At 39.2% G+C, this 72,089-nt stretch overlaps 1 protein-coding gene across 1 annotated transcript; it reads left to right on the top strand.

Moving 5' to 3' along the window:
• Positions 1 to 18,263: 18,263 nt before the first annotated feature.
• On the top strand, positions 18,264 to 55,306 carry cfap53 (cilia and flagella associated protein 53). The gene is made up of 8 exons (XM_039750393.1): positions 18,264 to 18,495; positions 24,439 to 24,668; positions 37,634 to 37,807; positions 42,802 to 43,105; positions 44,738 to 44,956; positions 48,375 to 48,591; positions 49,950 to 50,052; positions 54,028 to 55,306. The coding sequence occupies exons 1-8, from the start codon at positions 18,424 to 18,426 to the stop codon at positions 54,266 to 54,268; spliced, it is 1,560 nt and encodes a 519-aa protein (XP_039606327.1). The 5' UTR covers positions 18,264 to 18,423; the 3' UTR covers positions 54,269 to 55,306.
• The last annotated feature ends 16,783 nt before the right edge of the window (positions 55,307 to 72,089 follow it).

The raw sequence follows: 72,089 nt of genomic DNA, 5'->3' as shown, positions 1-72,089 counted from the left end.
TGCATGTACACCGAGTGGCTCACGTGAACTGACGCAGTGCACAGATAAAAGCAACAGTTCCAAAGGCGCTGAACAAAACCAATTACACAATTGAAAAGGCAGCAAAAATATGAAGCGCCTGATACATACAAGCATATTCATAAATCCAACTACTGCGGAAACAAAGCACACGTTGGAAAAAGTCAATGTCCCGCTAAAGGAAGACAGTGTAAAAAACCCGTGCATGCAGTGTGTCAGGTCTCAGATAAAGAAGAAGACGAGCTGTTTATTGATGCAGTAAGAAACGAATCGATGAATGAAACCTGTCATCTTTACAACGATTGACAAACACGGAATGTAACTTGAACACAACACATCCTACAAATACGAACCTGATTGAAAGAAATAATGATAATCAAATCCTTGATGACAGCAACACTCAGTAACACTCACAAAACAAATACTGTATATTGACAGTCATGTTACGCTATTTTTAAAATGTTCCCTTTTCTTTTCTAGCTTTTTAACACACTACTTCTCTATGATACGCTGGTATATATATATGTATATATATATACCCGATCTACATACTCAATAATGGATACTTTATTCGCCATCAATGATTGTTTTGGTAAAGCCATACTCAGTGTATTCATTAGATGAACGGTAAAAAGTAAGAGCGAGGGAGGATGACTTATTGAGGCATGCAGGCTGTAGTGCGCCAACTCTATCTGAATTGCGCGATCACATTTGAAAAATATATCTTTTCAAGTTCTATTTAGTCCATATGTGTCAAACTCAAGGGTCAGGCCACATCCGCCCGGCGTAATTATATCCGCCCGCGAGATCATTTTATATACTGTATTATTGTTATTAAAGCCCTGGTATATGAAGCGCTGGTAACACAATAAACTACAGATCCCATAATGCAGCGCTTCAGCTGCCTTGCCAACACTTACCGTTAATCAAGTCTAGCTTATGATGCTGCAAGTTATTGCGCTAGCTCACACGATGCTGAAGAGAAAAGTTGATTCTGAAAATAGAGCCTTTAAAACCGATGGGAGGCTGAGTATATGTTTACTGAACCCGTGTGTCTCATTTGTGGAGCTAATGTGGCTGTAATTACAGAATTTAATCTAAGACGGCACTATGAGACAAAACATCAGGGTAACCTGAATGCAATGCAGAAGATACAGAAAGCAGAAGAATTAAATAAGAATCTGACACTTCAGCGGACGCTTTTACCCGCACAATCACAAAGTGATTTCAAGTGAAGCTGCTTTTATGGGAGACACAAATGCACCAGTGCACCTTGCCCCACTTTCCCTGTTGCCAAGTAATGTTAAACCAAGTCGTCACTACGGTGTTCCCAAATCGCACTTTGCTGATAAACTGAGCGCACTGAGTTTGCACGGCGCTTTGGTGACTTTGAAGAACAAAAAGTCCGCCTACATGCGGCTCGAACCTTGTGCATGTTTGGTAGCACATATCTGTGTGAGAAGCTCTTCTCAGTGATAAAGACTAACAAAACAGCACACAGGAGTCGCCTCACTGATGAGCACCTGCAATCCATCCTGAGAATCTCCACAACACAGAACCTCACACCAAACAGAAACGAACCTGTGGCCAAAAAGATGCCAGGCGTCCAGCTCTAAAATGACATATGAGCAAAGACAACTGAATGATTTGATTTGTTATTGCTGAAAGGAACACATTTTATTTATATTTCCAGGTTTTGTTATGCAGCATGTTCATATTTGAATTTGTATAATTTTGACAGGATATATTTTTATGGAGAGCAAAATCTTTTGGGATATTTAAAATCTAAGTTTATTTTTTATATAAAATTACATAAGAGTAAAGAAATTTGAATGTTTGTTCTTTTAACGTTTACTTTATTTCTAACTTGTATAATTTAGACAGGATATATTTTTATGGAGAGCAAAATATTATAAGTTGTTTAAGGTTTGAGTTGATTTATTCACAAATAATATTCCTGTCTGTTTTACCATTCCTACCAAAGATATTTCTGTCGACTAAATAAAAATTCCTTCTATTTAAAATTTAAATAGAAGTTGAACAAATACGATAGTTCATAATATACACGCAAACTTGCACGTAAGAGCGGGAGTCAACCGTTTTAACAAACAGCGTATTGCACTGATCTGAAATAGCTGTGTGTGTATATATGTATATATGTATGTATATGTATATATATGTTTATATAAGTGTGTGTGTGTGTATGTATATATATATATATATATGTATTTGTGTGTATATGTAGATATATATATATGTATGTATATATGTGTGTGTGTATATTTATGTGTATATGTATAGATATGTATATATATATATATGTTTATATGTGTGTGTGTGTGTAAATATCCATCCATCCATTCTCTAACCCGCTGAATCCGAATACTGGGTCACGGGGGTCTGCTGGAGCCAATCCCAGCCAACACAGGGCACAAGGCAGGAACCAATCCTGGGCAGGGTGCCAACCCACCGCAGGACACACACAAACACACCAAGCACACACTAGGGACAATTTAGAATCGCCAATCCACCTAACCTGCATGTCTTTGGATTGTGGGAGGAAACCGGAGTGCCCGCAGGAAACCCACGCAGACACGGGGAGAACATGCAAACTCCACGCAGGGAGGACCCGGGAAGTGACCCCGGGTCCCCTAACTGCGAGGCAGCAGCGCTACCACCGTGCCACCCCGTGTGTAAATATATATATATATATGACAGCAACACTCATCACTCACAACAGTGACAAAACAATTACATTGACAATCATGTTACGCTATTTTCAAAATGTTTCCTTTTCTTTTTCATTGCTTCTTTAACACACTACTTCTCCGCTGCAAAGCGCGGGTATTTTGCTAGTCGCTAATAAAGTATCCATTATTCATGAAGCTTCAATTGGTGATCTGTCTTTCTGCGTTAACCGCATATTTTTTCATACGTCTCAAAATATGGTTTATATGGTTTTATATGTCACTCGCTCACTTCTAATTGTTTCGCTGCCTTCTTAATTATACAGTATAATGCATGTTTTCTTCAGCGCTTTTTGTAGCTCTTCCTGGTTTTCTACGTAATGCGTGATTACGTGAGAGGCATGATGATGTCACATGAAACTCTGCCCCCCACGGATTTCGAGCTCAACTCCATTATAGTAAATGGGGAAAAATAGCTTCTAGTTATGACCATTATGCGTAGAATTTCTAAATGAAACCTGCCCAACTTTTGTAAGGAAGCTATAAGGAATGAGCCTACCAAATTTCAGCCTTCTACCTACACGGGAAGTTGGAGAATTAGTGATGAGTCAGTCAGTCAGTCAGTCAGTGAGGGCTTTGCCTTTTATTAGTATAGATTATTTGTTTTCACTGGATTGCTTACCTCTGCTTTGTTTTTTGATCACTCTCTTTGTATTTTGTTCTGGGACTGCTGTCGGAATGCCTGGGGACATATCCATTTTGCACGTTCTGAGTTTCTGAGTCATTTTGAAAATTAAACCTTTTATTTTTATAAAGATTCTTTCCCTGTCCTTATTTATACAGTGGCCCTCTCCCTGTAATGGTATTTGTTAATATTATTTGGGACTGTTAGTTTTGTGGCCATTTTTCCATTTAGAGGGCCTGCTACCCATGAAAACATCAGGTCACCCCTGGGAACTGGCCAGGTCAGTTGTGCCTCTGCTGGGTACACTGGTGTGGATTTTGGCATGCTTCCCAGCCAATGTGGAAGCCCCAGTGAAGATTGGGGAGGAAAACTCTCCACTTCAGAAAAACAGGCAAAGTCAGACACAGCTACAATTCTGGTGAAAAAGGCGAACTGGTTGTCCATCACCTCCTGAATGCTATACACTATTATAGAAATTTGTTCTAGGCAGTCTAATAAGATGACTGAATCCTGTTATTATTGGATTCTATGTGTCCCAGTATCTCAGGTGCCTTTCCCATGAGCAGGAAAACATCTTAGCAGTAGATCAGTGGTACCATCAAGATACCAACAATAGACATAGTATAGAGGAGGGTCAGTAACATTTATTAACTGTTATATTATGTAATGGATGGCATGGATGGGCTGGCGTCCCAGCCAGGATTGGTGCCAGTTCTTTAACTGGCTGGAAGGCCAATAAAAAGGAGAGATTGGAGGAGGCTCTGTATCAAGGTTATTTGCCACAAATATATTTTTATACAAACTAGGGGGCTCCGCCCCCTGCTCTCTTTGATCACCCACCCCCGTGTTTGGTTTACCGGATATACAATACAATACAATTTATTATTTGTATAGCCCAAAATCACACAAGAAGTGCCGCAATGGGCTTTAACAGGCCCTGCCTCCTGACAGCCCCCCAGCCTTGACCCTCTAAGAAGACCAGTAAAAACTCCAAAAAAAAAAAAAAACTCTTGTAGGGAAAAATCGAAGAAACCTTGGGAAAGGCAGTTCAAAGAGAGACCCCTTTCCAGGTAGCTTGGGCGTGCAGTGGGTGTCAAAAAGAAGTGGGTCAATACAATACAGTACAATACACAGAACAGAATAAATCCTCAATACAGTATAAAAATAAAAATTCCAGAAGTATGGAGTAGAATTTCACATTAGATAATATCACAAAATATCATTTGGATTTGTTTTAAGTCCTGGAGACCTCATTCATTAAGCTGCCTCCCCCATTTTGCTATTCCACATCTGAAATAGTGCCAATCTGATGAAAGGACCTCTCTTTCCCACGATTCCTGCGATCCTCCATCAGGGATGACTTTACCTTAGGCAGGCAATATACAATTTAAAGAGATTGTTATTTTCTTGGGAATTGTTACATATGCATTATTTAAACTTTTACTTTAAAAACTTTTGTAAAAACAATACTTGTCCTTTATTTCCAGCCCCGTGCGTGGTTACATCTCTTTCTTGCCAGAGGTATAATGCTGCTCGTGTTGTGTGGCGGGCGGCTTAACGCACGCTAAGGATATGCCTTTGGATCATTTGCTGTCTTTTTGCTGCTTGTGAGCTGCCTCTTCTGCTTGTCGCTTGTCATTGTTTTAAAAGCTGAGAGCACATGATGCGTGTCTGCCACAAGCAATCCAACAATTGCTAGGTTAGATGTCTGTGGACTTGTTTTAAATGATGGCTCACTGCCTGGTCTTGCATGACGTTGTAAAAACAATACTTGTTCTTTATTTCTGGCCTCGACCGTGGTTAAATTCTTCCTTGTAGGATGTATAATGCTGCTCGCATTGTCGGGGCTACTGTCGCACTTCCCTTCGATCTTTTTAAAGCCTGTACAGCTGCTGTCCTTTTTGCTACTTTGTGTCTCTGCTGCTCACGTTGTGATCGCTTCTCCATGATCATAAATATACACCTGACTGATTTGTGTTTTCCTTGAAATTAAACTTGTCGTTGCTTTAACTGTTGTGGGTCCACAGATTAGCGTATGTTCCGTTATTTTGTAAATCTACATTTTGTGCATTGAATGTTGCAAATGCTGTTTTCCTTTTATTTCTGACCTCGTTTTGTCCTGCTATTTTTTCAATTACACCTGGACCTGCAGATTTCCTTTTTTTGCGCTAATGCAATCTTTTATTCGTCTACATTTTGTTTATAACAAATTGTCCTTTAGATGCTTTATATGTACAGAGACACCTGTATCTGTGTGTGCTGCTTCCCTTTACACTACTGATTTTTTTTTTGCCAATTCTCTTTTGTCTCACGGTTCTTTTATTTGTCTTTCGTGATCTTAACAGATCACATATCGTCTCCAAGTCATTCATTCCACAGGATTTTTTTTTTTTATAATAGAGCGACAACTAATAAACACAGATGCAATATGTACAGCTAATCAGCAGCTTTAATCAGGGTGTACTAAAATAAAGTAGTAATTCTTCAGCCTGGATTTAAAAGCTGAGAATGAAGGGCAGAGCTGTTCAAAGCCCATTTGGAGCGCTAGAGGGGTTGAACCTTTGACCTTTATGCATCCCGCAGTGTCTGGAGCTTGCATCCCTTCAATAGCACAAATGCCTCCTCTTTGCGTATATATTGTGGTCTATAAGAAGCATGCACCCTTTGGTATACGGGGCGTGTGTACTTTATCCTTGGAATCTTTAGTTGGCGGGCAGCACAGTGGCGCAGTGGGTAGTGCTGCTGCCTCGCAGTTAGGAGGCCCAGGTTCGCTTGCATGTTCTCCCCATGTCTGCATGAGTTTCCTCCGGGTACTCCGGTTTCCTCCCACAGTCCAAAGACATGCAGGTTAGGTGCATTGGGAATTCTAAATTGTCCTGTGTGTGTGCGTGCGTGCCCTGCGGTGGGCTGGCGCTCTGCCTGGGGTTTGTTTCCTGCCTTGCACCCTGTGTTGGCTGGGATTGGCTCCTCATGACCCTGTAGTTAGGATATAAGGGGTTGGATGGATGGATGGATCTTTAGTTGGCTGGCATCTTGAGATGTTAGTACATGTTCTGGTTTGTATGGAATAATATATGTTGAGGAAATTGTTATAGTTTTCCCCCACAAGTTAAATATTTGAAGGTTAGTTTAACTGATCAGGCAAAATTGTTCCAATATAGATATGAGTGTGAATTAGTGCAAGCTACAGTGAAGAAAATTTGGAAATGAAGAGATCAACAGTAATTCATCTATATATATTGTCAGAGACGGCTGGGTGGGCGACCCGGCCGGGACGCCCAGGAGGACCGGAGGAGGGCTTGCACCTTCCCTAGACCATGTGGGGCAACCTCCCTGGTTGCTTTGCAGACCACAGGTAGGGAGCTTGGAAACTCAACCCTGTAGGGGCCCGTGGTTGCCACCAGGGGGCGCTCTGCTGCCTTCGCCACACCCAGAAGTGCTGGGGGGAAGAAGACTGGGGACACCTGGAGTGCTTCCAGGTGCACAGCCGGCACTTCTGCCAAATAGGGGAGTGTCCACGGAGCAGTGTCGGGAAGCACCTGGAGCCCATCCAGGCTTGCATAAAAGGGGCCGCCTCCCTCCATTCGATGGCTGGAGTCGGGTGGAAGAAGGACGAAGTCTTGGAGGAGAGGAGTGGAGGCAGACCAGAGAGAAAGGCATTGGACTGTGAGGCCTGGACTAAAGGGGTGATTGGTGCTGCGGCACTGGGTTTGGTGCTCTTTCTTGTACGTAAAGTGTAAATAAACGTGTGTGGTGATAAAACATCATGTCTGCCTGTCTGTGTCTGGGCTGTACCCCACAATATATACTGGTTAAAGCCACGCCATATGCCAGCCACTTCATGTCTCTGTTGCTCGCGTTGTGAAGGGGGAGGCTGAAAGCACGCTTTGGAGATGCAGACGGATCACCTGTTTTCTGCTCCTCCTGCCGTGCTGTGTGTTCTGCTTCTCGCGCTGTGCACTGATAATTTCAAAGCCTGTACAGCAGCTGTCCTCACTTCGCTCGCTTACCCTCTCCCCAAGTCAAGCACCCCCGCCCCATCTGGGGCGTGATAAGCGCCTGCCAGTTCGGGTCGCTGCCGCTTTCGTTGTGGGAGGGGGGAGGGGGGCAGCAGCTGTCCTTTGGTCTCACTGCTTTGTCTTGCGGGATGTTAAAGTGACTCTTGTGGGACATCCGGGCTGATTATTACTTTCCTTATTTTCTGAATTTGCACACAGATTATTATTTTTCTCTTGTGCATGCTTTTATACCTTCTTTTCTCTCCAATACTTTCGTGTCTCTTTTCGACACGCTGCTCTTTCTTTTTCGCTTAGTCGTTCACGTGCCATCTAGAGCGTGAACATTTTTAAGAGCTGGGAGCACATGAAGTGTGTCTGCCAAAAGCATTCCAACAACTGCAAGGTTAGATGTCCGTGAACTTGTTTTAAATTATTTGTAAGTAGGGCGTGACGTGCAAAAGTCACCGTCTCACGGGTCTTGCTTCTTAAGGTTGTAATGTCTAGTCTTGCGTGACATCAAAGTGTCTCTCCGAGATGATCATGTCTCGACCAAAGATTTTAATTTATAATATATATAAAATGCAAAGTTGACTGACTCACTCGCTTATTCACTCATCAACATAAACACTATTTCCTGTTTGATTTAAAAATTAAACTTTGGCAGGATTGTACATTTTGTGCCTGATGCTTCTTCTCTGCTCATTGACACTTTCATGTCCCACGAGACGAACAAATCACAGCATACTTACAACCTTTGGAAGCAAGTCCCGTGATACACATGCAGAGCAGGTTAGAGATAATGGAAGTTGAACAATTCGAAACGCTCAAAAAAATTAGAGTAAAGGTCGCATTAGTGCAAACAAACAGAAAATATTACTTAGTGAAATAATGGAACAGCGAAAAGAGATTGAATAGTGTTTGAGCATGTCTGGGGGAAGAGAGAGATAAGACAGTGAGACAAAAGTCAACTGCTGTACAAGCTTTTAAACACACAATGCAGATCACGCGACACGGCAGCAGCAGCTGATCGAGCAAAGAGGAGGTAAAAAAGAAACTGTATTTGTTTTCCATTGTAACACCATTTAAGAGGGGTTTCGGAGGAGCGTCCGCATCTGCTTGGGGTGCATTCAGCCCCCCCTTTCACAGTGGCATGTATTGCTGGTGGGGGGGAAAGGGGATGGCGAGCAAAGCGAGCAGGGGCCGAACCTCCCTAGTATCTAATAATGATAATAACATATACCTAAAATTCACATTATTCCTGCGGATTACCAGCTTAAATTCAAATGAATACAGTTTCCAGTAAAATTGTGTTTTTTAATGACCATCAGCAAAAGCCAAGGTCAGTCACTAGGAAAAACACAAATTCATCTAAGGCAGGAAAATTTTACTCATGAACAACTGTGTGTAGCATATTCAAGAGTAAGCAACTCCACTAATGTAACAATATTAGCCTTTGGTTAAGCAAAAAAAAAATCTGCAAATCTTAGAAAATTTCACTAGTGAAAATTACAATGTACTATGTTGTTAAATGAATTATTGTGGAATTTGTTGCCCTTCCTAGGAACTTTATTGGAAGAAGAGATCATTGTAGGATCCCACAGAACTTTATAGCAGTTAAGAAACTATGCATTCCCTATTTTAGTAAAAATGCTGCACATACATACTATACATTTTGCGTATAATGACTCCCTGAATTTTTTTATTGAGCTGTAGCTAATAATAATAAAAAAAATAGAAGTTTTCTGTTTATTTTATATACAGTATACAAAACTATTAGCACCTTACTTGAATATGAATGAAGGATTCTATTTATTTATTTTTATTTTAGCTCAAGCAAAATATTTTTTCTGAGTGCATCTTTTCTGGGCCCACTACATGGGATATGATTTGAAAAAAAGTCATTTCATGAAAGAAACACAAAAACTTTGAAAATGTGTTAACATGTTTTATTGAGTTGGGCAATCTCTCTGGAAATGAAAGGAAGAATATTCAAAAAAGAGTTTGTCTCCCTCTGCAGGTTATTCATGACAAGATTGTGCAGTGCTTTCTTAACCAGGATTGTAAGAAATGGTGTGCAGTGGCTAGACAGTAGCAGTTTTCAAACTGATATCATCTCTCTATTATATAAAAAAAATCTTAGGATGAGACGAGACATTTTCAGAGAGATAATTTCATGTCCCGCAAGACGAGACTTTGTGCCAAGAGATGAATTGAAAACCTAACAGGTCCAAGCGGGGGCAGAAATAAAAGACAAACAGTAGAAGAAGAAAAGACAAAGAGTTGAAGACAAAGTAGAACGTCGTAAAGAGGTTCAAAAACGTTGGTGCGATACACATGCAGAGCTGGTTAGAGATTATGAAAGTACCAAAATTCGAAAGTCTCAAAAAAACGATAGTAAAGTTCACATTAGCGCTAACAAACGGAAATTATTACTCGGTGAAATAACGGAACAGCGAAAAGAGATCGAATATATGGACACAGGTGATATGACAGGACTACTACAAGTTTAATTTCAAAGAAACCACAATTCGGTCAGGTTTATATTTATGATCACTGAGAAGCGATGAAACATAGGATCGAAAGAGTTATACGATCGGACGTATTAGAAATTCTACAGCCAAAAACAGATACAAATCTATACGTCCAAAAGTATTGCACTTTACACAAAATTTATCTGAAAAACACGGACAAATAAGTTTTCTTGGATTTCTATATGAATCCGAAAGATCATGCTTGCATATTTAATAAACCAACATGTGATGAATTGTTAGCGATAATAGTTTAGAAAGACGGAGATATCAAAGACAGAGTTGATATTCGTGTTTATCCAAAAGCACAGCACGATTTGTTGCAAGTGGCAGATCTGGGAAATGACTAGCACGTAGGGCATGCACAGGTGTTGGCGAGCAAAGCGAGCAGAGGGCAGAGCCCCCTAGTGCTTTATTAAAAATAAGCAAGCATTCAAAAGGTGGTACCTGCTCAGTTCAATTCATTTCTGTTACAGCTCACTTCCATTGATAATATCAGAGTACTATACACCAAGGGTTCTCAAACTCGGTCCTGGGGGACCCCTGTGGCTGCAGGTTTTTGTTCCAACCAGCCTCTGTTTTTAATTGGACTCCTGGGCTAATTAAGTGAACTGTTGTTTCCCAGATTCCATGTTTTGGGAACAATATACAAATTAGAAAACTAAGTTTGGTAAAAAAAAAAAAAAAGTATTTAAAATGTACTAAGCAGTTATATGTATTTTTTTCTTTTTAACAGTATTTTCATCTTGATTATCATTCTACTTTTCTAGGTGTTTTAATTGTTTAATTAATCCGTTATTTACTACTTTGTGGGGCTGACGCTAAAGTAGTTGCAGCCTTTCACGATTAAGTGTTGTTTGCTTGGGTTTCTGCTCTGCTTGTTTTTAATTGTCATTATTAAGATTCAATGAAGGGAGCAAACTGCACAGAGAAAGGGCAAAATATAATAAAAAGAGAGTTAAGCATTTAAATCCACAGCAAAAACAGAAATATTTCTAAGTTTCTTAAAATTTAAAAATCATGCTGCTGTGCTTTTCTGAATGTAGAATAAAAGATAAATAATACCATCTAATTAAATGAGATCACTGATTAGGAATCTGGTTGGAACAAAAACCTGCAGCCACAGGGGTCCCCCAGGACCGAGGTTTGAGAAGTTCTGCTATACACCATTACAAATTTAGAATACAAAAAAAAAAAATTACCCAATACTTGCTAAATTGGACCACCCTGTCTTGGAATTGTTCCTGCTTTGCACCCAATTAGTGCAAGGAAAGGCTGCCATTTACCTGCGAATATACTCAGGATAAGCGGGTAAGGAAAATGAATGAATGGATGGATGGGTGGATGTTACTGATCAATCTGGTTGATCAAGGCTGATTAAAAATAAACAAATGTTTAATACATTTGTATATGATGTATATGTGTGTACACATTGCATAGTGCTTTTTGTTTTTTGTTTTATTTTTCCAAAGGCAGATAAACACTAGCTGGCCAGATTAGCTTTAAAAACTTTTTTCTTAGGTGGCCTAAGCCAGGATGTGTAGCATTTGACCCAGGGCAGGAACCACTTTGGGTGACATACCAGCCCATCACAGAGCCCAGTCACACAAGATTGATTTGAAATTGGCAAATTAAGCTAACATGCTTATCTTCCGGATAGGGAGAATGTATAGGGTGGTCCAGATCTAATTATGCAATTTTCATTATGCTATAACTTATTAAGTTTATTACATAGAAAATCACCTGAAAAATCCCGGACCATCAAGAAGTGTGCGAACTGCCGACATGAAGAATCGTCATCCAGACGATCTGGATCTGCATAATTAGATCTGGACCACCTTGTAGGAATCCGTGATATCCTGGAAATAAAAACCACACAGCTCAAGGTACTGAATCAATTAAATGGTGTATATGCTTATATATTTATATTTACAGTGCCTATAAAAGGTATTCACCCACTCAGAAGATTTTTACATTTTCCTTTTCTACAACACTGAATTACAATAGGTTAGATTTGGACTTTTTGACATTGATTTAAAAACAAGGACTCTTTAATTTGTCATGGGTGGCCAGGAGCCTTGCCTGGCCGGGATGCTGGTATTAATAGAATAATAATATGTTTTATTTATGTAGCGCCTTTCATACACTCAAGGACACTTTACAATTCAATAAACACATTAACAAGACAGTAGAAATCACTTACAAGAAAATGAATAATACTCATTGAAAAGATGTGTTTTAAACAGGAGTTTGAAATGAATAATAATAATATTGTGGAAGGACCATGGGAGAGAGTGTGGCCAGGGCATTATCTCCACTAATGGGCAGCCCACTTGGGTTGTTGTGCAACCACAGATTCCCGCAGGGCACACTGGGAGTTGGAATTAGCTGCAGCCCTGTTGGGATCCTTGGCAGCTGCCAGGGGGAGCTGCAGAGCCCTACTTTGGGTTTCTGCCACAACTACTTGCAGATAATGCTTATGAGCCACCTGAAGTTCTCCCAGGTGTCGCACAAAAGGAGCCACCTCACTTCACTCAATGAGCCACAGTTGGGAGAGAGAGAGTGTGAGAGACAAGGCTTGCCAGGTGAGGAGCGCAGGTAGAAAGAGAAAAGGAGAGAAGAACAAAGTAAAGGCATTGTGTGCTATATATTGTGTTTTGTGTTCACTGTAACTGTGCTGAGGTGGTGGGAACAAAAGGAAGGCGTTTCCCACACCTAAATAAAACATGTGTTCTGCTGGACTTGTGTGTCTGTTGTGTTGATTGTTTGGGGAGCTCGTGTGGGCCACAAAGGACGGAGACAAGAAACTTCCAAGTTCCTTGAAGTCCAGTTAAATCAACCATTAAGAAGTGGAAAGAGTGTGGCACAGCTGTATATCTGCCTAGAGTAGGCCACAAAAACAGATCAAGAAGAAGATATGTTAAGGAGGCCACTGATGATAGATACATCTGAAGTAGATACAAGCTACAGAGGCTGGGGCTAAGACTGGTGAGACTATGCAGACAACAATTGCTGTCCAGGTGCTTCACCAGTCACAGAATTATGAGAAACTGGCAAACAGGAAGCCACTGTTACAAAACACATCACTACAGATGGTCGTATGGTCTGATGAGACCAAAATTGAGATTTTCAGTCATCAGATTAAATGCCATCTTTAAACACTTCCCATTATAACAAACACAGCACCCCCACCATGAAGTATGGAGGTGGCAGCATCATGTTGTGGAGATGCTTCTGTACAGTAGGCCCTGGAGGGATTGTGAGGATAAACTGGATGTAGCAAAATACAGGGAAATCCTGAAGAAAACTTCATAAAGTCTGCAAGAAACCTGTCTTGGAAAAAGATTTGTTTTCTGGCAAGACAACAAACCACAGTCATGAAGCCAAAACTACACTGGAGTGACTTAAAAACAATAAAGTCAATGTCCTGGAGTGGCTAAGTCAGAATCCAGATCTCAATCCAACTGAGCTGTTCAATCCCGATTGCCATTCCACCTGACAGAGCCTGAGCAGTTTGGCAAAGAAGGATGAGGAAAAATGGCAGGATCCAGATGTGCAAAACTGGTAAAAAGAGAGACCTCTGTACATAGACTCAAGGCTGTCATGGCTGCCAAAGGTGCACCTACTTAATACTGACTTGAACACTTGTGCAATCAATTATTTTGTGTTTTATATTTATAATTAGTTTAGATCATGTTGATATGTGACTTATTGTTGTATAAGTGAAAACTTCCAAGGGGGTGAGAACTTTTTATAGGCACTGGGCAGGCACACATATAAAATGTGTTAAAATAAGGTTTTTAAAGTTCCAATATTAAAATAAATCAGTGATTTTCTAAAGAAAAAAATGGATCAAGAAAGAATTCTACAAAAGACAACAAGGCATTTTTACACGTGAAGAAAGGAAAAGGGACCTTTAAAAACGGCTGTCATGCATGTGTGCCTGCTGATCACCCTCCTGTAGGACTCCAGTAAGTTATGTAATTCCACCAAATTCCAGCAGCCATGCTCTCCAGCAACTCTGCTCAAGATTGAGTGGGTTTAGAAAAGTGTATAGTTTATTTAATTTACTTGATGAATGTTTATTTGAAATCTGAAGTTGTTTAAGGTTTGTAAATCTCTGGGCTGCGTTCTAGTAATGTCATTAACTTATAAACATTTTTATGAAATTTCTATCTATCCATTTCTTTCTTTCTTATTATAACCTACAGAATTTCATCATTACACTATAAAGAAACATTAAAACAATATATTGATAAACGCACTGCAGCAGTGGTACTACATCTGCAATGTATGACATAAAAATATTGCAGTTCCCAGAAATACTTCAGTTTCTACAACACCAATATGAAAAAATGACACCTCACGTTGTTCATGAATACTGCGAAAAGATGTGATCATTTGCAGAATAATGCGTCCCATGCCTCCCTCTTTAAGAACATACTCTGGTATCTAATTGTCTATCTATCTATCTTGTACGATACTATGGTAACCTTAATATTCACTTGTAGAAACGATGTGTAAATTTTAGAAGTATCCCCAATATTAAAAATAAAATTCGGTGCTACTTTGATTTTATCTAAAGTGTTTTCAGTTTCACGACGCAATGTTTGAACAAGCGTGTGTATTCAAGAACTATTGTCAAGGATTCCGGCCAATAATATTGCGCATGAGTAGAAGAACACGCCTCATAAAAGTCATTTACACCAATCAAAGAACTGAATCAGACGCTTAGACTATTCGTTTGGTCTGGGTACCTTCCGGTTGTTATGGAAACGGGACACTCGTTTCCGTACACAAAAGTGCTGTAGCTAGCAACAACATGCAAAATTCTACAAGGGCTTCCTGTTCTTATGTCACAGTCATGTTTCAAAATAAAAGACCTTACGGTTCCCCATATAAAAAAACGAAAACGACTTTCAACTGTTGATACTCGTTAAAATGTAATTTATAAACAAGGACACAAGAAACGAAATCCACACAAATATAAATACCGATGGTATAAGTGGCTCGAATACATTATAGCAATTCAAATGGGTATTAGCGAAAAAAATTTAAGAAATTAAAAAGACAAATTATCAGTATCGTTCGTAAACGTAAGCCGACATGAGAACACAGAATGTCAATAAATTTCAGTTTTAAATAAGAATAAATTATGTCCTTGAAGAAATTTAAATATATAAGAATCTAAAATCGATATAGAAAGAACTGAAGTTAAAAATATACTGTAAATCCATCCATGCGTCTTCCAATTGTTAGAGATTAATAGCATCAAAATGAACACCGAGAGGCTAGAACAGGGCAAGGATTCGAAAAGACATTAATTTCAGAAATAAATTACATTTGGGACAGTTGCACGACTATATTTCTTTATAAAAGATTTGTAATAAAAGACTGCCATTGGATAAGCAGTTAAATCCAAAGCTTAACGGATATGGCGTTTTTCATCTTTAAATTAATTGTGTAATGAGCTTGGAGAATGAATCACTCAATCAATCAATTCATCATTTAATTAATGTAAGCAACATATCTCACTTAAATCCACTTCAGGTTGGAATAATTTTAAATTGCAGTCAATTAGTAAAACTGGAAGAGATTAGGGCTTGATCAGTAAAGAACTGCTGCACTCCCAATCAACTAAAGTACAGTAGCTGTGTTTTTGAAAATGCTAATAGGATGGAATGTTTTTAATAAAAATGTCGTCGTGCAGCCCCGTATCAACTATAATGCCAAAATACAATCTTATAAATGTATTATGTTCAGAAATTACAGCTATACAATTTTACTTAAATTTAATTAGCCTAATACTTGTTATTCATCCTTTTATTTACATTACTACTCAGCTTATTGGGCGCAGAGCACACAACAGCCATGGGCAGTACTACAATTTATAGCAGAGCCCCCCGACGCACGCACAGCTAATGCCAAATAAAATGCCTGTTAGCCCAATCTACTCGTCTTTGGCAATGTGGGTGGAAAACTATAAACACGGGATGAACCAGCGAACTCCAGCCCGAGTCAGAAACAAGTTGCTGGATTCAAGAAGAATCTCCGCCACCTTGCCCTTCACTTACGAATATATGATTTCTGTATTGCCATTTATTTTTTGCGTGTATAAACACGAGTGTTATAACTTTTCGTGATCATCGATTCACGTTTCAGATGCACAGCACATGCATTAAATAGTTAAAAGCATTTCCTTTCATGCATTATTGGGACCCTGTCTTTCCTTGTTGGTCACTGATAAAAACATCCTCTGCCACCCTTTTAAATAGAAAACTGCCAACTAATAATAGCTTTTTGGAAGTCTTTCCAGCCAATCCAAACGCGGTCTTTGTTTTGCAAAAAGGTCCGTTTAGGTTGATGTAATTCTTGCACTAATTTCGACAATGAAAAAAGCGATCGACACGGAATTGGAATAGAACGGAGTCTTCAATCTAGTTTTGAATAATCCACCTTTAATTTGCACATCGCCTTTTTATATTGAACATCTTGGCGTAGTTAGATCACTGACAGAAAAAGAGATTTGCTGCAGTCAAGTACTGAACCGGCACATTTGGGAACTAAAGTCCAGTGTAGTGGCTTTTCTGTCAACACTGCCAGCAATCACCCGTCACCCGCAGGTATTCCGAGTCCACTATTTCCAATAATAAAAGAAAAAAATATTTAATTTGTTTTGGTAGTGAATAAATATATAGGTCATGATATCCGGTAAATCTTTGTTCAAAATAGCCTAAGAGACTTAAGTGATGTCAGCTTTAAGTTAAGTCCAACATAATTGTGACATTCAATATCACAAGGATGCGCCATAATTTGTATTTTAATTCGTCCCAAAAAACTGTTATATTTTGTATTAAGATGAGAAACGGTTGCTGGCCCTGTAGTGAAATTCATTCATCCTTTACTATATTGACATGGCAAGCAATATGAACTCTGCAGGTTCTAAACAGATTAATTATTCTCTACATTTTCGCACAGGGTGGCGCTTGCCGATGCCATTCCAATGGACTCTCGCTCTTTTTATCGCTCCACATCGCTCGTGGCAGTCTATGGTCACACTGGATGTGTGGCTCTTTGTGAAGCTTACCGATTTTAGCCTCCCTACAGTTGGTCCTGAAGCTGCACATTTGAATGATGGCATGCCAACTCATGGGGCATAATCACTCATACAACTTGTCAGGGTAGTTAGTTTATTTCATATAGATTCACATGGCCACCACATTTCCTTGAAACATGCAGTACAATTCGATTCTGTTACACACTGTTAAAAAACAGAAAATCAACATAATAGAAATAGCTCTGTTTTTATTCTCGTGTTAAAAACACAAATTTCATTCATTCTGCAATACTACCGATGCATCATTATACATAACAGTCCTGAAGCCCAGAGGGTTGTATGAAAGTGAAAAATACAAATTTCAAGGACAAAGTTCTAAAACTCATTTTGTATGGAGTGTTTGAGATGGTATATGACAAGGGAACCTTCCTGTGTAGAATATCTCAATATTATAAGGTGCAGCATTTTAAAATCAGGAACCCGCTGCTATTTCACATATCTGTTATCATTTATTCGCGTTTATTTATGGAACCTCCTATGAATCTAAATAAATGGAAAGTCTTATGGGAACTTTTTTGGGACCCCAAATACTTCCCTTTCTGCATTGCTCTTATAAACCACTTTGGCACATTTACATTTAGAGCGTATATATTATCAGTACCATCTTAACGTATGGGCACTGGCTGGTAGCCCCATAGGAGCATAGGGGTCCCCGATGTTTCTGATGTCTATGTATGTTTCTGTTTTGCTATTAAAACAGGAGCCCTATATGCCCAGGGGCCTATAATGCTGTGTAAGACGTATACTGCCATGCAGGACTGGTTGCTGAGTTTCACTCATTGCTGTCTCAATATTCTCCAACTCATCAGGGGATTTTATAAAAACGACGAATGAAAACAAACAAAAAAATTGATTAAACGACCATGTTCACATAGAAAGTAGAACTTGGCAGAGAAATGTTTATTCGAGTCATGGTATTTTACGTGATAAAACTAGTTTTTAAAACATACTAATTAGAACATTAGTGCATGTTTAAGGTTTATTTCTAAATCCGAAGTGCATCATAATTGCTGACATTTATACTACTAAAGAGAATGAATACGCTTAATGAAATATATTATGGTCATTTGCTCTGCTGACTGCTAAGAAGTCCATTTAAAGGTAAGCAGCCTTTTTTGTCTCCCTGCTTTTGGAGACTTTTATTATATTGTGCAGAGGGCGAGGCCAAGATAAGTGGGCGTGGTTTTACTGTTGCTTTTTTGTTGCTAGCGCCACCGAACCCCTGCTTATTCAAATCCCCAGCCGTGTAAGTTACGGGGTGTAGGTTTTTTAAAATTTAGTTTGGTTTATTATTTAAAACGTTTCGCTAGTCTTTCTTGGGGGTTCATAGGGAAACACCTTTTCTTGTACCAAATTGTAAATATTTGACTAAATAAATACATTTTAAAAAATGCTTTTGAGTGAGAGGACCAGACAGCGCTGTCGGGAATTCACCGGTCCCACTCCGCATTCTGTGGCTGTGGTGAGTATTATAACAGTTTACTATTTCAATGGAACATCTTGACAGATTTATAATTTTGCAATATATTTTTGAAATATAACAAACTATGTAATGTTTTGTACATAGAGTCGCTAAGATAGTCGGCGGTGTCGAATAAACCCTGTCGCTTAACTGTAGTTGGTTTCATAATTTGTTGGTTGTGTTTCAAGCATATATTGGCGAGTAATTTTGGATGGCACTGACGACTTGGGGCAATTGGTGCGAATGAGGTTGAAGTTTCGGCGGGGTGGGGATTTGGCCGGGCAAACAAATGCAAGAATCCGCGGATCACAAGGAAGCAGCAAGCAGTTTGATTGGCAGATGCCATATAGTCAGTAAAATCATTACACGTAGACTTCAACAAATTAGCAAATATTTGAAGACTGAAGTAAATACAATTTTTATACATCCATCCATCCATCCATTATCCAACCCGCTATATCCCAACTACAGGGTCACGGGGGTCTGCTGGAGTCAATTCCAGCCAACACAGGTCGTAGGGCAGGAAACAAACCCCGGGCAGGGCGCCATATATATATACTCAGCAAAAAAAGAAACGTCCTCTGACTTTCAACTGTTTTTACTTTCAGTAAACTTAATGTGTAAATATTTGTATGAACACTAAAAGAGTCAACACCATAAGACATAAACTAAAAATGTTTCACAATGTGTCCCTGAATGAAGGGAGGCTCAAAATCAAAAGTACCAGTCAGTATCTGATGTGGCCACCAGCTGCTTGAAGTACTGCAGTGCATCTCCTCCTCATGGACTGGACCAGATTTGTCAGTTCTTGCTGTGAGATGTTACCCCACTTTTCCACCAAGGCACCTGCAAGTTCCTGGACATTTCTGGGGGGAATGGCCCTAGCCCTCACCCTGCGATCCAACAGGTCCCAGACATGCTCAATGGGATTGAGATCCGGGCTCTTCCACTACGAGGATGATCAGCTGTCCTTCCTGTCTCCCTGTAGCGCTGTCTTAGGCGTCTCACAGTGCGGACATGGCAATTTATTGCCCTAGCCACATCAACAGTCCTCGTGTCTCCCCGCAGCATGCCTAATGCACGTTCACGCAGATGAGCAGGGACCCTGGGCATCTTTCTTTGGGTGTTTTTCACAGTCGGTAGACAAGTCTCTTTAGTGTCCTGCGTTTTTAGAACTGTCACCTTAAATGCCTACTTTCTGTAAGCTGTTAAGTTCTTAACGACCATTCCACAGGTGCATGTTAATTAATTGATTATGGTTAATTGAACATGCATGGAAAACATTGTTTAAACCCTTTACAATGAAGATCTGTAAAGTTATTTGGATTTTTAAAACATTATTGTTGAAATACACAGTCCTGGAAAAAGGGATGTTTCTTTTTTTGCTGAGTATATATATATACTGTATGTACACAAAGCATTAAAATGCCAAATTGGATATTACTAACTATATATTGTACCCATACTACGTTGTGTGCATGTCGGCTTAATGACTAATGTTAATGCCTTTACAAATTCACTTTCACATTTTTGAGCAGAACAGGCCATTCATCTCAACAGTGTACGCCTGTCATATTGAACTAATTTCCTACTGTCTACCGCACCTGGAAACATATTCCATGTGTCTGTGGTTCTCTGCAAGTAAAAACGTAAAACATTTGTGCGAAATTTACCCCTCACAAGTTTCCAACTGTGCCCCAGTGTTCTTGTTGAATTAGTTAAAAGTAACGGCTGGATCTGCTCTACTAATTCAGTTCACAATTTTTATTAAAAGCCTCAACTATGGCACCGCATGTTCCCTATTTGCTTAAACTTTCCACATAATTCATCCCCTGCAGTCCTGGAATCAGCCTAGTTGCTCTTCTCTAGACTTTTTGTAGTGCTCCTATGTCTTTTTTGTAACACAGATATCAAAACTGCACACAGCACTGCAAGTGAGGCGTGAGCTGTGTACTACAAAGCTTAAGCATAACCTCTTTTGGCTTGTACCGTACACACAGTGCAATATAACCTAACATTGTTAGTCGTTGTAATGGCTTCTGTGTACATTGTCTGATGTAGGTAGTGATGAGTCCAGTGTATCTATCAGCTTCTTCTCATTTTGGTATTTTCAAGTTCCAGACCATCCATTGTGTAGTGTAATACATGTAATGCCTTATATTTATTTGAATTAAATTTAATCACCCAGAAATCTGTCCAAGCCTATCTGCATTGATTCTTCAGATTCTAGACTGTCTGCCATCCCAGTTAGTTAGTGTGACCTACAAACATAACCAGCTTGTTGCATATATTCCTGTTTCCTATTTAATTTCTATCTATCTATCTATCTATCTATCTATCTATCTATCTATCTATCTACAGTGGTGTGAAAACTATTTGCCCCTTCCTGATTTCTTATTCTTTTGCATGTTTGTCACACAAAATGTTTCTGATCATCAAACACATTTAACCATTAGTCAAATATAACACAAGTAAACACAAAATGCAGTTTTTAAATGATGGTTTTATTATTTAGGAGAAAAAATCCAAACCTACATGGCCCTGTGTGAAAAAGTAATTGCCCCTTGTTAAAAATAACCTAACTGTGGTGTATCACACCTGAGTTCAATATCCGTAGCCACCCCCAGGCCTGATTACTGCCACACCTGTTTCAATCAAGAAATCACTTAAATAGGAGCTGCCTGACACAGAGAAGTAGACCAAAAGCACCTCAAAAGCTAGACATCATGCCAAGATCCAAAGAAATTCAGGAACAAATGAGAACAGAAGTAATTGAGATCTATCAGTCTGGTAAAGGTTATAAAGCCATTTCTAAAGCTTTGGGACTCCAGCGAACCACAGTGAGAGCCATTATCTACAAATGGCAAAAACATGGAACAGTGGTGAACCTTCCCAGGAGTGGCCGGCCGACCAAAATTACCCCAAGAGCGCAGAGACGACTCATCCGAGATGTCACAAAAGACCCCAGGACAACGTCTAAAGAACTGCAGGCCTAACTTGCCTCAATTAAGGTCAGTGTTCACGACTCCACCATAAGAAAGAGACTGGGCAAAACGGCCTGCATGGCAGATTTCCAAGACGCAAACCACTGTCAAGCTAAAGAACATTAGGGCTCGTCTCAATTTTGCTAAGAAACATCTCAATGATTGCCCAGACTTTTGGGAAAATACCTTGTGGACTGATGAGACAAAAGTTGAACTTTTGGAAGGCAAATGTCCGTTACATCTGGCATAAAAGGAACACAGCATTTCAGAAAAAGAACATCATACCAACAGTAAAATATGGTGGTGGTAGTGTGATGGTCTGGAGTTGTTTTGCTGCTTCAGGACCTGGAAGGCTTGCTGTGATAGATGGAACCATGAATTCTACTGTCTAACAAAAAATCCTGAAGGAGAATTTCCGGCCATCTGTTCGTCAACTCAAGCTGAAGCGATCTTGGTGCTGCAACAGGACAATGACCCAAAACACACCAGCAAATCCACCTCTGAATGGCTGAAGAAAAACAAAATGAAGACTTTGGAGTGGCCTAGTCAAAGTCCTGACCTGAATCCAATTGAGATGCTATGGCATGACCTTAAAACGCGGTTCATGCTAGAAAACCCTCAAATAAAGCTGAATTACAACAATTCTGCAAAGATGAGTGGGCCAAAATTCCTCCAGAGCGCTGTAAAAGACTCATTGCAAGTTATCGCAAACGCTTGATTGCAGTTATTGCTGCTAAGGGTGGCCCAACCAGTTATTAGGTTCAGGGGGCAATTACTTTTTCACACAGGGCCATGTAGGTTTGGATTTTTTTTCTCCCTAAATAATAAAAACCATCATTTAAAAACTACATTTTGTGTTTACTTGTGTTATATTTGACTAATGGTTAAATGTGTTTGATGATCAGAAACATTTTGTGTGACAAACTTGCAAAAGAATAAGTATCTATCTATCTATCTATCTATCTATCTATCTATCTATCTATCTATCTATCTATCTATCTATCTATCTATCTATCAAATAGTGCCTTTCATATCTATCTATCTATCTATCTATCTATCTATCTATCTATCTATCTATCTATCTATCTATCTATCTATCTATCTATCTATCTATCTGTCTGTCTGTCTAGATCACTTATGTACTGTATATTAAAAGTGGCAGCGGCCCCAGCACTGACCCCAGAGAGACAACACTTTTGCATCATCTAATTATGATAAGGTTCCTTATCCAATTTTGCATCCTTCTGCACATTACTTTCTAAACTTCCACCTCTTTCAGCTTTATTGCTTATCATATGCACCCCTTTGAATGTATCCATTTGTTTCATATTAGTCAAATATGATCTCCCCCGTCTGAACCCATGTTAACTGTTCATTAAAAAAATGGAGAGAAAGAGTAATAGGTATATTTTGGACAACGAGGGATGAGCATTGAGGAATATTTGTAGGAGCTGAACGTTTTCTTTTTAAGCAACTTTGGGATATAGATGTGTTTAAACTATGTAAAAAGTAAGCAAGATGACTGCCTGTTGTTATTATAAAAATTGCCATACTGCAAGAGCACAAGATCACACATGCAAAAGCTGCTTAAGTTTTATTTTTTTCGGGTTTTTGCTTTTATTAAGATGTACAAACCACATGATAACACAGTTGTTAGTGTTGTTTCTTCACCACTCTAGATTCCTGTGTTTAAACTGTGGCCCAGGATGGGTTTGCATATTCACACTGTGTCTGCTTTGGTTTTTCTCTGATATTCCTTCTACATCTCAGAGACAAACAGGTTAGGCTGCCTGACAAATCGAAACTTGACCCACCTTAAATAAGTTTTTTTAAACAGACTAGTGCTCAGTTAGTTGCATCCTGCCTTCTGCCCTTAATGGCTGATATAGGATCCTGCTCTCCATGACTCAAAAATTGATTACGCTGGTTCAAACAAGGGGCAGGTGAATGGAGTTTAAGTGAACTCCAAATTAAATAAATTAAACTGTTGTGCAGTCCATAGAAGAAACACGAGGACTCTAAGTCTTGACTGGATGATATGGTTTTACTGTTTTAAACTTTTTTGACTGCGGTGGGTTGGCACCCTGCCCGGGACTGGTTCCTGCCTTGTGCCCAATGTTAGCTGGGATTGGCTCCAGCAGACCCCCGTGACCCTGTGTTCGGATTCAGCGGGTTGGAAAATGGATGGCTGGAACTTTTTTGAACAGGAAACATCATTATCTAAGGTGTCAGTTCATTTTGTCAAGTATGGCAGGCCAGTTATTAAGTCTTATTGTGGCAAAATCCTAGATGAAACATTCATGATTATACAGTAGCTTTTACATTATCCTGTATGCATACGACACTTTAATTATATACTTAGCCAATAAGAGATTGCTGATAGTTGCCTTATATTGTCAGGTGTGTGATAATATTTGAGTTTTGTGTGTTAATAATACACACACTCACAGACACTGTACTATACCAGAATACTGTACATTAGATAGACTATTGGGTGAAAAACTTGGAACCTGTATGTTCACAAATGGTTTGGGTATAATCTGTGCCTACTCTGTGACCAAAGTCCTAGTGTTTGACAACTATCAAACCAGTATTCCAAATGTTCCACTTCTAGTATCCTTATATTATACAGAAAAAAAAACTGAATACTTGTAAACATTCATTGGATCATTTTTAGTTGTTAAATTTCAGATCACTCCTTTAAATTGTGGATATCTTTCCCCATTATCTAATGTGATAAACTGTGTAAAACAAAGTTAGACTGAGACTTCATGTCTTCATTCACCAGGGGAAGAGCTTCACCTGCTAAGTATGCATAATTCTTCTGGTGGTGCAGCAGCAAAGCACTTGGGAGGATGTTTTCTCTAAAAAGCAATTTGCAGTTTTTTCTATTATGTATTATTATATTTTAATGTACCTGTGGAACATTGGGTTTAGTTCCTTTTTTTTCTTTTTTAAGCGGGCAAAACCTGCTTCTTCAAGGCCTCCTTATTTCCTTATTTTGGATAGAAGACGCCAGGAAGATGCCAGAAAGGATATGTTGGCTTTTGTACAATACCAAGATACTTGGGATGTCAAAAACAAGTGGGAACAGCTGTCACAGAAGCGGATTACACATGGTGCAGTCCAGAGAAGGGTGAATGAAGGTCTGCACCTATACCATTCAGGAATTGAAGACAGGAGGTTAAGGTTAGTCAAAAGCAGCTAGGTTACCTTGTGGCTAGAACTGCTGATTGTACTCAGTAATGAATTCTTTATTATCTTCACTGAGTTTATTTTTATTTGCATGGAGTTTTTTTTAGATGTGACAGTTAAAAATGTGAGCCCCACGGTTGCTGTTTATTTATGTTGTTAATAAAAATGGCAATATAGAATGTGGTAGCTAAATTACAGTGATCCTATGCTGTGCTGAGCTGTCCTTAGTTTTCATTCTTTCTGAGCTCCTTTGCTGGTGTTAACTTTTTGAATAGACTGTACTCTTAATCAGGAGTATTGTAAACAAGTGAAACACACTAAGTTGGTCCCAGTGAACAGATTATTGTAATATCCTTTGAGAATTTTATATTGTTTTAAAGCCAATAATGAAAATAATCAAATCTGTATTGTTCATAATCAGAATTTAAGTAATTTCACTTTATGGTCACTATACTTTTCAGAAGAGTGGAATGTATTCATTTTAAGTCCTGATGGTGCAGAAGCTTTAAACGTGTAGTGGCAATACCGTTCACAGTACTAAAATGGCAAATTGTACAAGACATAGTTCATTAAAGGAATACTCTATTTGAAAATTATTTATTTTTATATGTTACCTACTTCATTAGTTTGTGCTAGTGGTTGAGAAAAATTTTTAATCTTACGTGTAATTTAAGTTTCTGATAGAAATAGTGACAAACTCAAAAATGGGAAACTATGTGAAAAACGGCCATGGAAAAAAGAAGATAAGTCTCAACGTTACTAATAATGCATAATACACATTTCAGTTATCCATTTGTTTGCTCAAAATATGCAAAATGTGCACTTTTTTGGTAAAATATTGTTAAATAGACACTTCTGGAATGAACAGTGTAAATCATAATTAAGAAACCAAAGCTTCATGGGAAAGGCATTCTGAATTAAAGACAGGCCTCTTGGCCAATGAGTGAGGGTTGTGGTGGGATTAGAATTTTTTCCTGGCCACCACTACAAACAATATGGGTGTAAGTCAGTTGTTCCCAAGTTCCCAGCCCTGAAGGACCACAGTGGCTGCAGGTTTTCATCCCGACCTGTTTTCTGTTTACTCCTCCCTTTCATCTTGAATTGATGTCATTGTCTAAGCAGTCGTTTGTTTTCGTCTCTTCTGAAAAGCACAGTATGTGAGATTTACATTTATATACATTTAGGAACATCAGAATTTTTACCATGGCACTTCTCTCTCTTTGGTCATTTCCCCCTTAAATCCATGTTTCTGGCTTCCTTAATTACATTCAGATAATGACAACTATTAAAGGTGAATAAAATAGATCCCAGGACAGACAACACGAAATGGTGAAAGGCTGTAGCTACTTGATTATCAGACCCCCCTATTGTACTCATTTGTCAGTAATGACCAGGACATTGGAATGAAAATCATGATAAAAATGATGACGATTTTAAAAATTAACATAAAAATATTATAAAGTATCAGCATGTAATATAGAGAAATGTTTCCATCCATCCATCCATCCATTTTCTAACGCGCTGAATCCGAATACAGGGTCACGGGGGTCTGCTGGAGCCAATCCCAGCCAACACAGGGCACAAGGCAGGAACCAATCCTGGGCAGGGTGCCAACCCACCACAGGACACACACAAACACACCCACACACCAAGCACACACTAGGGCCAATTTAGAATCGCCAATCCACCTAACCTGCATGTCTTTGGATTGTGGGAGGAAACCGAGCCCGGAGGAAACCCACGCAGATACGGGAGAACATGCAAACTCCACGCAGGGAGGACCCGGGAAGCGAACCCAGGTCTCCTAACTGCGAGGCAGAGAAATGTTTCTCTCTATTATAAAAAAAAAAAATCTTTGGGAGGCAGACTAGAGAGACGAGACGTGATCTTCTCAGAAGACAATTTGAAGTCCCACGAGAGAAACTTTAACTTGTTCTCAGCTCTTAAAACAATGACAAGCATCAAGCAAAACACGCAGTTTGCAGCAGATGATCCGACCACTTCTCCTTGCATGCGTTCAGCCACCCTAAACCCCCTTCACAACGCAAGCAGCGTTATACGTCCTGCGAGAAAGAAATTTAACCACACCCGGGGCCGGAAATAAAGGACAATTATTTTTTTTACAACGTCACGTGGGACAAGGCAGTGAGCTATCATTTAAAACAAGTCTAACCATCAGTTGTTGGATTGCTTTTGGTAGACACGACGTGCGCTCCCAGCTCTTAAAACAACGACATGCAACAAGCTGAACAGGCAGCTCGCCAACAGCAGATGATCCGACGGCATCTCCTTAGCATGTGTTCAGCTGCCTCCCCTTCACAACGCGAGCAGCGTTATACGCCCTGCAAGAAAGAGATGTAACCATGCCCGGGGCCGAAAATAAAAGACAAGTATTGTTTTTACAAAAGTTTTTAAAGTAAATGTGAAAATAATGCATATGTAACAATTCACATGAAAATAACAATCTCTTTAAATTGTATATCCGGTAAACCAAACACGGGGGTGGGTGAGCAAAGCGAGCAGGGGGCAGAGCCTCCTAGTATTAATAAAAAATTAGAAATTCTGTTTTGTCTTTTTTTTTATAAATACAGAGACAGGGAAATAAACAGCTTGTTTAATTAAATTAAGAGACCAATTAAAAGTAGTTGGTTGGGATATAAACCTGCAACCACAGTGGTACTCCAGGATTGAACTTGGAAACCACTGGTGTAAGTACCTTATAAAAAACATCATTTTTGGGTGGAGTGTTCTTTTAAAGTAGCAATAACAGAGAATGACAAATTATAAATAAACTAGCTGTGTAAGCCCACACTGTAAAAAGCCCGGGGTCCGAGAAACTATTGAAATTGTTAGAAAAAAAATTGAAATGTAGAGATGTCAGGTAACTGATAGGAACTACTCTGGGCATCTCTCTCCTAGGAGGTTTCGTTTTGCTGATGTGCTTGCATCATTTGTGTATTAGCGGCTAAGTGACTTTGTCTTTCTTCGGAGGTTTCATTTTGCCAACGTGCTCCCCTCACTTCTGTATTAGCAGTGGGAGGAATAGTAGAAGGAATATTATTTTGCTGATGTGCTCACCTTGCTTCTGTATTAGCGGCTAAGTGAGTGACTTTCTTCGTAGGTTTCGTTTGGCCGAAGTGCTGGCCTTGCTTGCGCATCCTCGGAGGTGGGGAGGTGGAGCGATTACCCCTTCTCCACCTCTCACTTCCCGGCTGGACAGACAGACACACTTTCACGCGTAGATGTTTATATACAAGATAATGTGCCATATTAGAATAGGTAATATCAATATACAGCACACACAAAAAATAGATAGAATTATCATTAACAGCAAATTTGTAGTAAACATATAGTTATTATTTTACACCTTAAAAGAAATGACTATTAGTATTTCATATTAGGTTTTCACTATTCAGGTTTTGAATTCTTTGTGGGTATTATTCCACTTTCTTTTTAACTGCCTCCGGGGTGATGGGAGTTGATAGTGGTAGAACTAAGGTTTTCAAAACACTTTGGATTTTATCAGTGTTGTATTTTTTTTCTCTTGCTACATTACATTATATTAATACATTAAAATTGGTTATTGTACTGTTATAAAATTTCATAGCTTTTCAGTGAATAGATAGATAAATGGAATTTTCTTTTTACTGCTCAATTCTGGGGCGGCATGGTGGCGCAGTGGTAGCGCTGCTGCCTCGCAGTAAGGAGGCCTGGGTTCGCTTCCTGGGTTCTCCTTGCGTGGTGTTTGCATGTTCTCCCTGTGTCTGCGTGGGTTTTCTCCAGGTGCTCCAGTTTCCTCCCACAGTCCAAAGACATGCAGGTTAGGTTCATTGGCGATTCTAAATTGTGCTTGGTGTGTGGGGGTGTCTGTGTGTCCTGCAGTGGGCTGTCCTGTGTTGGCTGGGATTGGCTAAAGCAGACCCCTAAGACCCTGTGTTAGGATATACAGTGGTGTTTGAAAGTTTGTGAACCCTTTAGAATTTTCTATATTTCTGCATAAATATGACCTAAAACATCATCAGATATTCACTCAAGTCCTAAAAGTAGGTAAAGAGAAACCAGTTAAACAAATGAGACAGAAATATTATACTTGTCATTTATTTATTAAGGAAAATGATTGAATATTACATATTTGTGAGTGGCAAAAGTATGTGAACCTTTGCTTTCAGTATCTGGTGTGACCCCCCTTTACAGCAATAAGTGCAACTAAACATTTCCGGTAACTTTTGATCATTCCTGCACACCGGCTTGGAGGAATTTTAGCCCATTCCTCCGTACAGAACAGCTTCAGCTCTAGGATGTTGGTGGATTTCCTCACATTAACTGCTCGCTTCTGGTCCTTCCACAACATTTCGATTGGATTAAGGTCAGGACTTTGACTTGGCCATTCCAAAACATTAACTTTATTCTTCTTTAACCATTTTTTTGTAGAACGACTTGTGTGCTTAGGGTCGTTGTCTTCCTGCATGACCCACCTTCTCTTGAGATTCAGTTCATGGACAGATGTCATGACATTTTCCTTTGGAATTCTCTGATATAATTCAGAATTCATTGTTCCATCAATGAAGGCAAGCTGTCCTGGCCCAGATGCAGCAAAACAGGCTCAAACCATGATACTACCACCACCATGTTTCACAGATGGGATAAGGTTCTTATGCTGGAGTGCAGTGTTTTCCGTTCTCCAACATAACGCTTTTCATTTAAACCAAAAAGTTCTATTTTGGTCTCAACCATCCACAAAACATTCTTCCAATAGCCTTCTGGTTTGTCCACGTGATCTTTAGCAAACTGCAGACGAGTAGCAATGTTTTTTTTGGAGAGCAGTGGCTTTCTTCTTGCAACCCTGCCATGCACACCATTGTTGTTCAGTGTTCTCCTGATGGTGGACTAATGAACATGAACATTAGCCAATGTGAGAGAGGCCTTCAGTTGCTTAGAAGTTATCCTGGGGTCCTTTGTGACCTCGCCAACTATTACACGCCTTGCTCTTGGAGTGATCTTTGTTGGTCGACAACTCCTGGGGAGGGTAACAATGGTTTTGAATTTCCACCATTTGTACACAATCTGTCTGACTGTGGATTGGTGGAGTCCAAACTGTTTAGAGATGGTTTTGTAACCTTTTCCAGCCTGAGGAGCATCAACAACTCTTTTTGTGAGGTCCTCAGAAATCTCCTTTGTTCGTACCATGATACACTTCCACAAACATTTGTTGTGAAGAGCAGACTTTGATGGATCCTGTTCTTTAATTAACACAGGGTGCCCACTCACACCTGATTGTCATCCCATTGATTGAAAACACCTGACTCAAATTTCACCTTCAAACTAACTGCTAATCTGTGAGGTTCACATACTTTTGCCACTCACAAATATGTAATATTCGATCATTTTCCTCAATAAATAAATGACCAAGTATAATATTTTTGTCTCATTTGTTTAACTGGTTTCTCTTTATCTACTTTTAGGACTTGAGTGAAAATCTCATGATGTTTTAGGTCATGCAGAAGTATAGAAAATTCTAAAGGTTCACAAACTTTCAAGCACCACTGTAGTGGAATGGGTGGATGGATAGATGTATAATTTTATTGTGTTTTAATTATGATTGACATTCTGCTATTCTACTGCAAGATCAGTAACCTCTGCTGATTTATGTTCAGTTACCTTGAAATCTAAATAAGACAGATAAACTGATTAAGCAAAATAAGATTATATGATAAGGGTGTGGTCTTTTAGTCTATACAGCGTAGTGCCCATCAAAAGACTAGGGGACAGTGGGAAGACAATGTATACCCAAAACATGGAAAATGTCCAAAGACATTAAGCAATGACAGTGTTACCATATGGAAATACCTTGCTTGTTTGTATTTACATTAATATTCTGGCATTACAACTTTTAATTATTTTGTCAACAATGCTGTTTAAGAATTTGAATTAAATTCTCTTCTGTTCTTTCTTTATGAAAGTATCTTTAGCGAAATCAGTTTGAAACACAATTGTCAACATCAGTCCATCCATCCATTTCCTATCTCACTTAATCCAATTTCAGGGTCGAGGGGAGCTGGAGCCCATCACAACCGTATCCGGTACAAGGAAGGAATCACCCCTGGACAGGACACACTCACTCATATGGGGCCAATTTAGGCTCAGCAGTTAACTTAACCCGCAGGTCTTTGGATATGGGAGAGAATCCAGAATACCGAGAGAAATGCCCCACATCAATAAGAGGACAACGTGCCGATTCCAACACAGACAGTGACGGTGCCAGGATTACAGTCCAGTCAGTCACCAGCAGCTATGAGGCAGGATCACTTTCCACTGCACCACCATGCCACCTGAATGATAATCTGCACCAATCCATTTTCTCAACTAACTTTCTCCAGTACAGGTTCATGGAGAGTTGGGGCCTGCTGTAAAAGCAGCACATCACAGGAGCAAACCCTGGAGAGGAAAGCAGTCTTCTCACGAGACTTACACACTCATACTCACTTATACAAATCCAGCTTTTCAGTTGCCAGTTCACTTAACTTGCACATGGGAGGTAAACCATATGGACCATAGGAATTTTGTGTAAACTGCGAGGGACAGTGACCGAGAGTCAGTCCTAAGTCTCTGCCTAGACCTGGGAGGCAGCAGCAGCACTAACCACTTTGCCACTTCTCCACCCACAGTGGCAAAAATAATTCTGTTTATTCCTTATTTATTTTTAATTTAGAATGAAGGATGCAGTGTGGCTTCATTTTTTATTGTGTATAACTTTGAGTGTTTATAATACCGTTTGTGTTTCTTGTCGATATGGCCACTTTAAATGACATCAGTTGTTCTTTCACTCTTTTATTAGTATACTTGAAACAGGATAAGTGAATCGGAAAGTGTCCTTTACCTTAACATTTAAAATTTTGAGGATGAGTAGTAATGAACGAACTCTGCTGAAGTTTGCTTTTCCTCGTGTTTGTTGCAGCACGAAAAGGTTTGGGAATTTCAGCATACTCGCCGAAATGTATTCAGTTCAATAGGGAAGAACAAATCAAGCTTGTTTTGCATGAAATATGATGGTACAATTATCTCTCTGTGTGTCTCCTGAGCTCCTACGACCATGACTAACTTCAACTCACAGAGCCTGTTATGCAAGGGATCAGTGGCGCATACTTTGGCTGTAGGGGCAGCTCAACCCATTACTAACTGATCAATGCTGCATAGCGAGGAGCATAACATCCTTAATCTAGCAGTAACGACAAACAGTACAATGAATCTATGCAGATCAGCTAAGTATTTTCTTAATAATTATGGTCAGCTAATTTACCCTTCAATGAAAATTCTGTGAGTTTTGTATCCAATGCCATTCAGATCGGGCCATGCCTTAAACTATAACCTTGAGTCAAGTTTTTTTTTTTTAATGCATAAAGGGTGCAAATGTGACATCATAAATGCGTGTATGTATATAACATAAATTATTCCCATATGCACAAAGCAAATCTGGCAATGCTGTAAAGTGTGAGGTGGAGAAATCTTGCAGTATGTAAATGTGAAAGTTCTCAAGTACCCATTCAAATCAAGCTGTTAGTGCAGATCGGGTAGTGACATTCCCCATAAAAATACACCTTTGTGATGTCACACTGCCCTTGCAAAGCTTCTTGGGGCACTGGGGAAAAAAAATTTGCCTAAGTCAGCCGCACTGTAAATTTTCATGGAAAGTCTTAGAGAAAAAGGTGACTGGCAAACCTGCAGATTCGTTGTGAGAAACGCTTCAGAGAATTTTTCAGATTGACAGTACTGATGAGGACTTGTGCTTTTTATCTTGGAATACACACATTTGGAAAATTAATGGAATAATAAATCATTTAATGTTCCAAACACAAAGGTTCTTACGCACATCTACACTCACTGCAATTAACCTAACCTAGCCTTCGCATCTTTGGAATGTTGGTACGGACCATAAAGAGAGCCATGAATCAGATCAAGCTTTATAGACCTGTGCACCGCATCTCAGGTTATTGAGCTTCCATGTTACTCTGTTTAACAGTCACAGAAATGTGAGTTTTTAGTTGAACTTTCATCTTTCTCAGAAACCGTGTTAAAATGTTCTGTTAAAATGAAGCAACATGGATGCCTGTAATTTGACTGAAAAATAAGGTCCTTTTTATTCTTGATTTAGTTTTGTGTTACACTGTTCATTGATTTGATCAGAGCTTTAGAATTCCTTTAACTCATTGTTGCACTTTGAATATAAATGACTTTTGTTTTATTGTGGCATAATCAGGGCAGCATTTTATTGTTCATTTTCTTTGTAGACCCTGTGTTTTTGTGCTTTTTTCTGTATGGCTATGGACCACATGATTGGCTTTGTTCTGGTGCCTTGGTATTACGTTATTTAAAGATGGTGATGCACTGTATCCAGTATTGCTGTATTTGATCAAGTGAAGTTTTGAAATCTTTTAATTATTTTAGTGTTAGAGGTAACTAAAAACTGATTATAGTTTTAGGACCTTTTTGCTTTGACACTAATTCCTCTTTTGTTGTGGCCATTCCCTCACATTAAGTCAGTTCAATTCAGCTTAATTTTGTATAGTGCTCTTCACTGAGTGCAGGCACAGGTTGCTGTGAAAGGTTAACAGGGAGATACAAATATGTCACAAATTACTAATTTAATGATGAATACACAAAGGCACAAATTTATTTTAAGCTATAGGGGACAAAGTGGGTCAAAACTGATTCATGTAAATGGAGTCCAGCAACATCTGTCCTTTAAATATGTTGAACTATGACTGACCTTTTCCTTATTAAAGGTGTATGTAACCACTATTGGGGCGCCAGAGAGCCACAAACCTCTGTCACAATAATGCCCATACACACTTTAACCTCAAATAAAGGGTTTTATTGAGCCCCAGCATCTTTCCCAAAAGGATATAAACAAAATAAAGCACCAAGCACAATTCGTCCTCCTTCCTCTGAGAGTGTAGCCCACCGCCTCCCGACTCTGACTGTATAAACTGAGGTAGCGGGCTTTCTTTTAAAGTCAACCAATTAACTGCTTCTGAAGTTATTTTTGTTTTTATTAGTTATTTTTGCTTTTGAAGTTATCTGGAGTATTTCCGGGTCGTTTGGGAACCAGGGCAGTCCTCCCCCAGCAGCACCCTCTGGCGGTCCCAAAACCCGGACAGGGATGTGTTTCCAGACTCCATTTCCCATGTAACCCTGCCAGTGTCCTAAACAGGTTTATCCCCGAGGAACACTTCCCCTGGGGGAATGACCTGCTCCTGGTGAGTCCATTTTCCTGGTCCTTCCATTATGGCCTCCTGGCTGGGTATGAAACCTTCTGTTATCCTGGCCAAGATGCCTGTCTGGGCACCATCATGTATGTTTTTGCTTTCTCTTCCATTTTTGGTGGTTTTTGTGAGCTCACAGTCTTCAGATGCAAATTCCAGACTTTTTTTTTCTCCATTGTGATTTAGTGTAATTTCTTATTAGGGACTTTTCAGTTACACAGAGTTTTGCCTAATTCTGTTCTATTTATTTTAAACACCTAATTTATTTTAGTTCATTAAGTAATTATTAACTATTTGGTTTGATAATAACTATTTGGTTGTTGTCATGCTGACTCCTTGGTTACGCTATAAAGTACCATATAAAGTTGTCAAGATCTCCCGGGAGATTTTCAGCTCTACATCAGCCAAACTGAAAGTGTAAGAATGACACTCTCATTTGTTACCTCGTCTGTCACACAGCACACTGCTTTCATGCACAATCTCTCAGTTTATCAGCCACAGTTTTTCTCTTCTCTCAGTTCTTCTCTCCCTTGTCTTGCAGTGTAATCTAACGTGAACAAGGAGGAAAACGAACAGAATACACAGGTTAAAAAAACGTCTTTTTCCTGGGTAGATATAAAAGTGATGGAGTTATCGCAGGCAGTTTTACTTAAATCATTTTTTATAAAATATGAATTGATACCATTTTTTACATTTGTTTGCATGCATACATCCATTCTATCCAATTGTGCTTATACAGAGCAAGGTCGTGGGGAAGCTGCAGCCCAACCCAAAGAATACAGCTTAGGTGAATTGTGTATTTTATATTATATCTTTTGTGTTGTAATACTAATCTCTTTATTGATGGGCTCAAAATTTGCTGTTGAATTGAGGTTCTGATTTTAACATGGTGTCTGTGTGTGTCACTGTCTGCATATCTGAAAAATCAAAATTGATTTTAACATCTTAAAATTTCATCTTTTTTAGCAAAATGATGTAGTTTTTTGTGTTATGTAGAGCTCCTGGATGACTACCTCCCAATAAAGAGAGTTTTTTGGAACAAGTGGTTTTTGAGATATCCACACTGAATTGTGAGACCCATGTGCAATGATAATGTCTGAAAAAATTAGATCTATATTCTTTAAACAAGTTGCAATGTGTTTGCCTTGTTATAGGCTCAAGGCCTATTGTTTTGGTACAGTTTGGTCCAGTACTTATCCCTTTATCCTTCAAAAGCAGTTTGACATATGTCAATGATAACTGCCATAGAGATTGTTCAGTTTAACTAGGATTGTTTCTGTATGCTCGATTTAGTCATTTGACCAGTGCCATTGATTTGCAAAATTTTTGTATGAGTTGTTTTAGAGATGCATGATTGCTTTAAACACGAGCTGCTGTGCTCGGGTCCTAATTTGGGATCTTGAGGTGGTTCGTCGTTTGCTGGGTGCGGCAATGCTCTGTATCAGTGCTGCCAACCTCCTTCTCTCTCTCTCTCTGTGCTACCCGTCTAAGATGGGTTGAAATCTAAGTAATCAACGTAGACCTCAGTGTTAATGTTTGTGGTGCGCCGCACAATGCGTATGTCTCTGTTAAATGCCATTTGTTAAGGGATTCATAAAAGCAGTGTTAATGTTTGTGATGCACCACCTATTGAAATGACAAAGACAATGCATTTTATTGCTAAAAACTGTTTGTAATGTGCCACCTTTTGGAATAACTGAGACCAAGCAACTGCATGAACACAGAGGCAGACACACAGACCTTACCCTTTTATTAAAGTGGATTCATGTACACGCACATGGAGGTATACATAAGGCCACACATACACACTCTTTCAGCTTGTTTGATCCAATGTGTTATAATTTCAAATTAAACATTATTGAAGTTAGTCATTTGATTTGATTCACTGTTCATTTTTCTCTCTCTATTTTTGTATATAATAAATATTGTACATGTTAATGTGCTTGATTGTATATTATTATATATCACAATTGGTTGTATTGTACTGTAATATCATTGTTGACAGATTTTCTCACTAAAGTGTAATTTATAAGGAAGTACTAGATGGACCATTCCATACTGATTTTTTTTTTATCCATCGCTGCTTATACCCATTATAACAGGAGGTCACCTCCTGATGTTTCTCCACATCTGCCAATGGAGTCTAAAGTTCTTCAAGAAAACAGTTTAACTCTTTGAAGGCTGATGTCGACTTCTGTCAAAAAGAGAAGTTGATGATGGTAATCAACTGTAAACTGCGACAAAACCAACCGTTATCTTTTAGTTGGACTCTTGTTGCTAGAAGGAAAGTTAGCTTCATTGGTTTGACCGAGATTTCCTGGGCTCGTGTGAGTAGTAAGGCACAAACAAGAGCAAAAATGTCACTGACATAATGGTGAAAGATCAAAGCGAATACATAAAGCAAAATACTCCAGGGACAAAGCTTTGCCTATTATCTCTGAAGTGGACTATGACTTGCCGGACTCCGATTTTGACACAAGTGATCGAAAACGAATGTGAGGTTCCAGCAGTAGCTGACTGGTCCCCAGCTAATTGTGGTGCTGAACAGGTTCATGTAGGCTGACACACCTATGGCAATGTTCGTCAGGAGGACTGCCACTTAAGAATGGCACTGCGACCGTGACTCCTGCTGCTGCTGCCACTGCCCCAGCCACGCAAAGACAGCCTGGCAGCAAGCCTGCCACACATTCTTGGCAAACTGGTAGCCGCAGCATGCAGCAACAGATGTTTTATGTTGTGAAACCATTGCTTTTCAGAAACTATGTTTTTTGGAAAAAAATATTTAGCCCTCAGAGAGTTAATTTACCAACAAAACAGGTCTTGATGAGTATAATGGAAGTACAAGGTACCATAAGTAAATGAAGCAACAAACCTGTTTCTGCCTTGCCCTGATTGCCCTTGCCTATTCTTTCACCTTCCCAGGACCATGGAAACATCCCCCTTTCAACTACCATTTTTTCTTTCTCTCTATGAATGCTCAGTTTTCAATGTTCTTTTGTTCAGCGTTACTTCCAGGCCTGGCTTGGGTGAGGAGAATGCTATGAGAAACGATACCACTGAGTTCTTAGAAAACACAGGACTGCAGTGGCTGCTTGTTGGTTCCTCACTGGATAGCCTTGCCTGCTCCCTGCTACCCTTGAGGAACAGCAGACACCTCCTATCAGTTTCCCCATTTCTTTTCTTGATTGATTAGACAGTCTTTTTCCATCCTTGAGAAATGTTATCATTTTAGGGGACCATAATTCCATCCTCTTTTATTTTGGGTGTTTGTAGATTATTCTGTTTGTAGGCATGCCCTGCAGTTAAATGGTCTGTGCCATATTTTACTTGGATGCAGAGAAAGTTTTTGTCTGCCACTGTGGATGTTTTCATCATTCTGTGTTACTTGACGGACTATCTACTCCACAATGCTGATATCTCTTCTGCTTCAGTCAACCTCTTGCGAGTTGGACAACTCTTGAAATCTTTTTAATGCATCGTCCAAGACTGTGGATTATGAATTCTGTTGTACTTGTTACGTAATATGTAAATAAATATGAAACTTAAAAATATTTTGAAATGGGTTAGAACCATGATTTTCATTTATCGCCAGTGTTTTTCATCATGATTGTCATTAAGATATGAATTGCTTTTGCACTCTTTTTAATGGTATTCTTGAAAGACACATTTGCATAACAATGTATTGCTTTCTCCTCTCAGACTACGCAATCTGCTTGAAGAGGAGGAAAAACTTTTTATTGCAGAAATGGAATGCAAAGAGGAGACGACGATAGAACGGCAAGCAAAGATGAGAGAGAGGGCCAAATTTCTAAGGGAAAAGAGAGAGAAAGAAAGGGAACAGCTTGTATCGGAAAAGCTCGAGCAGCAGTTCAGGTAAAGTGGCTGTGGAAATATACAGAACATTGTCTTGTAAATACTGTAGTTCCTTTGTCATGTATTCAGAGACATCTCTTGCAGCTGCAGTGAATTCATGCTCTCCTTTCTTGGCTTTCAGTAGTCATTAAACACACAAGCTGTGTTAGCATTTCTACTGAGTAAGCACTTTATTATCTGCTTCCATCCCTTCTTGGTAATTGACTTCCCAAGTTGCAATTCTGTCTTGCTGCTTGAAATGTGTACTTCTTTGCTGTGTAAATAAATCACCTGATATAATGTGCTTCATGCTATAAAATAATTAATATCATTCTCTATATAGTTAAAGCTTTTTAAACCATGTAATGATTGCGTATAAGTGTTCAATTCAGAGGATAAATTGACAGGCTATAAAGATTTAAGTGTCATTATACAGAAAAATAATAGCATACATCAGATGTGTTGGCAAAAGTGTGCAAGGTAAGCTTTTGAGACGAAACTGCAGACCCCAAGCCCAGAAGCACATGAAAGTAACAAAAAAAAAACATTATTATTAATAAAAATTAACATATGGGGTAGTTAATGCTATAGGAGAACATAACAAAGTAAAATAGGTAATATAGCAAAGACTAGAGCCATCTGGAACCTCACTAAGCACAGCAATGGTGTCCCTCTCTGTACCCCATGAGGTTGGTCAGGTTTTCCACTAGAAACATTCCCCTCCTTCACTCTTTTTTCCTCCTGCTCCTTCCTCTGAATCTTTCCTGGTTAGACATCTTCTCAGCTACTTTTCTCCCAACTCCAGTATTGTCTAACTTGTGTGTGTGTAGGGGGTTATGCAGCCCTTAAGTACTTCTGGTGCCAGCCAGGGAGAAGCATCAGTTGGCTGCACTTGACTCTGTACAACTGCTGTGGCTGTACTTTTTGTATTGCCAGGCATCTCTATAACCTCATTGGCCCATATGCTAAAAAAAAGGCCAGGCTGTTGTGCAAAAGTGAGAATAAAATATGTATCAGTAACCTACTGCCTTCTTCTCGGAGACCAAAAGCAGCACATTCAGCAATACATACCCATCACTAACCATTGTTTTACAAAAACTGTGAAGGTCAAGGTATTAACTGGGACACAAGGTTTTTTTTTTTTTTAGTAAAACAGAATTTCTGACATCTACTATTTCAATTCTCACCATTCAAAATGTAATTACGGATTACAGATTAGAACAGTTGACAAGTCAAAATATAGTTGTAGATACAGAAAATAGGAACTAGCAGGAGTCGTTAAATGTTAAAACGGGTTCCTATACTCAGGCCTTTGTGCAGCATTGACTTTAAAGACCTCGATCCAGTTTTAAGAATATATTTTTTTATATGTTAATAGCCCCATATTATTTGTAGAGAAAACATTTAAATCACATTTTGTCATGCAGAATGCAGATGACAGAGTTTCTTATACAAGTCTATGGTGACTAACATTGGGCAACAGCAAACATGTTTTTTTTTGATTATCCACATTTCAGGTTATCCAATTTTATGCACACAACGTCTCAAACACCTTTGTTTTGTTAAAATATTGTTAAATAAGTCACTTGTGGACAATGCTATCATGAACTAAAACAAAATTCTCTCAGACGTGTGTACATTTAAATTGCAGACCCATCTCCCTTTGCTACATTTATATTCATAGCAGCTAGTCACAACTGGTGTACCTCGGATTTATTTAATGGTAGGCTGTGAAACTGCATGGATGAATTGATCTTTTGCTTTTGAAGCATCTTGTATATGCACAAGTACGAGGCAGGTTCTTGGAATGTTGCACTGTCAATATCACATGAAATGTAATGGTTGACAATGAATAAGTTGTTACTGGGATGTACTTATGAAAAATGAATGGGCGGAGGGTCTTCTAATGCTGAGGCACATCTGAGCCTGTTCCATTTTAGTTGATAGTTTTCCAGGAGTGATTTATTTAACAGTATTTTAGTAAAAACACGTATTTGGAATGTTGTGAGTGTACAACTGGATGACTTGACATCAAGTATGTGACGCATTTAACATGAGATTTTTCCATGGATGCTTTGAGTTGTTTACGGTTGTCCAACATTGGTCACTATTGTCTCAACACTGCTTTGTTAATTCAAACATCTGCAACTATACATGTGATGTTAGATACATAATTTTTTGGCTCATTTTCATGTTTATCTGAGGTATTTTGCAGAAAGGATTAGTGCAAATTTTCCACATCTATTAAACTTTTCACCTTACTAGCCCTTCAGGCTGTCAAATATTTTGAGATAAATTCTAGCCCTGCTGCCTCCATTTATTGAATCTGAGAAATCTTGCCTCTGAAACCAATGATCCCTTTTGTTTTCCCATTATACCTCCTACCAGATACCACATTAAGCAGTACATCATCATCTAGCAGAGCAAACCAACATGTATTGAAACTATTGGATAGTAATTTTTCCTTTCAGAGATCTCAACAGTATAACAATGAATCCGGAACTGTGTTCATGTGCTTGCAATCCAACTCCCTATTAAGTTGTAGTCAGTGTGCAAATGAAACCTAAATCTGTATATGCTAGTTTGTACAAAAAAGTTACATATAACCGCATAAATCACAGTGATTTCCTTATTAGAATATTATTATATATCCTTATTAAATATTATTATTTTGTATCAGTATACTGCTGCTGGATTATGTGAATTTCCCCTTGGGATTAATAAAAGTATCTATCTATCTATCTATCTATCTATCTATCTATCTATCTATCTATCTATCTATCTATCTATCTATCTATCTATCTATTATTAAATATATTTATTAATTACTATAGTGCCCTACCCATATTTTCAGTTAATAAGCCTACCTAGTTAACAGTGAGCCTTTCCCCTGCAAATGATATTTTGCTTTAATTTCACCTCTCAGACCTCTTTTAACACTCTAAACAGAATATATATATATATATGTATATATATATATATATATATATATATATATAGTGACAGATTAGGGCTTTTCTCGCCCCCTTGTACCCTCAGACCACATGTCAGACACCAGGTAAAAGTCCAATAATAATTTTTATTATAATAATAAAGTGCACAAAGCACGCTCCTCTCCACAATTCTCAATAAACATTAACCAATCCTCCAAACTCCCAGACGCTTAGCCACCCTGCCTCCCAACTCAACTCGTCCGTCTGGGATTTCCCAGAGTCCTTTATAGTCCTTGACCTGGAAGTGTTTGTCCCTCAGTCCATGTGATTTTCTATCACTTCCGGGTCAGGTAAAAACCTCTTTTTTTTTCATCCCGGAAGCACGTCATTTCTTCTGTCCATGTGAGTGGGACGTACTTCCGGGGTATAGGGAAAATAGTCCCTGGGCCTCCCTGCAGCGACTCCTGGCGGCCCCCATGGTGTCCAGCAGGGTTGTGCATTAAAAGACCACTGTGCATAATTCCCTGTTGGCATTCGGGGCACCTCTACGCTGCAAGGAGGGCTCCATCTGGTAGCCTGGGGTTATTGGTCAGGGTACATGGCCGGCCATATCTTACAATATATTAGAACACTCTAGACGAGAACAGGCAATTCAGCCCAACAAAGCTCGCCAGTCCTATCCATTTGTTTCTTTCAAGAAAACATCAAGTCGAGTTTTGAAAGTCCCTAACGTCTTACTGTCTACCACACTACTTGGTAGCTTATTCCAAGTGTCTATCGTTCTTTGTGTAAAGAAAAACTTCCTAATGTTTGTGCGAAATTTACCCTTAACAAGTTTCCAACTGTGTCCCCGTGTTCTTGATGAACTAATTTTAAAATAACAGTCTCAATCCACTGTACTAATTCCCTTCTTAATTTTAAACACTTCAATCATGTCACCTCTTAATCTTCTTTTGCTTAAACTGTAAAGGCTCAGCTCTTTTAATCTTTTCTCATAATTCAACCCCTGTAGCCCTGGAATCAGCCTAGTCGCTCTTCTCTGGACCTTTTCTAGCGCTGCTATGTCATTTTTGTAGCCTTTTTGTATAAATATACAGTATAAAAATACTAAAGGTCCGTCTGATTACTAATTGAAAGCTTATGGAATGATACCTGTTTGAAAAGCAAACCTCTGTGAAGGTTCTTTTTACAACAAACTTCTCGAGAGGTTGACATTGCAGAAAGGAAAAGAATGGCTATTGCTGAAGCCTGTCATAGGGTGAAGAAGAAAAAACAGCTGTGCCATCTTTTGAGTAAAGTACAGGATCCAGAATGAACATTCATCAAAGACAATACAGAATGCAAGAATGACAACAGAAAAATGTTCACTGAGAAACATTAAATATTAACTTCTGTCCATGTGGAAACAATGCTTTTACACCCTTACAACAGTGTTTGTTTGAAGAGCACTATTTACAAAAATTACATTGGCAGTATGCTTACTGTGGGGTGGAGTTGCCAAAATGGAAATGTTCAGCACTACAGCTAATAAAAGACATTATAACATTGACAGAAACTGAAAGAAGAAACTATTTAGAACACATAAGATATAGCTACAGCTGCTTATCTTTTGCATCAATGGGAGCCTCCATTGATAATCTTCCAGGATAGGGTCCATATGATTTCACTTCTTTTGTCCTAGGATCAGAGGCATGTGTGTTCTTTAGTAATGTTTAGTAATTTTACAATTTTGACTAGACCTTCTAAAGCTACTGTGGACATTTAGACATCTTGCGGAAGTTTTAGACTGCCATGAATGCAAAAATTTATGATTATTACAGCATAATAGATTTGTTTGCCAGATATGTTATCTACGTGTTTATGCTTGCATTTGGAATTGACAATACTCCATCCCCCCTTGTTGAATGGGTTGCCTTGTAATGTCAGTATATGATACATTGCATGTATAAAACGTGTATTCTACTAATCATCCTGGGTATATATGGCTATAACTAAGCATGAGTAAGAATGTAACATTAAATATACCATATGTAAAAGACTAATGTATACCTGTTTACCTTGGTTTTTGATATACTCCTAAAGGGAACAAACTGAGGAGCTTCGGACAGAGTTGAGTCGTCGCCATACTGAGCAGGTATTCTCTGAGAGGATGGCACAACTTAACCTTAAGGAGCAGATACGACAAAAACAGAAAGAAGAGGAGCAATTTTTTGCAGATCTCTGGGAGAAAGATAGGCAAGCCAAGGCAGAACGAGAAGAACAGCAGGCACAGAAGCGGGCAGAAAAGATGCGAGAGACGCTGGATGTCCTTCAGATCCAGAAAGCAGCTACAGAAGCCCAGCGGCTTGAAGAGAAGAGACTAAAAGAAGAGGAAGCACGGTTGATTGTAGGTTAATTTACCTAATTTTAATTCATTTACCATACATAATATAGAGACCAGGGCTCACAATTCTCCCCTGACACCTGACACAACAGACTGAGAAACAAGTCCCAGCACAACAGAGGCTTTATTCAGAGAGAGAAATGTTTTTTTTGTCTCCCATCTGTAGCAAAGTACAAGCACCAAAATACACAGTCCTTTTTTCTTCTCTTCTCTTCTCTTCTCTTCTCTTCTCTTCTCTCTCTCTCTCTCTCTCTCTCTCTCTCTCTTTCCTTCCACCTCAGTTCCTCTCTCAAGCTTTATCTGCTTACTCTTGACTCTGGCCCCAGGAGTAGTGGTAGCTGGCTCCTTTTTAAGGGCACTCGTTCTGGCAGTACTTCTGGATGTGGCAGCAGTCCTGCTTAGTGGGGCTCAGCTATTTCCCTTGCACCCCCTGGCAATGTTAAGCTTCCGTGCTCCAACCCCATGGCACTGTAGCAAGCCAGAGGGGCTGCACTCTGTCATCCCGTGGGAGGTATTGCCCCATGCAAGCTCCTTCACCCCGGTTCTTCCCTTAAGAAGGCATCCCATCTGGGTAAGAGTTCCAGCTCTCCATCACAATATATACATAGTCTTTGTACAAGTAAGTGTGCAGTGGACTGAAACCCCATCCAGAGTTTGATCTTGGCTTGCTTCTGATGTTTCTACAACTAAGAACTGGCTTGACTAAGCACTGTTGTCAATGGACGGATGGAAGGATTTTTTAGCTTTCACTAATTGGAAGGTTGCCAGTTTGAATCCTGTAAATGCCAAAAGTGATTCCACAATTTTGGGCCGTTGAGCAAGGTCCTTAACTTGCAATTGCTCCGTTGTGGGTATAACGTGAACTTGCAACCAGCCCTGCAATCAGGTCCTCCAACTTGCAAGGGAAACTTTTGGGGTTGGTGGCAGGATTGTCTCTCCAGCCACAGTAAAAAACCTCACACTGTTCTTTTTGTGTGGTGGGCAACAATGCGCTGTATCAGTGCATGCTGTCGACCTCCTCCTTCTCTTCACTCTATAATGAATGTAAATTGCCAAGAGCTTTTATATCCTTTATTAGTGATAGGCAATTAACAATGACCTGTCATGCACTGTCATACAAGGGTGCCATATCCAGGTTCCCATGACTCTAAAATTGGATTATATAAATTAGTGGATGGATTTATGGTTACTGAAAATGTTAGGAAAAAAAAGTAATTTAAAATATAAAATATAGTAAGAATTTCTCTATGCTTTGTGCAGGTGACGATAAGGACCCTATAAATGTATACTGCATCTCTTAACTGAAAGCATCAACATGTCTAATCACAATTCTGTTTCAAGGGGCAATATATTCCATTTTTGCACATATTCTAATTTATTAAAAAGTAAGAAGTGACTGACACCTTCAGTTGGGATTGCTTCCTGCTTTGCCCTAAATGCTGATGTCGTCAGCCCCAGTCCACCATAACCCTGTATTGGAATAAATGGGTTTAATAAATTGATGGATAAATGGAAAGTAGCAATGCTTGAAAACGTGTCAATACAATTATTTTAATAAACCCTGAGTCAGTATGTGTAGTAAATTAATGCTTTTATATCTTCAGCTTGACAATTTAGTTTCTTTTTTGTTCTCAGGATGAGCACCGGAATATGTTGTTCCTGGAAAAGGAACGTGGTGAACTTGAGAAACTGCAGCAACAGCAGAAGACACGGAACCTCTTAGATGAGTCTTTGAGACTGAAGATGAAACGCTTGAACAAGGAAGCACAGGAAGAACTTGCATTAGACATGAAGATACTGGAGCAGCTTCTCGGTGAGGAGCAAGATGACACTGAAGAAAGGCGACGGAGAAAGGTGAGAGATGTCGTTCTGTTTGGGAAAGACTGTTTGAGCCCCATGAAGACCAAAAGTTAAAAAAAAAAAACATCTGTTGTGTCAGGGTCTGTTTTACAGTCGTTAGTAGTCTTCTTTCACTATGGTGACGTCAAATGATGATGGACATCAGTTGGGTACCCTTCTGGATGTTTTGCTAGGTGTTTTCTTAATGTAGATTGAAACAGCTGATAGTCTTTGGTTTAAATATTGACTTGCTCAGTGTACTGTCTGTGCAGGTTTTGCATGTTCTCCTCATGTCCTAGAGTTTTTCTGCCTGCATTCCAGTTTGTGGTGTGAGTGTGTCCTGCTATGTACTAGCACGCTATCTAGTGTTGGCTTTTACCATGATAGACAGTAGCTCCGTATAATTATATTAAGCTGAGTAGTAATAAGTAAATTGATTAATGTTCATAATTCCTTCTAATCACACCATATTGGTCAATCTTACATATGTAGCCATTTCGTGCCAACCCTGATTTTTTTTCATTGTGGCTTCTTGTATGGCCAAAAATAGTAAAACAATGTTCCCTTTGATTGTTGCACTAAAATTGTAGGCCTTCGAAAAATGTTAAATACAGCATCATACAATTTGAAAGTATCTCATTCAGTTACCTTCACATTAATTCTGGAATTGTTTATCCTGATATGTTAAGATGGAACAGTTTTAAGTACCACTGGGTCACTTTTTAACTGTGGGCTCCATGATTTCAATGCCAAGCCAGGAAGCATATATCTTCCTTTGTGTTACCTGTCTATATTTGTGTGTCATGTCCCGATTTGCATGCAAGCTAAACTTCCCGACATGCCTGTGTTGGATTATGGAAAATAGATGGGTTCAATTCAGCTCAGTTTATTTTTTCCTAACATACTTCATCCAAGTGTAGGTGCAGAGTGCTAGGTAGAAACAAATAAAAGTTTACAAATTAATAGTTACGTAATGAGTACACATAAAGACAAGGATTTGTTTAAACAGACAGAAAACAAAATGGTTCAAACTGAGTAACATAAATGGAGCCCAGCACTATTTATCCATTAATTTATTGTTGGACAATGACAAGTTAACAGCTAAGGAGAGGAAAATAAAACCTCCAAACAGCAGCATCCTTGGCGAAAATACATCTCTGGAGCATCCACAGTCAATTGTAACAGAGAAATCAAAGACAAGGTCAGACAGTCCTAGAGACCTCAGTTAAATGGCCACCCCTTCCTCCTATTCATTGTGCAGTAGTGTCTGTGCTGGGCCATCTAATATGATGATAGAATCTTTCTCTCCGTTGATTTCAAGGCTCCCAGTATCTCATATCTTTCCATGGGCAGGACAATAGCTTGCACATAGAGCAGTGGCACCAAGTACCATAGCAGGACACCGAGAAGACAAACAGAGTGGAGGAGGATTAGTAATAGTTCACCAATAATGTAATGTAATGCAAATTACTAACAAACAGAGATACAATATGCATCAGCTCTAGTCAGGGTATGCAAGACTAAAGTAATGAGTCTTTACCCTGGATTTAAAAGCAGACACTGAAGGGGCATCTCATAAATAAGCAGGCAGATCTTTCTACAGCTTTAGGGCCCTGTAACACAAAAAAAGCTCAACCTCCCACTGTTCTTCGTTTAATTACTGGAATCTTTAGTAGTCCAGCATGTTGAGATCTTAATGTGCACTGTGTTGTGTAAGTAATGATAAGTTCAGGTATGTAAGCAGTCCTTGGCCATTTAGGTTTTTGAGTAAGGAGGAGAATTTTTGAAATCAGCTTGGACCTCAACTAAAAGCCAGTGTAACAACTTGAGAGCTGAATTTATGTGTTCATGCTGTTTAGTTCTTGTAAAGATTCATGCAGCAACATTTTTGAATTAGGTGGAAGCTGCATAAAAACGATTCAAACAGCCAGTGAATAACACATTGCAGAAGTCAATCCTAATAGAAATAAATGCCTGAATTATTTTTTTCCATATTCAGAAGCCCTCGTAATATTCCAGTGTTTATATGCTGGTGTCCTGCTCAGAATTGACAGGTGAAGTTTTCCAGAGAAGAAAACTAATAAAAATAAAAAAGAGACCAACACCCAAATGGGAGGCAAAAACTGGAATGAAAAACCAAGCAAGAAGTCAAAACCAAGAAACATGCCTAGAAAAGAATAGCGTTAGAGCTTTTTTTTTCAAGGTATTGTATCCGCAGATTGGATAAAGAAATGAGCTCCTAGCTGACCTTTCGTCCCATCATACCAATGAACCGTTGGTCGCATCCTTGTAGGCCATTCCCCTAGAAGCGCACTTCTGCATATGAGTGAAACTTAATATAATGTCTTTAATTCATCCATCCATCCATTATCCAACCCGCTATATCCTAACTACAGGGTCACGGGGGTCTACTGGAGCCAATCCCAGCCAACACAGGGCGCAAGGCAGGAAACAAACCCCAGGCAGGGCACCAGCCCACCGCAGGTGCCTAAATCTAAAAAGTAATTACTAGAATTTCCTTTACCAGAGGATGTTAGAATGTCGTTTGCAACATGGGTTAGTGCTGTTTCTGGATGGATGGGAATTATCGGTGTTTGTGTGTGTGTGATGTTTACAGATTCTTTCTGTGTCCTTGGTGGTTCTCTTTGTTTAGATTCTTTCTGTGTCCAAAGAGAGCATATTAAGCTGATTACTGGCACTATACTGGCCTGCAAAAAATCAATTGTAGCCGTATTCTGCGATAGACAGGTGGGCTGTTCAAGGATGCATCCTGTCTTACATCGATAACTTCACTGATAAGCTCTGGCCCCTCATTAACCCTGTGCTGTAATAGTCATGTTTGAGAAATAAGTAAATGGATTAAGAGTGAGAATTAGAAAACTGCTTTTCAGAATCAGCAGCATATGGTGAAGTAAAGAAGCAAGTAAGTTAAAGGATATGCAAACACAAAATCATGCCAGAAAGAGATGAAAAAAAAATTTTTTTTGATTTTGTATACTGTTCTTACACAAGCACAATAATGCTTTGAGTGTGCATTAATTTAGATTACCTCATATAGATGTACATATGTACACTTACTATCAAACTAATAAATGCCATCACAAGATACTTAGCAAAATTACACCTATAAGTATTTTACCTTTTTAATGAAAAAAAAATATTTTAACATATTGCACTACATAGAATAATAAAGCATTTTATGCTAAAAAGCATAGTTGTTTTAATTAAATTACTAAAGTAAATGTAACATGTAGAGTGGGTAAAAATGTATCACTCTCAGCCTTGTGTAGTAATGGTTTTCTGATTTCCTGATAGATAAAGTGGACAGCAGATCTTCATGCTGTTTACATTCAGTGGTGCTCTCATTATGGGAGTAAATTCTTATGAAACAAAAAAAAAGCAGACTTTGCATATCCATCCATTTATCACGCAGATTGAGCTGCGGAATGAACAGCAGTGGTACAGACAATACTTGGCTGAGCAGCTGGAAGAGCAGAAGCGTGAAGAAAGAGAGATGGATCAGCTCCTTGATGCAGAGCTTAAGAAGTCTTGGGCCAAGAGAGATGAGCAGTGGAGTCTGGAGCGGGAGGCCAGGAACCGCCTCATGAAGGAAGTCATGGACACCCGGATACTTCAAATACAAGAAAAATGTAAGATCTTCATTTTGTTACCACTTTCAATTTTGTCCAAGGTTTTTTTATTCAACCATTATTTTCATTTTCATTTACAGTTTAAGATTTAAAATCTATTGTCTTGAGAAAATCATACTCCCTTTCAGCAATGGTTCCTGGATTGTGCCCAATGTTAAGTCTCTAGGCTGACTAGATTTGTTCACCTGAGAACCCTGATTTGGTAAAATTGGGTTAAAAAAATTAATAGATGCTTTTTACTATACATTTTGAAAGCATGGTTTATGGATTGCACTTAAAAACAAAAAACACAACCAATTTTACAGTGATACATATAGTGATACAGTGGGTTCGTTGGAGAAGATTTAAGAATTTTAAGAATTTTCCATAAATATCAACGTAACCTGACATTCTCAACTCCATTGTGGCCAACTCTAAACTCCAGACACAACTGTATCTTCACACAGGCTTTGTAGAGTTTGTCACCAACCAAAGCACAATTCTTTTCTTTTTTCCTCTCCACTCCTTCCAGTCGAGCTAGAAAGTCCTTCGAAGAAGGAACTGACAGACTGAGGAGATCGTTCTTCCCCCACACTATGTGACTCGTCAATTCCACCTGGGGGGTAAACTTTAACACTGTAGAAGATTATTGACTGTTATACCTGCCTCGCACTCTCCATTTGCATATTTAACTTGCATTACGTTTTTATCATACTTTAATATTGTTTTCATCAGTATGCTGCTGCTGGAGTCTTATCTATCTATCTATCTATCTATCTATCTATCTATCTATCTATCTATCTATCTATCTATCTATCTATCTATCTATCTATCTATCTATCTATCTATCTATCTATTCTGGCCAGGACATCACTCCTGTGTTGCCTCCCATTACACAATTTACCTTAACATGGGGCACAAGCCAGGAACCAAACCTGAACAGGGTTCTGCACCTGTACATGTTCACCTGTAAATATTGATAATATGAAATTGAAATTTTTGAAAGTTCAAGAAAGAACTAAAAATGGCCGTGTCATCAACAAGTTAGATTCTCGTGATACTTGTCATGTTGGTTGGTGTTGTTAAGTAAGTTGTGCATTCTGCAATGTATTGGCCTCCAACACAAGGCATGAGTGAGACTGTCTTTGTTGGATTTTTATGTTCTTTTAATGTTTACAAGCATTTTCACCCACTATGTTGGTTCTCCCATCTCCCCAATCTTGCCTAGGCAAAGTGTGTTTGTCTTGGAAGATTCCACCATGGATTGGCTGCTGCCTGTGCCTGATGATTGGCTCAGTCTTCCCATGATTCTATAGTGGAAAAGTTAAGTTTCGATATATAATAATTAAAACTGTTTTATTTGATGTCCTTTTAAATAGTGGATAAAAACAAGGCGGAACAGATGCAGCTTGCAAAAGACAAAGAGACGCTCTATAAAGCACTTGAGGAGCAGAATGCCTTGGAAGATGAACGGAAAGCAAGGTGGGTTTATTGAGGGCTTTCTTTTGTTTTGTGAAATGTTCATTAGTAGCCTTTACAGGTACTATTTATTCAGATAACTTTTCCTTTCTCTGTATTGCTCTTTTAAGAATATTTTCATAAATGTGGATTATGAATAAGCCCAAGTTGTGTTACAACACTCTTTTAAAGAATGGATTCAGAAATTTTTCTGTCTCCTTCACTTTCTGCACACCTTATTGTGTTGTAGATTTAATTTTAAATAGATACACTTGCCTTAGTTGCCTATCAGTCTACATTCAATAACCCATAATGACAAAGAGAAAACATGTTTTCATTAAGGTTAGCAAATTTATTAAAGGTCAAAAACAGAAATCTCCCAATTCGTGCAAATATCCATTATATTGAAATGGAAGTTCAGTTAAATAATATGAGACACAATGAAAACTCAAATGGAAAGTTACATTTTCATACATTAGCATACAAAATCATAAAGCCCTAGCAAACATTTAGGATACAATCATATCTACAAAGACATTAATGTAACTCCAGGTACAATAATTCAGAAGGACATAGCAACACTAGAAGTGCAGAAAAACCAGGGATTAACCAGGGATTCCCTGTCCTAAAGGTCATGCTCCAATATCGCAAGGGGGCTGAAACATCTCTATCTTGAACATAGAAATCTTTCTGGTTTCTTGTTTGAGGTCTTTAAAATTCTGGAAGGTAAAGTTGATACAACACAAGTCTTTAAACACAATAATAAATCACATAGTCAAGGACATTAGTAGAAATTAAAAGAAGAACATAAGACTGTGTCACTCTACACGATTGTTTCATTCGCAGACTTGATTTACATAATCTTTGTGAGTTGTGGGCAGTTGTGGCATGCTCCTGTGTTCGCTAATTGCGTAGTCTAAATGCCCCCAGCGACTTGATTTAACCAGTCTGTGATTTTCCCTGACAAAATCAAACGATGTCTTAAGTCATAGTGGTGGACTCTGTGTGTATGAGAGCTGACAACCAATGAGTACTTACCTGAAGGGAAATACAATGCATGTAATGCAGCTAAAGTATGAGGAGTAAGCAATGTCTTGCAATCAGAAGTGAGCGTCATATGTCTGATGTCTCATTTTTTATGCACCATGACAGAATGGAAAAAAGAAAAATAAACTACTGAACTCACCATACCTGAAAACATTCATAGAGCATGGGCCCTGTCAAGCCACATGTTATTGGCCTCTGTGCTACTGTCTTGTAATATGACAACCTCGGGCAACAAGGTCAACAATGCAGTCGTCAAGTTTGGCATCCCCTCTAACTAGAAATATAGAAGTCTTGTAGTGTGATGCTGATCTATCTATAGTATATTCAGATGCAGTTGTCTAAATATTCACATTGAGGAGGCCTTCAGTGTATCACCATAACAGCATAACTTAAATTTAAGGAATTCCATTTATAAAATGATAGAGTTGTGCTTGAAGGTTTGTGAACCCTTTAGAATTTTAAAACATAATGAGATTTTCACTTAAGTCCTAAAAGTAGATAAAGAGAAACCAGTTAAACAAATGAGACAAAAATATTATACTTGGTCATTTATTTATTAAGGAAAATGATCGAATATTACATATTTGTGAGTGGCAAAAGTATGTGAACCTTTGCTTTCAGTATCTGGTGTGACCCCTTTGCAGCAATAACTGCAACTAAATGTTTCCAGTACCTTTTGATCATTCCTGCACACCGGCTTGGAGGAATTTTAGCCCATTCCTCCGTACAGAACAGCTTCAACTCTGGGATGTTGGTGGGTTTCCTCACATTAACTGCTCGCTTCTGGTCCTTCCACAACATTTCAATTGGATTAACGTCAGGACTTTGACTTGGCCATTCCAAAACATTAACTTTATTCTTCTTTAACCATTGTTTGGTAGAACGACTTGTATGTTTAGGGTCGTTGTCTTGCTACATGACCCGCCTTCTCTTGAGATTCAGTTCATGGACAGATGTCCTGACATTTTCCTTTAGAATTCTCTGATATAATTCAGAATTCATTGTTCTATCAATGAAGGCAAGCCGTCCTGGTCCAGATGTAGCAAAACAGGCCCAAACCATGATACTACCACCACCATGTTTCACAGATGGGATAAGGTTCTTATGTTGGAATGCAGTGTTTTCCTTTCTCCAAACATAATGCTTTTGATTTAAAGCAAGAAGTTCTATTTCGGTCTCATCCGTCCACAAAAAATTCTTCCAATAGCCTTCTGGTTTGTCCACGTGATCTTTAGCAAACTGCAGACAAGCAGCAATGTTTTTTTGGAGAGCAGTTGCTTTCTCCTTGCAACCCTGCCATGCACACCATTGTTGTTCAGTGTTCTCCTGATGGTGGACTCATGAACATGAACATTAGCCAATGTGAGAGAGGCCTTCAGTTGCTTAGACGTTACCCTGGGGTCCTTTGTGACCTCGCCGACTATTACACGCCTTGCTCTTGGAGTGATCTTTGTTGGTCGACCACTCCCGGGGAGGGTAACAATGGTCTTAAATTTCCTCCATTTGTACACAGTCTGTCTGACTGTGGATTGGTGGAGTCCAAACTCTTTAGAGATGGTTTTGTAACCTTTTCCAGCCTGATGAGCATCAACAACTCTTTTTGTGAGGTCCTCAGAAATCTCCTTTGTTCGTGCCATGATACACTTCCACAAACATGTGTTGTGAAGAGCAGACTTTGATAGATCCTGTTCTTTAAATAACACAGGGTGCCCACTCACACCTGATTGTCATCCCATTGACTGAAAACACCTGACTCGAATTTCACCTTCAAACTAACTGCTAATCCGTGAGGTTCACATACTTTTGCCACTAACAAATATGTAATATTCGATCATTTTCCTCAATAAATAAATGACCAAGTATAATATTTTTGTCTCATTTGTTTAACTGGTTTCTCTTTATCTACTTTTAGGATTTGAGTGAACATCTCATGATGTTTTAGGTCATGCAGAAATATAGAAAATTCTAAAGGTTCACAAACTTTCAAGCACAACTGTAGATTGATAGACAGACGATGGAAATTTGATTTTTTACAGACTCTAAGTCAGCGGTTCCTAAACTGTGGTACGCGGAGCCTTTTCTGGTTGTACGCATTGCGGTCCCTGAAATTTAATTTATCTGTGCAAAACCCTTTATGACAAGCCTGTTGTGAGCAAAAACCAATGAAACCATTTAAATACAATATCTGGATTCCCAAATTTAGTGTGGTGTGAAATTTCGTCATCTGAATAAATAAAACCTATTATTCGAATCAATATTTAGTTCATTTAACGATACCATAATTCTATTTTACGGAAGTCAACTTCTACTTCTTCACTGTTTGAGCTTTTGGTCACTAGATGAAAGCATAATTCCGACACTATTTAGTCTTCAGTAACTCTGCCTCACAGAAACCTCTCGCATTTGTTGTTTTACGTGCACTGCCGCGGTATCGCATCGTAGTCACTAGATCTAAGCACAAAGCCGATACCATTTCGTCTTCGGTAACCGCGTCACATACAGGCCAAAGGCAGGATTTAGTTTCAGGGTGGAATTTATCAATTTTGTACATGCACAAATTTTTTCATTCATTTTATGCATAATTTCTTCCAATTCTTTAACTTTTATTCAGATTTCGGGGCGGTTTAGACCCAAAGTCCCTCCATTACAGCTCTCCCTCCCTTTCAACAAGGTGCGGATGATACGCAACACAACTCACTTAACCTCAGGTGGTACTTGACGTCCAAAAGTTTGGGAACCCCTGCTCTAAATAAAATACTATTGTTATGGTAAACAACAAATTGTCTCTCAAATACACAGCTGAATGACTAAAAAGAAAGAAAACGTCTGGCTTGGCAGCTTCAGTCACAGTGAGGCATTATATAGATGTAGTGCCATTCGTATAGTATTTCAGAGGTCACTTGTTTTTTTTTTTTTTCAAATCATGTACAATTCTCAATTTGTTTGTTGCAGCCAAAGAAAAGCAAACAAGGAATATCAGGACCATCTACTGGCTCAGATGGCACATATTCAGAATCTCCGGGAGACAGAGAAGATGGAGCAGTGGCGTGAGTATGAAGATGGGCAGACTGAAGAAAAGAACTTTCAGGATAAGCTGGCAGATATTCTCTCTCGTCCGTACATGAAACTGGTGCATATCCATCCTTTTAGGAGGTCACGTATCTCCAGCCCCAAAAACTGGCTTCCATCCTAATTTTAACTTGCGGGGAAAAACAATTCAGTGTATACCCGACAGTGTATATTCTGTAAGGCTATTTTTTTTTTGAAGTTGCAGTTTTTACATGCATAAAAAATGTTTACCAACTTTGGAAAATCTACACTCCCACTCATATTGGTTATTTATGATAATATTATTATGGCTAGATAATGTTTCTACTTAGAATATTTTACAGCTGTTATTGTCTGTAATACTAATATTTCAGCTACTAGCCTGTTTTTGAGTCTCTTCATTCTTCTTTTCTTTAGTTAATGGCATTCTTGTAATAAAATTATGAAATGCTCTTGTATATAGATTGGTTATTAGTTGTTCACCAGTACTGATTGTATTTGATCATCAGACAAAGTGCATCATTCCTAAATAATATAAGCAAACTAAAAATGTATCATGCTTCATAGTTGTTGCTCTATTGTAAGGCTATTTTACCTGCTGTACTTTATTTTACTTTGTACCCCTTCTTTAATTTCATTTTGTGGAACTTTTTTCTCATTAATTAAACATTTAAAAGATGGAGTGCAAAAGAAGAATATGCCATTTCAATTACGCCTCTACTTCTTTCACCTAATAAAACCCACTGTATGTTTTTTTTGCTTGCCGTGTAATCCCAGCAGCCATTGTCACTGAGCTCCCTTAGACATGGAAAGTTTTAATAGCCTTCAGAAAGGAGAGTCCACCAGTTAATCCTTGACTTTTCAAACTTAAAAACTTTTCTTTGTAATGGTTTACATTTCTTGTAACCATTGCCAAACTCCATCGTTACTTCTGCAATGGCTCCTTGAAAATGGGGATTTAATACTCTTCAACAAGGCTGTTTTTTAGGTCAGTTAGTTTATGTTCAATTTTTAAAACTCTCCATTTTTCTCCTGTTACATTTGTTGTCATCCTTATCCTGCACTCCCAATCTCATCCTCAGTGGTAGGCCATCCTCGTTGGAAATGTAAGGATTTTAGTAAACTTCAGCAAGGCTGTTCCACTGGTTACTCACTTCATCTTTGACCTTTGTGTACATTTTTACCCAGCACCACCGTCATATCTGCAGTTGCAGTCTATCCTATATGGTCATAGGTGCTGGATTTGGTAGCCTATGTTTTTAACAAGGCCGTCTCCCTTAAGGGTTTTGAACAAAACTAAGCCTATGGACAGCTTCCATATTGAATCTTTTTCGAATCAGTAGTAGAGTTGTCGGAACTATTAAAATATTAGACTCCTCGACCTGGACTTTCTTATCTGTGCAACTTCAGAATCCCTCTTTCATCTTTTTGAATTTCACATTTGTCTATTTAAGTCAATATCCTAGTAAATATTAAATGTTTTTGGATCCCGTAATAACAACCATGTAAGGATTTGAGTACATTTAATAAAAGTAAGGGCTTAGATCACAGTCATGGAAGTGCGTTTGGTTGTTTGTACTAAGCGTATTGCTTGTTTGGTTAATTTGTATATAACTGGTAATGAAATAACAATTACTTAAAATAATGAGCAAATCTCTGAGGTTTTTTGTTGTCTAGTAAATTGGACTGAAACAGCTTGAAGTTGTTATTTAAAACAGCATTTGAAGTTAAGCTGCAGAAAGGATATATTTAAAGGAATACTCCACCCTGCAGAAATATTTTTATACATTGCTTACTCTATTTAGTTTGTAGAGATTATCAAGGAAAATGTTTAGTCTCATGTTTCTATGCTGAATGATGATAAAAAGTTTGAAAGTATAATGTGACAAATGCAGCACAGAGGCAAATGATATGAGAAACATCTGTAGAAAAAAGCTCACTTTTATTGTGTCTCATAATCAATGTGTCAGTTATCCAGTCACATGCTCAAAATGTGCAAAGCACATGCAGTTTTTGCTAAATTATTTTAAAATGGATACTATCATCTGCCACCATAACCAGGAACCTAAGGCCACATGGGTCTGAACTAAACATCCATCTCTGTCTTTCTGTCTTGTGCCTCTCTTCATCCATTGGTCAAGAGTTCTGTCTTCCACCCCTCCTCCTTATTCATTGGTCAAGAGTTCTGTGTTCAAATCCAAAAAGTCAGTCCCTTGTGGCTTTAATTACTTATCTATTATGGGTGCTTATTTTTATGGAAGTATTCATTTAACAATATTTTAGCAAAAAATGCATCTATTTTGAGCATACGACTGGATAACTGACATGTGGATTATGCAACATGAGTAAAGAGAGAATTTATATTTTTCCTTTATCCATGGACATATGATCATTGCTGTTCATGAAATCATGACATAAGTAACATGAGATTTTTTCCCCTTTTTTCCATAGATGTTTTTCACATTGTTTGCCATTATATAGTAGCGATTATTGGCTTCAATAATGTCATAAACATTTTTAATAATTCTGCATGGAAACATGAGATAAAACTTTTTTTTCTTGGCCATCACTACTAACTACATGGTATAAGTAACATACTGTATAAAAACAAATATCATTTTTGGGTGAGTATTCCTTTAAGTCAGGAAAACACTGTCAAGACTGTAGTGAGAGTTCCCGACAGCTGCAGGTTTTAAAAGTTATGTTCGAGAGCACCATGAAATAATTAATCAATCAAAAACAAATGGAAAATGCTAAAATACTAATAACTCTAACCACTGGGGAGGCAGCACTGAGCTCCAAACCCAGATTTACTCACCCCCGACACAGTCACAGGTTCGATTACGGTCCGTTTATTACACAGACTACTGTAATTAAAAAAAAACAAATTTAAGTACCACAAGCACTGATATTCCAAGGTCTCCCCCTCTTCTTCCACTTTTTCCTGTGAGCTTTGTCTTCTGCTTCCCAGTAAAGTAGAGCAGTTTCTTTTAAACTGGACCCGAGAGAATTTCTAGTACCAGAGCATAGCCCAATGGAATATCTTTTGGGTTGAACAGAAGTCTGCCAGCACCCTTGTAGCACCCTCAGCACCCAACAGGGCGGCTCCAGTTCCCAGTATACCCTTCGGGTGTTCATATGGGTGCTGAAACCCAGGGATTCTGCCATCTAATGTATTGGGTTAGCAGATAGTCTGAGCTGATTGCCTCCTCTATTATACTGACCTATCAGAAGGATAATGGTCTTTGGGTCAGGATGCTAGCAAACCCAGTTACACAATGGCATCTTTGGTCAGGGTCAGGACATTCCTCAACTGACTTCTTGTGCCTCCGATGGGCAGGCATCCCTTCAAGGTAAGGAACCTCATCCAATTCTGACAGGGATGTCTGCTCATGCGTGCCGCCCTTCATACAACGTTACTTACAACAAATAATAGATTTTAATATTACAATATGGGGCGTTGCATTACAAGATTTTATTCAGAGGTCTTATCACTAGAAGAAAAAGACTGCTTTTACATTAAATTATTTTAATTCATTCAGAACTCTTTACAGCTTCATCATTTAGTTTAAATTAACTTTAATTAGATTGTAAGTTGCTGCTTTCACTCTGCAAGATGTCTGCTTTGAAGGCGGGAGTAGGTTGGCATTTGTCCGCTCCTGAATTTTGTTTTTCTCCAATTTCAAGTTGTGTTTAGATAATTGCTCAACTAAAAAGTAAGTTCACCAGTTCTGACTGTCTTTTAAGAAAAAAAAAAAACATAAAAGATCAAATAAATGAAATTTAAGCAAAAAAAAAAATTGATATAAAAAATACTGTTATGCATTTTACAGATTGAACAGTGTGGCTATGGATGTGTCATCATGAGAAATCTTAAATGTTTTTACCTTTATAAATTAATTGGGGGAAAAGAAGCTTGCACTCACTTTTAAACATCATTATTGAGTTTTTGAAAAATTAGAAACTTTTTTTTTCAGTGATGGAAAGAACTACTATGTATACAGGACTGGCAATACATGCTCTGTGCAACAGAAAACAGAGTCGACTATACTTCTTTAGAAGGCTGGAGTCCTTCAACATCTGTAATAAGATGCTGCAGATGTTCTATCAGACGGTTGTGGCGAGTGCCCTCTTCTACGCGGTGGTGTGCTGGGGAGGCAGCATAAAGAAGAGGGACGCCTCACGCCTGGACAAACTGGTGAGGAAGGCAGGCTCTGTTGTACGCACGGAGCTGAACAGTTTGACATCCGTGGCAGAGCGACGGGCACTAAGCAGACTCCAGTCAATCATGGAGAATCCACTGAACAGTATCATCTCCAGACAGAGGAGCAGCATCAGTGACGTCCTGTTCCACTAACAGACTGAGGAGATCGTTCCTCCTCCACACTATGCGACTCTTTAATTCCACCCGGTGGAATAAATGTTAACATTATACAAAGTTATTGTGTGTTATACCTGCATTTTTATCACTCTTTAATTTAATATTGATTTTATATCAGTATGCTGCTGCTAGAATATGTGAATTTCCCCTTGGGATTAATAAAGTATCTATCTATCTATCTATCTATCTATCTATCTATCTATCTATCTATCTATCTATCTATCTATCTATCTATCTATGCTTCTGTTACAGTATATAGCACCTTTCATATCTATCTATCTATCTATCTATCTATCTATCTATCTATCTATCTATCTATCTATCTATCTATCTATCTATCTATCCATCCAAACTGTATAAAACAACTGACCATTAGTCTGAGCCAAAGTGCAAAATAGAAAGCTTGGAAAAATATTTTTTAGTTTGGACATTTGGCAAGGAAAAGCAAAATTAAAAGCTGCATTTTTTTGAAGAATTGCCTTCTTGGTTTTTACTAAACTCAAACTTATTCTAACTTTCAACTTGTGAAATTTCTGCAGTATTTGAAGTTTAGCAATGCTGTAATTGAAGCAGACGCAGTGGATTAACAAAGTATTCAGACCCCTTCACTTTCTTCACACTCTATGGTGTTGCAGATTTAATTTAAAATGGATCCTCTAGGATATGCTTCTCCAGACCATCACTGTTCCACCACCAAACCGGTCACACTGGATGATGTTGCCGGCTGCATAATGTTCACCACAGCATCTCCACACTCTTTCAGGTTTGTCACTCGTGCTCAGTGTGAACCTGCTCTCAACTGTGAAGTGAATGCGGCGCCAATGGCAGAGTTGCCAATTGTGTACAGTATTCTCTGGTGATGGGCTGTGAGTTGAGGTTCCACTTGAAGATGTTGGGACCTCATGCTGTCCTCATGGATTCTGTTTTTAACATTTTGTTCAGAAACCTGCACACCAGTGGCCAGCTGGAGGTTATTTTGTAGGGCTCTGGCGGTGCTCCTCTTGTTCTTTCTTGCACAAAGGAGCAGATAGCGGTCCTGCTGCTGGGTTGATGCCCTTCTACGGCCCTTTCCAGCTCTCCTAGAGTAAACTGCCTGTCTCCTGGTATCTCCTCCATGCTCTTGAGACTGTCCTGGGAGACGCAGCTGACCTTCTTGCCACTCTAGACAGTGTTGTGCAAGTTCACACCTCACAAGAACCTGCTCAAAGTTCAGTTCACACAGATTAAAATTAATAAATTCACGTTCATAGTTCAATATTTCAATTTTGAACTAGTTCATGTTCAGTTCATTTTGTATTTTTTTAAGGAGTGAGAATAAATGACTCATGAGTTTACTTTTTTTCAATTTTGCATGCTTTATATTAGGCTATTACAGTGTTCCTAAATAAAATTCAATAATTATGAAGACTTTTTTATTTATATACACTTCATTGAGTTATACCCAGCAACAAATGCGCATAACCATTGTAAAGGCCAGCCCTGACACAAAAGCACACAGGGCTTTTATTTTCTTTTATACCTTGTGGCTCAACAGAGTCCAGCACAAGCACAGCACAATACAATAAGTCTTCTTTTCTCCTTCTTACTCCTCCAGTCTCCCTCTGGCAAGCTTCGTCTTCCTCCTCTCAACTCTGGCTCTCCGAGTAGTGGCTGTTGGCTCCTTTTATAAGGCACCCGGAAATGGTCCAGGTGCTTGATTACTTATTTCTGGTAGCACTTCCAGGTGTGGTGGATGAATTGCTCATAAGGGCTCAGCAGCACCTGTTGCAGCACCCTCTGGCGGTGCTTGTGGATCTCAACAGGGCTGCACCAAACTCCAACTCCCATGATGCCCTGCAGGAGTCCGAGGCACTGCTGCAACCCAAGGTGGATGGTACCATCTAGCATCCCGGGGGAGGAGCCGCTCTGGCCATGCTTGCTCCACCAGTCCTCCCAGCGTGGAGGTATCCCATGGTGCACACTACACCATATATGCTAATAGCCATCCATCCACCCATTATCCAACCCGCCATATCTTAACTACAGGGTCACGGGGGTCTGCTGGAGCCAATCCCAGCCAACACGGGCGCAAGGCAGGAAACAAACCCCGGGCAGGGCGCCAGCCCACCGCAGTATGCTAATGTCTTCCCGGTCAAAAAAGAAATGAAATAGTATCGTGGCAAAAAATTCATCATCAGAAGGCTTTTTACCTAAAAATAAAGGCTATTAGGACTTGGGATAGACAGACAGAGTTTCAAAGCTTTATTGCAATAAATCAACAACACGGACTCAGCCCAATTTGGCTGAATGAGATTGAGCTGAGCCCTGAACATTGCACCAATCAAAGTTTTTATAACAATTTCTTATCATTTTAACCTTGTTCGATTTGCTCATTGTGCACCTGGCTATTCTGTCTATTGTTCACTCCAGTTTCTGTTTTTCTTATTCTTGATTGGTTCATCAACTAGGCAGATGTTCTTTATTCCATATTTGGTCTTTCATAGTGTCACTTCCTTTTCTAGCCTTTCATGCTATGCTATATTGGTGGCCTAAAGCTAAGCTTTAATTAAAAAGAAATGTGGTATATGTTTTTATTTAATCATTTGCCTGGCATACTTGATTTGTCTTAATTTCCATGCTAAAGTTAATTTCTAATATATTCTTTTATAATTATTACTAATGCCTGAATATACTAATGTTTCTCTTCATGCATTATATCAGTGTGACCTTACTTACAGCAAAAGCCTTTTGTTGCCTTTCTGCTGATTCCCAAATCCAGCTGGTTTCGCTACGTGCCTTCCAGAGCCATCTTCTCTGTGTTATCGCTTCCTTAGCCTCCTAGCCTTGAACACAGGCGTTCTCAACCTCTTATCCTGTTCTAGCTGGTTTCTGTACGTCATGTTTTGTTCTTTTCCCTGTACGTTCCCAAACTAGTAATTTCTCCTGTATGCTTAAAATAATGCAATATAACTGATTTTTAGTTAACTATTTGCTTGACCTATCTTATTTGCTTAACATTCTAATTTATGCTTAATCTAATGTTTTAGAAGCTTTTAATTACTTTTTATGGCTCTTTATGTTAATTTGCTATTCTCTATGCTAATAAAAAATTTTCCTTCTACAATAGATACAATTATACTTATAAATTACTGCTCTATTTCCAACTGTGTGACACAAATGGTGACTGTGGAACCAGCATGTAGGTGAACTCACTGGTCAAAATTTGCATCACTTATTGCATGTCCAATGGGGAAAAATATAAAGTGGCCTTGCGAAGTACATTTTCCTAAAAGCAAAAGTGGAGCTTCACCGCATGCTTGTGTCAGTGGAGGTGCAGCTTAAGCACAAGCAGGCAGACACATTATTTTTCCGAATACAAATAAATGGCAAAAAACTCATACAAAATAAATATTAGTAAAAATCCACTATCTGTGTTTATACAAATATTCGGATTCGGCTCCACCCCAACATTGCAGGGTAAGGCAAAACGTTTATTGTGGACCTACATCAGATCCAGAATGTCACATAAAACTGAACTAGCTCACATTTAAGTTCTTCACTCGCAAATATGTTACGTTAAGTTCACCATTCTTAGAAAACTGAGCCTGTTCAATGAACGCGCTGTTTTGAACTAGTTCATGCACAACACTGCATATACAGTAGATGTGTAATCCTAGAGTTGGACTACCTGTTGTGGTATAGCGGGTCCACAGCATTCTCAGTAAGGGCCTATTTTAAATAAATAATCACCGCTCTCGCGGCGGCTTAGCGAGGGGGCGTTGGGCCATGGCATGCTGCAGGATTGGCGTTTCTCGCCAAGTGCACAGGTGAGGAATTGCTCACATCTATGATTATTCCCGTGGCAAATTTGTTACAGCTGCTATGGCCCCTTGTCATTTAAAAGAAGCGCGAGTCGGTCGGGAGAGGAAAAGAAAGAGAAGGAAACAGAGGTTGGAAGTAGGAAAGAGAGAAGAGAGAGAGAGCGAGCAAATTGGTGCAGCAGGGAGGAGGCGAGCAAACACTCGCAGGCAGCTGAAGGCCGCCTGGTTGTTTGGCCAACACCTGGGAGAAGTGGTTGTGGTCACGCCCGCCGAAGTTTGTTTTTGCAGGGCGGGAGTGACCGGGAAGGTGCGGGACTCTCCGCAGACGGTAGCGAGAGTCGGGACTTGGGACGTAGTGTTCCCTGTGTGAGAGCCTTGGTCACAGTGGAATTCCCAAGTCACTGTCAGGGGGGAGCCGACCGCAGCCAAGGATCGGGAAAGCGACTGGCAGTGGTAGTAGCAGCAGGAGTAGGCAGAAGGTCAGCTGCATTGAGAGCGTCTCGCCCATATGGGAGAAGCAGGCGAGACGCTAACAGAAGAAGCACCGGGCTTGTTGTTGTTGTTGTTTTAAAGACTGCTTCCTGTAGGAACATTTTAACCTCTGGTTTTAAGGACTGTTTTTTGTGAGTTTTAACCTCCACGTTCTTTTATTGGATTATTTATTGAACTAATTGGGAATCACTGCACTTTATTAGAACACCGTTTTGTTGACTGTTTTAAATAAAAGCACTATGCACTTTTTTCAACCATCCCCTTGCTCAGATGTTATTGCCTCCACTGACTAGCTCACTCGGTAGCATTATCGACGGTGTTGGGTTCAAGGGTTCCCAAACAGCAGATGGGAGTGTGGAGCCAGAACCCACATCGTCACACCTGTGCAACCTGAAGCGGCTTCAGGTACTGCCTCATGCTATCAGTAGTGACAAGGACACTAGCAAATGCAAAACTAGAGAAGAATCTGTCAGGATGGATAAGGAGAGAGCAATTATCTGTGGCCACCACCATTACCTTTTTGGGGGTTGTCTTGCTGTTGCCCCTCCAGTGTGCCTGTTGTCACTTTCATTTGCACCAAAGCAGGTGAAGTTGATTCAAAATCGCTTAGGCTTCCTAACTGGATAGGTTGACATCCCTGATCTGACTTGGTGTTAGACTGTGATGATTCAGTGTTCACTTCATTTTTTAAGCAGTGTATTTCATCCTGGGTGCAGTGGGTAGCGCTGCTGCCTCACAGTTAGGAGACCCGGGTTTGCATGTTCTCTCCGTGTCTGCGTGTTTACTCCGGTTTCCTCCCACAGTTTAAAGACATGCAGGTTAGGTGCATTGGCGATTATAAATTGTCCCTGGTGTGTGGGGGTGTGTGTGTGCCCTGCGGTGGGCTGGCACCCTGCCCGGGGTTTGTTTCCTGCCTTGCGCCCTGTGTTGACTGGGATTGGCTCCAGCAGACCCCCGTGACCCTGTAGTTAACATATAGCGGGTTGGATGATGGATGGATGTATTTCATCCTACCCCCAGTTCTGATCAATCTCCCCCAGTTCTGATCAATCTCCCCGTCCGTGTCACTGAGAAGGACCACCACAGCATGACGCTGTCACCACCATACTTCACCATATGGATGATACTATGTAGATAATGAGTAGGTTCTGGTCCTCGCCAAACGTAGTTCTTGGTGTTCTGTTAATTTTTTTCTCATCAGACCATTAAAGAAGGTTAAAGTAGTTATGGCCATGCCACAAGACATAAAAGTGTCAGGATGAACAAGAAGAGGATGACTAAAGAGATTAAATGGATGGATTGTGTGAAAGGGGATCTAAGGGTCAAAGGGATGTCAGGCGCGGAAATGTACAATAGATGAGAATGGATGAGACTGGTCAGATATAATGATTCCACATGACAGCAGGAAAAGCTTAAGAGCATGATGATGAAGATTACCTAAAACCTGTGGAAAAAAATGTGAGGAAAAACACAAGTAACCTTAAATCTCTAAATGTTCACGATAAGATGAGGAGGAAGATGACATCCAAATGTACCTGACTTTCAAAGATGAGGTTTTTAGTTTGTCATATTGCTTTTTGTTCAGATTGCATGTTCCATATAAAGGTCGCTCTTCCCTTTTAAACTTGTGAAGAACAAAATTAACCCAAATGTTTCACTTCAAGTGCACATGAAGCCCACACTTACTGTACAGTTAGGTCCATAAATATTTGGACAGAGACAACTTTTTTCTAATTTTGGTTCTGTACATCACCACAATGAATTTTAAATGAAACAAATTCAGTGGGTTGAACAAAAAGATTGCATAATAATGTGAGGCAACTAAACCATTTCTTAACACAATCCCTTTATTTCAGGGGCTTAAAAGTAATTTGACAAATTAAATAACTGGAAATAAAATGTTCATTTCTAATACTTGGTTGAAAACCCTTTGCTGGCAATGACAGCCTGAAGTCTTGAACTCATGGACATCACCAGATGCTGGGTTTCCTCCTTTTTAATGCTCTGCCAGGCCTTTACTGTGGCAGCTCTCAGTTGCTGTTAGTTTGTGGGCCTTTCTGTCCAAAGTTTAGTCTTCAACAAGTGAAATGCATGCTGAATTGGGTTAAGATCAGGTGACTGACTTGGCCATTCAAGAATTTTCCACTTCTTTGCTTTAATAAACTCCTGGTTTCCTTTGGCTGTATGTGTTGGGTCATTGTCCATCTGTATCATGAAACACCGCCCAATCAATTTGACTGCATTTAGCTGGATTTGAGCAGACAGTATGTCTCTGAACACCTCAGAATTCATTCGGCTGCTTCTGTCCTGTGTCACATCATCAATAAACACTAGTTTCCCAGTGCCACTGGCAGCCATGCACACCCAAGCCATCACACTGTCTGCCTCCACCGTGTTTTACAGATGATGTGGTATGCTTTGGATAATGAGCTGTTCCACACCTTCTCCATACTTTTCTTGCCATCATTCTGGTAGAGGTCGATCTTGGTTTCATCTGTCCAAAGAATGTTTTTCCAGAACTGTACTGGCTTTTTTAGATGTTCTTTAGCAAAGTCCAATCTAGCCTTTCTATTCTTGAGGCTTATGAGTGGCTTGCACCTTGCAGTGCACCCTCTGTATTTACTTTCATGCAGTCTTCTCTTTATGGTAGACTTGGATATCGATACGCCGAGAGTGTTGTTCACTTTTTTGGCTGTTGTGAAGGGGTTTCTATTCACCATGGAAATGATTCTGTGATCATCCACCACTATTGTGTTTCGTAGATGTCCAGGTCTTTTTGTGTTGCTGAGTTCACCAGTGCTTGCTTTCTTTCTCAGGATGTACCAAACTGTAGATTTTGCCACTCGTAATATTGTAGCAATTTCTTGGATGGGTTTTTTCTGGTTTCGCAGCTTAAGGATGACTTCTTTTACCTGCATGGAGAGCTCCTTTGACCGCATGTTGTCTGTTCACAGCGAAATCTTCCACATGCAAGCACCACACCTCAAATCAACTCCAGGCCTTTTATCTGCTTAATTGATAATGACATAACGACTGACTTGCCCACACCTGTCCATGAAATAGCCTTTGAGTCAATTGTCCAATTACTTTTGAGCCCCTGAAATGAAGGGATTGTGTTAAAGAAATGCTTTTGTTGCCTCACATTTTTAAGTAATCGTTTTGTTCACCCCGCTGAATTAAAGCTGAAAGTCTGCACTTCAACTGCATCTGAGTTGTTTCATTTAAAATTCATTGTGCTAATGTACAGAACCAAAATTAGAAAAAAGTTGTCTCTGTCCAAATATTTATGGACCTAACTGTAGATATATGAATGATTGTATGCTTTTAATACAAATCATATCAATCTCGGATACTGGTTCAGATGAGTATAATCCCTTTATTATACCCAAAATAAAAGAGATGGGATTAAGAGGTAGTAACATAACCTATTTTATTACTATGGAGGGAACATACTTGCGTTCCCATTTGAAGACTCTGTTCCCTTCAAACCAATATACAACGTATCAGACTCTCTTGGAGAGTTGAAGGCAGTCACAGTGGGTCCCCGTGACATGCAGTTGCGCACTCTGACATCCCCAGTGATGCCCTCCAACCGCCTTGAGACAGTTTTGATTTTGTCTTAAGTCGTAGCGGTGGGCCCTGTGTGTATGAGAGCTGCCAACCAATGAGTGCTCAGTCAGAAGTATATTCCATAGAATACAGCTAACAAAGAATAAGAAACATGGGTGTTTTAGACCTGAGAAACAGGAGAGAAGCTCATCTGTCTGATTTTAAATGTGTCAAATACCACGAGAAAACGGAAAACAAAATGAGGGGTTAAGATTGTGGCTGAACTTGCCGTACTTGTAAAGCCTTCACACAGTCACCCACTCCTTTAGGTTGCAATTCTCGGCTATCAGAAAAAGAGGTGAGTTCGTGAAACTGTGGAGATGTGAAACTGTGCTGGAGAGTCGTCATGTGGTACAATTGTTCATGCCTTGTGATTTCCAGTCAGGTAATCCGACATCCTCAGGAGGAAAAGACCAACAACTTCAATCCTCAAGTTTGACATCCTCACCCACTACTACTTTAGGGGTTGCCACAGTGGATCATCCGTCTCCATCTATCCCTGTCTTTTACATCATGTCCTCCCTCACCACATCCACACACCTCCTCTCTGGCCTTCCTCTTTTCCTCTTGCCTGGTGGTTCCATCCTCAACATTCTTTTCCCGATGTACCCCTTAAACCTCCTCTGCACAAGTCCAAACCGTCTCAATCCAGCCTCTCTCTTTTGGTCACCAAACTGTCGTACCTGTGTCGTCCCTCTAATATACTCATTCCTAATCCTTTGTACCCTATAAAAAAATCGTAGGATCTTCAACCGAACACAGGGTCACGGGGGTCTGCTGGAGCCAATCCCAGCCAACACAGGGCACAAGGCAGGACCTCATCTGTCAACTTGTCCATCACCATTGCCAACAGGAAAGGGCTTAGACCCGATCCTTGACATAATCCGACTCTCACCTTGAACCAGTCTGTCATTCTTACCGCACACCTCACCGCAGTCACACTGTCCTCATACATATCCTGCACCACCCTCACATACTTTTCTGCTACTCCCGACTTCCTCATACAGTAACATAACTCCTCTCTTGGCACTCTGTCATATGCTTTATCTATGTCCACAAACACTCAATGCAGATCTTATGACCTTCTCTATTCTTCTCCATTAACAATCTTAAAGCAAGCATCACATCTGTAGTACTCTGTCCTGGCATCCAAATATATGTCTGCTCACTGAACCCCACCTCTTATCTTAGCCTAGCATCCATCACACTTTCCCATCATCTTCATGTTATGACTGATCAACTTTATACTCCAGTAGTTACTGCAGCTCTGCACATCTCTCTTAATCTTGAAAATTGATACTAATATACTTCTTCTCCACTCCTCAGGCATCTTCTCGCTTTTCAAACTTTTGTTAAAACATCATGTAATGTGCCACCAGCTTAACCTTGAAAACAAAATTGTGTTGCAGCACAAGTATGCTTGCACAGCCCAAAGAATGCATCGATGAGCTTTAACAGGCCCTGTTTAAGTGACATGTGAGGATCACATTTCTGACAATATTCACAACTACTCAAGACACACACAAAAGCTCACAATGCTATCAAATGCTACAATAACAGCAAAAAAAAACTTTTTACAATTTTCCACAATCCACAATGGGACATCAAAGGCAACCCCACCCCAATATCTATACTGCCATGGTAAGCAAGGCTAACAAAGTTAAGAACATACTGTAGTTTCATTGCAGAATTTTTATTCATATGTGGCCAAGCCCAACCTATCAGTTTAGCACTTGCAGCTTGTAGACACCAGAGGGCGACTAAGGTCCATGCCAGGGGTTCATACACTTGCATTATAAAAAGCATTTGCTGTGTCATCTGTTAAACACTTCATCTGCTCAAAGAACCATGGGTTCTAGTAAAAAAAAGATTATTTGTAAATTTAAAATGATTTTCAATCAATCAATCAGCATTTATTTATATAGCACATATTCATACAAAAAATGTAGCTCAAAGTGCTTTACAAAATGAATAGAGAAATAGAAGACACAATAAAAATAAACATAAGTCAACATTAATTAACATAGAATAAGTAAGGTCCGATGGCCAGGGTGGACAGAAAAAACAAAAAACTCCAAAGGCTGGAGAAAAAAATAAAATCTGTAAGGGTTCCAGACCACGAGACCACCCAGTCCCCTCTGGGCAATCTACCTAACATAAATGAAACAGTCCTCTTTGTATTTAGGGTTTTCATGGAAGGACCTGATGATGATGGTCACGTAGACTTCTGGCTTTCAGTCCATCATTGTTGGTGCATCATGATGCTTTGAGTAGGTGGTGGTGCAGGCCGCCACCACAAAGAAACCGGAAAAAGAAACAGAAGAGAGAGTAGAGGTCAGTACGGATTTTGGAGCCACTATGAATAGTTATTATGAAGAATTGAACATACAGAGTATCAGTATTAAGTTAAAGTGAAGTTATAAAAAGGCCATGTTAAAGTAATGTGTTTTCAGCAGTGTTTTAAACTGCTCTACTGTATCAGCCTGGCGAATTCCTATTGGCAGGCTATTCCAGATTTTAGGTGCATAGCAGCAGAAGGCCGCCTCACCACTTCTTTTAAGTTTAGCTTTTGGAATTATAAGGAGACACTCATTTGAAGATCTGAGGTTACGATTTGGAATATAAGGTGTCAGATATTCCGATATATAAGATGGAGCGAGATTATTTAAGGCTTTATAAACCATAAGCAGTATTTTAAAGTCAATCCTGAATGACACAGGCAACCAGTGTAGTGACATTAAAACTGGAGAAATGTGTTCGGATTTTCTTTTCCTAGTTAGGATTCTAGCAGCTGCATTCTGCACTCGTTGCAAGTGATTTATGTCTTTTTTGGGTAGTCCTGAGAGGAGTGCGTTACAGTAATCTAGTCTACTGAAAACAAAAGTGTGAATTAATTTCTCAGCATCTTTCAATGATATAAGAGGTCTAACTTTAGCTATGTTTCTTAAGTGAAAAAATGCTGTCCTAGTGGTCTGATGAATATGCGATTTAAAATTCAGATTACAGTCAACGGTTACCCCTAAATGTTTTACTTCCGTCTTAACTTTTACTCATGGAACATGGAAAAAATTGGGATAGGCTACAGAATAAAACATTTAAGTAACTGCCAGTCGCAAGAAAATCCTTGGGGCAGCTGCTTGGTTAATGGTGGTAGAGGGATTAACATTTCACTTGTCAACACACCATGTTTCATCTGTCATCTTGCTCCTGGCGTTGGGGTTTCCTCTCACAGCCACATACATGTGTGTTAAGTTACCATTACATAACATCCTCAAAGTGTGGCTATAAATGAATATGCTTTAATGTAACAATCAATGATGATGTAGCCACAGAAACTTTTCACACTGCTTTTATAATATTTTTAGAATCTTATAAATACCGACTTGAAAATTCAGTTTGAGCAAAAATGTGAAAAGAATATTACCTTCCCTCCATCCATTGTGATCCAGTCCAGTGACAAGGTTGCTAAAGCCTACCCTGACAGCACTGGATACAAGGCAGGAGTGAACCCTGGACAGGGACTACCTGATTGCTCTAATGCTTGATAAATTAGATTGATTAATCTAATGAATACACTTTTTGTATGTGGGCAGAAAATCCACGCAAACTTCCGTAGAACATAAAACTCCATACAGGTGGTTGGCACGACTGTGAAGCAATAATAACCCTAACCCTAAATTACCTAAATTACGAATAGGAGTCTTGGTTGTGTTCTCATTAGGAAAAGTGGAAAGCAATTGATGAAGGTAATGACAGAATGATGTGGGCCGAATGGTAGGACTCAGGGTTAACTTGTGGTCTGTGGAGTATTTGCACAACTTCCCTGTGTACGTTTTCTCTTGGTGTTCTGGTTTCCTGTCATATCTCAAATGCATGTGTGTTAATTTAATTGCTAATTCAAGAAAGTACTAGTATCAGTTAATGTGAACGTAGTGTGATGGATGAGGTGATGTCAGTTTAAACACCAGTTCCACACAACATTGAATTTGATCTAAAGGGCTAAAAAAATAATAATTGAATCATTACATTAAAGTATCTGTCCATCAATTTATGAATGATTACCGCCTATACTCACATTTAAGTTCTCCCATGGATAAGTTGGGGCTTGATTTTACTGTATAATTAAAGTTATTTTATAATATCGGTCGTATAAGTTGAATGTGGAAAACTGACGCTATTGGTCTGAAAGATTATGATGTGCTAATGCCCACCTGAGAGAGTAACCACGGAGCACACGGCCTTTTTTGTTCTATGTATTGTGCCTATGTGACCACACGGTAATACCCGAATTATTCTGAAGCGATGCTTGTACTGTTTTGTGTTTTATGTATTTCACACCTTCATACACCTTTATTGTAAGAGCATCCTTTATCTATGATGGAGTGTTTGATCAGAAGAAAATATGAAGCTGGTTTTTAATTAAAAGTCGTTGAAGTGGTGAAAGAAATTTGTAACTGAGCTGCTGCAACAAAATTAGCTGTTTTCGAGAAACCTGTGCAAGATAGGAGGAGGCAAGAAGATTTAAAAAAAAAATGTAAGGGGTCTAATTTTATGATCAATTTTTCGGGTTTCAAGACCCGACTTATACGCAACTATATATGGTAAGTCATTACATGAAAATATCCATCCAACAATTTATAAATTATTGGATCATTACATTAAATCATCCATCCATTATATTGCTAACCTGCTTCTCTAGTTCAGTGGAACAGGTTGCAAGGCCAGAAGCAAATATTAGTGTGGTGCCAGCCCATTGCAGGACACACTCGCTCACAGTGTGCCAATTTGAAGTGACGTATTATATCAGCCTACCTTATGTTACAATTAGCACTATAAAAGATGGCCAAAAGGACTATGACCCTTACACGGGATTGGTAAAGTCAAAAAGTTTTATGAAGTAATTAAACAAGTAATAAAAACAAACTATTACATCTTCAGTTTTTTTGAAGAAATGAAGAAACTGATCCAAGACAATTAATTGACTATGAACAAAAATTAAATATCACTCCCAGAACTCAGAGATGCCACATTCCAAAAGAAATATAGCCCAATGACGGCTTAAAGATAGCAAATCTGCCCCCAAAAATAGCCCAAAGCAGAGGTGGACAAAAATGAGACATAAATTGGGGGTCCCTGAGGAGAGGATTTTACGATGGGAAAGAAAATATACAAGTGCGAATAGGGAATGGGATACCAAATAGATTAAAAACATGATAAAAATTCATTGTTGGGGGGTTGAAAAGTAGCCCAAAGCACCTAGTTGATTTTTAAAAAGTAGCCCAAAAATATAACCCACGAAAGCTCATTTTTTCCTGCAAAAAACAATCAAAAATAGCCCAGTTTGGCTTAAAAACCGCAAAAACCTGGCAATACTGTCTAGCCTTGAGAGGGAAAAAACAAAATGCCCAAGAGCACGAGAATTTGTTTTTACAATAAACAAATGTAGAAGGAGACTCAAAATAAAGAGAATCCCCTTAAAAGATGTCTGTAATTCTAACAAATCTTCAAAAAGGGATCTTCAAAGAATGTACCGACGGACCTCCAAACCAAAACACCAGACCACAACAAAATTAGTGAACTTGTAAAAGAGAAAACACAACACTAAAAAACCAAGACGCTCTTGTCCTTCCCCTTCTTCTCGTTCTTGTTCTTGTTCTCTTTCTCCACATCCTCCTCCTGCTTGT

This window comes from Polypterus senegalus, chromosome 4 (assembly GCF_016835505.1).
Source record: "Polypterus senegalus isolate Bchr_013 chromosome 4, ASM1683550v1, whole genome shotgun sequence".
NCBI lineage: Eukaryota > Metazoa > Chordata > Cladistia > Polypteriformes > Polypteridae > Polypterus > Polypterus senegalus.
The sequence above is the reverse complement of the archived record's forward strand: the minus strand, read 5'-3'. Positions and strand labels throughout refer to the sequence as shown.

What these genes read in the sequence shown, in the direction of transcription:
- cfap53 (XM_039750393.1), top strand. Translation starts at nt 18,424, where the DNA reads ATGCTTTTGAGTGAGAGGACCAGACAGCGCTGTCGGGAATTCACCGGT. An exon ending in CTCCGCATTCTGTGGCTGTG is followed by an intron (nt 18,496 to 24,438) that starts GTGAGTATTATA and finishes TTCTTTTTTAAG; the next exon opens with CGGGCAAAACCTGCTTCTTC. An exon ending in AAGCTCGAGCAGCAGTTCAG is followed by an intron (nt 37,808 to 42,801) that starts GTAAAGTGGCTG and finishes ATACTCCTAAAG; the next exon opens with GGAACAAACTGAGGAGCTTC.